The sequence below is a fragment of the Carya illinoinensis genome, chromosome 3, assembly GCF_018687715.1.
Source record: "Carya illinoinensis cultivar Pawnee chromosome 3, C.illinoinensisPawnee_v1, whole genome shotgun sequence".
In the NCBI taxonomy this organism is placed as follows: domain Eukaryota; kingdom Viridiplantae; phylum Streptophyta; class Magnoliopsida; order Fagales; family Juglandaceae; genus Carya; species Carya illinoinensis.
In genome coordinates, this window is record NC_056754.1 from 8,000,284 (window position 1) to 8,072,372 (window position 72,089).

The window sequence follows — 72,089 nt, forward strand, 5'->3', positions numbered from 1 at the left end:
AGTTATAGAAAATAAGTTAATAACTATTACTAATTTACTATATATTAATAGATTAATAGTATTAGCATATTTCTAATATATAATAATATATCATATGTATATATATTAAATATATCACAATATAATTACATAAGTATTAAATAAAATATCATTGGATTTAAAAAAAAAAAAAAAAAGTCAAGGGTGGACCAGACGGACCGACCGGACTGGACCATTTCAAATAGAATCAGACCGTTCTGATCTTTATGGAGTTCGGTCCGATCTAAGGTGGGAAAATCCTAAATTAAATAGATCTGGTCTATAAAATCTCTTCAGACCGGACCGAACTCACCTCTAAATACTAGTGTATTATTAATTATAGAAAATAAGTACTAAGTACTAATGTAACAGGTTGGTTTGCAGCCCAACAGTTTCGCCATTCCCTATATTATTTTGTAGTCAACCAAGTCCCACTATCGGAGTTAGACACATGTCCAACGTAAACGTTATTATATTGACTAGCTCCAATAGTATCGGAAACATGGAATGAGCTTTTCCAAAGGCTGCTGGTCAGTTATTCAAGTGTGACCCCCGAGTACACCTCTAGTACATTTTGTTTTTATTTTTTTAAATGTTAAAAAAAATATAAATATACTAGCGATAATTTTTTTTTAAAATAAATAATGATATATACAGTATTCTTCACAGCACTCTTTTCCATAACATCCCTCATGATGGGCCATTGGCTGATCACGCACGCAATTCTTTGCTCACGTACACCTTGAAACACAGAGGAGCTATATCTCTGATTTCACTCACGGTCCCTTTCTCAATGCAGTTTCGGAACTAATTTGCCAATTCCTAATTTCCATTGCTCCCCCTCGTCCAGTTTGGATTCTATTAGCTAGGGTTTTAGGTCTATCGGTCAAGAATGAAAAAATATTTCCAAACTAAATGGCTCGGGCCGAACCGGATCGAGATCCAGACAGACCGAATATATATATATATATATCTTTTTAATATTTATATATATATATAATATATTATTATATATAATAGTGATATAAATAAATTATGTAACTTTTATTTAAGAAATCATCATTGACCATATATATAATAAAATAATTTTATATTTGTTAACTATATATAAAATATTAAAGAGATCATTTAATTTTAATTTTATTAATTTAATTTTTTGTTTTAATTTTTTCGTAAAAAAAAATATAAAAAAGTATTCATAGACTAACTAAACCGATAGCTAAAAGTCTAATTAAAAAAATAATGATGAATTGAAATTTTTTATCTATAACTATACTGAATTGGATCGGATCGGATCGGATCGACTATACTCTTAAATTCAATACTTTTTTCGAGTACATGATACTTTGAATGGTACTACGCCAAACGAGTTCAAGTGCGTTTTTGGCATTAGTTGCCCATAACTGGCGTCATCAGGTCCAGATATTCGGATGGGCCCTTTACCATGTACTCATCGTCGAGTCATTTAGATTTGAAAACTTAGTGCTTGGATTTCAAATACATCTAGAGACCATGAATAGGTATTTTAAAAAAAAAAAATTATTGGACTATTTAAATTAAAAAAAAAATTGACATTTTCAATTCTGTAGAATACAATCCTCATGTATTTATTTTAAAAAAAACGAGTAAATATTAGGACCCATATAAAAAAATTTATTTTTTTAAAGAAAATGATAAATGTATTTCAGAAAAATTGACAAAAAACTTACCTTTTCACATATCAGTTATTGATATGCTGAAAATCATTAAATTAAAGAAAATTAAAAAATTGATTTTTTTAAGAAAAATTGTAAGTAAAAGTTTAAGTATATGTAGATTTTTTTTTTAAAAAAAAAAAAGTGACCCTAACCCTTTTTCACAGAAAGTATGGTGACTGTACACTTCATAGCTGCGTATAACATTACCTTTTAAATTAACAATCAATTAATTAATAATCATATCATAGAAAATAATTAATACATATCAATTTTGATAACGAAGTAGAAATTCATTTTTAAAAAAAAGTCTTTAAAACTAGACATCATATCACCTCTGTTAACGTCATGTTTCGTATACCCTTGAGCTGGGTTGCTTAGCCGGATCGGGTCTTCACTCGATTCGGATCTTGAGGCAAGAAAAGGGTGGCCATGCGGTGTCTTGGAAAACCTCTGATACCAAAATTAGTATAGAGATCAAAATACTTTAAAGAATAAGACAACAGTGGAGTTCAATTCACAGTAGACTTGAGTTCAACCTCTTTACTTTGTAGTTGTGGGCGACCTTTATATTGAGTCTTTTAAGTTAGGTGGGTCATGCTTTGTGTTCTGAGGCAGAGGGGCGCCTCCCCCTGGAACCTCTACAGCCATGCTGCATTTAATGCAGCGTAGTTTCTCGGTGTCAATCATTTAATGTGATGTGAGTTTCTGGTAGAGTTGCCTGGTGTCGTCTCTCCCTCTTTTCCCCAATCATGGTTTCTCGCATCCTTCTGCAACATCCCATCTCAATGTTGATGATTACCTCCGACTTGCACGGGTCTGGAGCCCGCCCGACCTACATGGATCTAGGATCCACCTTGGGCTACCAAAGGGGCCATTCCAGGCTCGAGCCGACATTCTTGAAACTCATGGGGCCTGGTGAAATAATGGGCATGGGGCAGTATCATCTTTAGGCCTTGACGAAAATACCCCCTAACAACCTCAATCCAATATCAAAAGTTATGATTGATTTATTCCAACTAAGTCGACCTTGCTAGGTCTTGCGAATTTGTCGTCTTTGCATGTTTTATTTTAATTACAACCTAGACTTTAATCAACACATTTATAACTCAATTGGACTAAATTTTATCATAAGAAGATACTACTGTATTATTTTTACACTAACAAGACCCACTTGGGACAGACCAAATATTTGAAACCTTGGCCACACAATTCTCACCCCATTAAAGTGTGTTTTGAAACCAATAAGTCGGAGAGAGAGAAAGATTCATTCTTGGCCTACAGTGACAATTTGGGTCTTGGTTAGTGTCACGTGAAGCCCATAATGGCTGTTTGGAGCAACAGTACAAAGTTCGTATGAATCAGAAAATAAATACAACAAATATAAATGGAAAATGAAACACATAAATTTACATGATTTGGTATATGGCTTATATCCACAGGTTATTTAGAGGGAAAATATACGATAAATAGAAGTATTTTATAATCTCTCATGGTCTCTCATAACTCACCATACAAATAAGGTCATTGACCCCTATTGCATTGAGAAAATAATCAAATGGAAGCTGTAACAGCCCGCTAGAAATTCAATTGTAAAATTTCTATTAACTTTAGGAACCTCGTGAAAACCCCATAAGTTTTCACGAATCCATTAATCGTATAGGTTTTTGTCTAACTACATAGTTAGTGTTATTATTTACTATGGTATCAGAAATGTGTTTTTGATTATTGGAGATAGTTAGAAGTGTCAAAATGTATTATGGTTTGTGCCATTAGACTCGGAGGGCTATTTAAAGTCTTATGGCACAATAACATTTTTTCATATTTTTAGACAAAACGTCTGTTCAAAACTGTAGATATTATTGGATAAAAAGAAATATCTTGAGGTAATTTTCATGAATATTATTGGGTAAAAATATTTTGAGTTGATTTTTATAGATATTATTAGATAAAAATATCTTAAGTTGATTTTTTGTAGATACTATTGGATAGAATATTATGAGATAATCTTTTATAGATATTTTGGGTAAGAGAAAACTACACTCAACTCTCAACTCTAGCCTCATCTCTTCCATATCTCATCCATAATTATCTCCAGCCACCTCTCCCCACGAAATTATCTTCATTTACACTTTCCATTGAAAGAATATCAAACACTCTCTCTCGGACAGCTTTTAGGAGGTATTTTGCACGCCAATTTAGAAGCTGTTGTAAGTGTTTTATCATAAAGTCTCCTTCATATAAGTTGTTCCTTTTTGAGTCTAGTTTACATGGATATCTTATTTGCCCCATTTGAAGATCATTTGGTCAGTCAAATATTGTATAAACTATAGAAAGGTCATTCTGGGAGGTAAACTGGAGAATATGTTATAGTTTGGAGTTTTTGACCAAGCTAATGGATAGATATTGGTCCGAAATTTTTATGGAGTATTGTTAACATGTATATATGACTATTGGTTGAGGAGTTTTGCATGATTAAAGGTTTTGATGAAAGATATTCTTAGATTTAGAAACTTAGAAACTGGAAGAGGAAAAACAGTTTCTGTTTTGAGAAAGTTTAACTCTTTGGTGGTCTAAACCTATTCTAATGACTTTGATAATTTTATTGGAGGATCCTAAACATCTTATATACATGTTATATTATTATTTTGAAGATATTTGATTTTGGTTTCAAAGATGTGAAATTTTATGCAAAGAGATATTCAGATAAGCCAAAGTGTGGATATTCTTGGCTAAATTTATGTTTTGGTTAATTTCTAACCATGTGATCTTGAATTAGAAGCTTGTATATGTTTTAGGACATCTTGTTAAACCATGTAATGGTTTGGTTTGAAAATCATATATTTATAAGTCATAGATCAAGAGATTTATCAAAACTAGTTGAGGAAAAAGTTTCTGTTTTTGGACTAAGTGTAAAACCAAAAACTCCAAATTTTATTTTGTGATTTTGGTGACTTTAGTTTGATGATTTAAAGCATGGTTGATGTTAGGATGATATTATGAATATGTTAGAAGTAAGATTTGATTTTTGAAATTCTTGGAGATGTTTTGATTTAAGGTCAAAACTTGTGATTCAAGTGCTTGGATCTTTTTACAAAAAACGTTTGGTTGATTATTAGCTTTTTCTAAATGGATGTTTTAAGTATGGTTTTGAACTTAGGATTAGAAGATGTTTGTTGCAAAATTTTGGTTTAAGCATGAATTTTGAAGTTGGAAGGAATTGCAACAAAAATAAAGGGAAATGACCTATGGATGTTTCGACCATAGTGTGTTCTTCATAGTTGTGTTTTGTTTTAAATTTTTCTGAGTTGATATTTAAGTTTAGGACAAAATTTACATGAGGAATGTAAATTTTAGAAACTTTTGGAGTTAGTATGCAAAATCCTTAAGTTATGGGTAAAACGGTCATTTTCCCACATGTAGAGAGTAAAATGAAAATTTTACACTTAAGTTAGTATTTTTCATATTTCAAATTTTTAGTGATTTAGTTCTAACTTTTAGAATCACTAATTACAGTTCCTCGTGATCGCACTTGAAGTTTTATAAGAAACGCGGAGATCGAAGTAAGTTAGCTTTTAACTTACTAGCAGTCTACTATGTATGTGTGCTAAGTAAAGGAACTACAGCGTATGTATGTATGTTATCATATATGTCATGCCATGCTAAGTTATCACGTAATTGTCTATTATACAGAATTTATTCTGTCATAAATTTTTATCTGTTATATAATATATTCTGTTATGTATTAATGTACCTTACAAGTACGTCATGCTAAGTATGCCATCTATTACATGTATGTCAAGTCATGTAATATTCACTGTTGCAAGTATGTCATGTTAAATATGTTGTCTATTATATGTTATACAATGTTACGAAATATTTCTATCTCAAGTTGGTCATGTATTTCAAGTTATATTTAAGTCACGTTATGTTACGTCAGGGCTCCAGTCCTTTTGTATTCCAGTCACGTTTCATCTTGATTACTTATGTATGGGGTCACAGCAATTGTGCCGCATACACTACGTGAGACACAACAATTGTGTCACGAAGAATACATGGGGCCACAACAACTGTGGAGTATGTATTTAAGCAGTTAAAGAATAAGTTTGTGTAGAATACATGGGGCCACAACAACTGTGGAGTATGTATTTATACGTATAATACATGGGGCCACAACAAATGTGGAGTATGTATTTTTCATGTTAAGTCAAGTTTGCGTAGAATACATGGAGCTACAACAACTGTGGAGTATGTATTTACACGTAAAATACATGGGGCCACAACAACTGTGGAGTATGTATTTTTCATGTTAATTCAAGTTTCAAAGCAAGTTCATGCTAAATCAAGTTTCAGATCAAGTTCATGTCAAGTCAAGTTCAGTTCATGTTTCAATTTAAGTTATGTCAATTATGCTATGTTGTACTCCAAGTTATGCTTTAATTACTTATGAATTTGATTATGCATTTATGCTTTTATTGTCATCCATGCATCATTAGCTTGTGTGGAAGTTTTTTGTTAACTTACTGAGATTTGTAATCAAATCTCACTTTGGTAGTCCCAACTACCATTCCCCCCGAATGGTAGATCTTGTTACAGGACCTGAAGGAGAATCAGGAGCTGATCAACTAGACACAGTTGACTAAGCGATGGTGCGACGTCAATGTTAATATAGTAGTTAACGTAAATTACTACTTGTACAATGGAGTTGCATCTTTAGTATTTTTTGGATCATAACCATTTTGGACTAGTGTTGTGATCTACTCAATGGGTCTTTATGTATGAAGTATGTTTTAAGCATTTGGGATATTTTCAATTTGATGCATAGTATTGCTAAAGAAAAAAAAATTATCCGCTGCGAATATTGCATAATGTTAGATGCATGTTAGGAACATTGCATCTTATATGTCATGAACGGGGGCAGGTAACCTTGTGTTGCATGTCTCGACGCTTCAAATGTCCGTCCGATCCCAAACGGAATTTGGGGGCGTCACAGAAGCTTTCGTCTAGAGCTTGAAAAATCTTGCATCAAGTTGTTTAGAAATCCCCCTCTCTCAATCAATCTGATCCCTTTTAAAGCATTCGCACCGGATTATGCAAATGCAAATAAATCAAGCTATTTGGCTAATAGAGCTCAAAAGTAGACTGCATTGGATTATGCAAGTTTAAAATGAGATGGCTTTAAACTACAGTAAATTACGTTCTGCAGTTATATTTGGTTGTAACTGTAGCTCGACCAAACGAATAAAAAATTCTTTCTTCCTCTAGAAACAGTCTCTCTCTTCCCTCTTGATTTTTCCTCTATATCTACCAAACTCATTTCTTTCCCTCGGTTTCTTCCTCCCGTGTGAACTTTCTCTCTGTTTTCCCTTCATGCCTTTTCTCTTATGCTAGGGTTTCATTTTCATGCCTTTTCTCTCCCGTCATTGAAGCTTTTCGGGTATTTTCTCTCCCATCCTTCACACAAAAATGAGGAAAACTTCTGTCTGAGTTTTAGACAAACCTTCATCGCAACAACAGCAGTCATTCATTGGGTCAGTCTCCCATGGCTCTACTCTTCTGTAAAATTGATAACTTTTGTTTTCTTCTGTAAAAATGATAACTTTTGTTTTCTTTGGCAGTTTTAACTTAAGATTTACATGTATTTATTGAATTCTTATTTTTTATTTTCTTTTGGGTTTCTATTTCAGATGTTTTCACAAAGGATCTAGGATTGAGGAATCCTAGACTGCATGGGTTTGTTAATTGTTTTTGTAGTTTTTTTTTTTCCAGCTTATTGGTGTAATGGGGTTCTGAGTTGAGTGCTTTACGATTCGGCTGTAATGGATGCCTGTATTTGTTGTGAAACTTGCTTTCAGTTCCCTTGCATTGATCTCTGAAGTATAACCTGTATAATTATCACATCCTTTTGGTGGATTGTCTTCTTGTTGTTAATTTTGACTCCATGCACAGATTGATTTGTGTTACCACATAGTTGTTCCTATTTTTTTTTTTTTTTTTGTAATATCTCAAATTGTTGTTTAAAAAAAAAAAATTAAGTCATGAACTCTGTAGAATTTGAAATGATCTAGATTTTTTTGTTCACCTATAATAGTATAATTTGCTGCATATGAGCTACAAGGAGGGTGACTATTTTGTGGATTGATGTCATGTTGATTCTAATTTAGCTTGTTGAAAGCATGGCTCTCTCTGAGGGTCAGATTGTATTTGTGAAAAATAAACCAATCTGAATTTTAGTATTTTTGTCATTCTTATGTTTCTAGGATAGAGCTATTATGCTTCGAGTGTTTTAATTACCTACTATTGCTGTTGTGGAATTGTTTGGAAGTGTTTTAATTGTGGAATGATGATGTGAATTGTGGAATGATGTAGTGTTTTACCTATTGGTGCAATCAGATGTTGTAATTTTATTGTCTCTAGTGTAGAAGAGTTGTTTTCTTAGAATTTTTTTAGTTTCTCTACCAATCATATGTTAATTATAATTTGATTATTAATTAATATATCATTAGTAGAATTGTAAAATATGACAAAAAGAAATTAGAAAAAATTACTAAATTAATAGTATTTTATTATTATTTTAGCTAATAAATAGATAATCCAATATAGGAATAAGTTTTGAGTGAAATAGCTAAATGCAAAATCATGGGATATTATGCAAATTTTACATTTGCATTTGCATAATCCAATGCTAATGCTTTTATAAGCCTCTGTTAGTGGTAGGTGAAGAACTCGATTTGATGTCACTTTGTTGTCATCTTTTGCATGTGTGATCCCATTTCTCTCTTTTTCCCCTTATTTCCAATCACTTCCCCCTTTTCCTCTGACTTCCTTCTAACTTCCCCCTGATTTCCTCTTGGGGCAGAACAAAAATTCAAAAATCTTACTCTGAATCCGGCTTTGACAAAACGGAGTAGAACTTGAATTTCTTTTTAATTTTTCAATAGGAGTCAGAGTCAGAGTCAGAGTCAAAAGTGTTGTTGGATCGACTTTAACTCCGACCCGATTAAACTTCAACTCTAAATTGGACTCCAATATTTTGCATATGTTATAAAAATATATATATTTATCCATATATTTGTCATATATACTAGTATAGTTATATAGTTTAGTGCCAAATTTCCCATGATTCCAAACAATTGTTCCAAATTTATCTGTCAGACAGCCACAAGTAGAGAGAAGCTTACCAGAACGAACGACTGTGGTAATATGTACGTGTTGTTAATGTGATCCTAGATGCTACACTGCTTCTAGTTAAGTCAGTAATAATTTCCTTGGTTGTGGTAAATATCTCTAGTTGCCATTTTCTTTGTCTCTCTCTAACGCCGTTGTTGAGATGAACCATTGGGACTTGAGAGAAGCTTTTGCTTGGAAAGCGACTTCTACTCGAAACAAAAAAGAGATCGTTGAATTTCTTAACAAGATTTGTGGGTTTTTTTCTTTTATATTTTTTTTATACAATTCCTCTTTAGACTAGTGAATCCTATAAGGGGAGTTTATAGAAGACTACTAATAAAATGACACATTAGCTAAATACATGGAACTAGACTAAAAACTGAAATGCAAGATTTACAAAAGAACTAGCCGCACACCATATTTGTGGAATGGTGGTATGCTGGGAAGGAAAATCCAACCCTTACAACGAACTCAGACCGGCAAACTTAGACTGTCGCACCCACAGTTCGCAGATCGGCTCACCCACAGTCGCACCCCTTTTTTCGTTATGCAAATTTTTACACTAGCTACAAACAAAGCCCAATCCTTAAAGCTTCAACTATATAAATGGAAAGGAAAAGCAAATCAAAAGAACTCATATAGAAGGGGGGGGGGGGGGGAGGGGGTTCACCAACTTGAAGATGTCACATCCGTTGGTTGTTGTTGTTTTTCAAACAAGGGATAAACTTGTTTGAAGTTATTTTCTTTTTTATATTTATTATTTGAGAAGTAACATGGCATATTGCTACATGAGTTTTGTTATATATAAGTAAATTCACATATTGATCTATGTATCAATATTGTTGCATTCATATTTAAAATTTAAATTAGCATAATTTTCATTAAAGTCTGACTTTTTGACTAATCACGTTGGATGAATGTACATATTGGTGAACATAATCGCTTATAACCAAATTTTTATATTAAATAATTATACTTGCAGTACGTAGTACCTCGTCACTAGTCCAACTTGGTGCATGAAGTCTCCCACACGATTTCTGATGTGGCAATATAGCAAGAGTAATGTTACATATAATTATAGAGTATGTAAATGTTGTACAGTTATTTTGAAAAAGAGTATGATCTACTATTAAAAAATTAATTTCTTTTTATATGGGTTCTATATTTATTTATTTTTTTCAAAATAATTACACGACACTTACGTAATCATGACTGTAATTATCATTTGATCTCTAATTTGATAAACATATTCTTTTGGATTTAAGTGATATGTATTAAAATTATAATATAGTTATTATATTTATATTAATATTTTTTAATATTGTAGGACCCATTAATTTTAATGAGGTGTTAATTGTGTGATAGGCAATATATTTATTTATTTATATATATATTTTAATTTTATATAAATGTTCACCACGTTATTGGTTTCACACAATTTGAACAAAAAAGAAGCAAGATAACCAGTCCTAGCCAACCGTTAAAAAGGGCATGAATATCTGACTTCCTGGTGAAACGCGTACATGAATGGACTATGCGGATCAAACCGGATCATGAGTACATGACTCGATTTGAGTTACAAGGAATTTTTGAGTAGTTGACCCTAGACTAAAGAAAAATTATAAATACACGTTACTATATTTTAAAATAAAAGATATTTTTATAAATATTATTTTATAAAAATACTCTTATTTTAAAACATTTTTTTATGAAATTTGTTGTAAAATGTGCTGTGGACTAAAATCCAATCAAATAGTAAACAAGAACACGGAACGCTCGCGCGCAGCGAAGGCACTATATATAAACAACAATCATCAAACACAAAACCGACCCATTTTCACATGGATGGATTCTTTTAATCTATATATGTGCTCATTTATCTTCCGAGAAGAAACGGTTGATGGCAGGCATCACCTCTGGCCGGCGGGTACGAAGGAACCTCCGGAAGCCATGCTCGGCGTACTTCTCTCCCTCCTCTTCGTTGTCGAGCACTCCCTTAAGACGGTGGCTTTTATTAACTCTGCAAATGCCAACCCCCAATGGTTAGTCCCAAAAACAAAAAACTGCCCAGTGCTACTCGTTCGTTTTTTCTTTAAATTTCGAGTGTTTAACACAGATTAATATAGCTAAATTGTAGTTTGTATGATGTACGTACGTACCTGACATCGGGATTGCCGAGAATGTTCCTTGCAAGCTGGAAGGTGCACAAACTAGTAACGAACACCATTGGGACCAGAAGTGGATATATCTGAAAACACAAATAATTAGAAATATTTGTAGAAGTCAAACAAAGATGTACCCAGATTCTAATTAATATTCCTCTAAAAATAAAAATAAACTTTTCATGAAATCCCTATATATCATTGGCTTTGGGACATCAACCTCGTACATGCAATAGTTTATTGTGCATCGCACCAAGATAAGAATAGCGACGAAGTTGAGACCTAAAAGGATGGATATTAGAATTAGACATCGTGGTTACTTACCTCTGGCTTCATCCAACGCCCCATCAGGAAAATTTCTTTCTTCGAAGCGTGTGTGTTGGGCGTGTACGTGAGCGTTTTTCAGGAAAATCAAGTACGTGAACTTTAGCAAACAGTACTGAATTGGATGTCGAACCATGCTTGTGTATTATGTATATATATAGGTGTGGTCTTGTGGGAAAGCTAAGTACGTTACAGTGGGCTGCATGGGTTTGAAGGTTTGAATTTTCACTCCAAAACCAGGGGCTTTAGCCTCTTGTTTTCCTTGGAGTTTCCATTTCAGAGCGTTGACACCTATGACTGGAATGTTCCAATTCCGTAAAACTCGTTCCAATTTACCATACGTTCTTTCATGGTAACGAAAATGAAAATGAAGTTTCCTGACTAAAATCCTCTTAGAAAAATGCGTACGTGTCTTCCTCAAAATCTCAGCTGGCCTCATCTAAGAAAGACGTATATAAATTAGCAGCCGCTATATATGGCCATATGGGTCAAAAGTACTGATCTTATCACATATATAAATATTATATATTTGTATCCTAGATTTATTAATTTCTTTATTTAATTGTAGTATAGTCTCAACTTTAAATATAAAAAATATTTAAAATCATATATTCATGATATCCCTGTATTAAAATAAATATATATATATATTGAGCGAGTTGGCATGGTATTATCCATTAACTTTATTTTAACAAAAAAAAACAAGATATTATACAATACTTTATTTAATAAACATTATCACATCAGTACAATAGTATGATAGAAATAAGACTTGTTCTTATCTATTAGAATTAATACTGATAAATTTTGCTTATTATTTAACTATTATTTATTTAAATCTATGTTCCTGTTTATTCTTATTTTAATGGTCCAACTCCTCACCTAATGTCGTTATATTCCAAAACTTTACGAACTAAAATTCAACGGGTGCATATCTAAATCAAGGTTGAATGAGTCTATAGTCCGTCAATGGTCAAACACGTCCTTCCGTGAGACCCAACCCATCTTCCCCAGCTAAATGTGCAGCCGTGGGCTAATAGTCCATGGGCTCATAAAAAGGAGACATAGATAACGGACCGCTGTGTGCTGGATGGGCCGGTGCCAACTACCAACCAAATGTTTCCAGGCCCGTTTTCCAAGCTTAAATTAGCCGAGGATGGAATATTTTTTTTTTTTAAATTTTCTTCATCTCTTTATAATTATTCAAATATTATTTTTTAATTTTTAACTTCAACTAATGATTAAAAAGGCTTAAAAATATTATTTTTCAAGGGGTTTGAAGGGCTAGAAATCCTGTGCCCACCCTATCCTTACCAACCACACACATGCGTAAAGACATTTCTTTTTTGTTTTATTAATAAATATGTTTGATAAAAAAAAAAGAAATTATGTTTGATAGCATTTTGGTAAATATTAGTAATCGATTTTCCCATAGACTTATTATTACTCTTAGATCATAATATTTCCGAATAAAATAATATAAAATATTTGGAATTGAGGAGAGAAAAACTTGGATGCAAATTTTTTTATTTTTTATTTTTTTATACTATATAATACAATATAATGCAAATATAATATATGGTAGACAATGCAAATATATGCGACCACTTTTTTGGGGTGATTTCTTTGCCCTTTGCTTTTCGGGTTTTAGGGGGATAAGCTTTGGATTTTGCAAAGTTTTTGTCCGTAGTTTTAACGTAGAAGAGAAATCAATATATAAAATATATCTCAAAATGTTTAATGTTATCTATATATATATATATATTTTAAAATATTAAATATTCAATAAGACCCATTTCACTTGTCTATCTTTCTTGTTGACATAAATTTTAAAATATAAAAATTTGATATATTCTTGGGAGACTTTTTGAATAAGCCCGGTTTGAATATAAAAAGTGTTTCATCTCATTTTATTTTATCATTACAATTTTTTTAAATTTTCACATAAAATATAATAAACAATTTAAAATTTTTAAATTCTAAAATAATAATAATATTATAACAATATTTTATTTAACTTTTATGTCAACTCATCTCATCTTTACTCACTGTCCAAACGATACAAAGCATCAGCATCTGGATGCCTATAACATCCCATTCCCTAAATTTTAGCAAAATTCTTTAACTTTTTTATTTAAAAAAAAAAAAATCATCTCCATTCGGCTCCCAATTTTAGGGAAAGATTTTGAGATCTGAACAAAGTCTCTCTTAATACGGAGAGTCACTGCTTATTTATAAATTATTTTTTACAAATATTTATTTTAATCAGTAGAACAAATTTTTCTTTCAATCATCTATACTTTCTCTTATAATCATATTTGTTATAGTTAAAATTTAAAGAAATTTCACTATTGAGACGATCCAATTTTTTCCTTTTAGAAAAATTGACCATTGGTAAAAATATGATTTTTTTAAAAATATTATTGTTATGAAAGCATTGATTTTAAAAATATTATTGTTTAGAGAGAATAGTAGTTTATAAAAATCATTACAGTTAAATAATCGAAAACATGGGTACAATAAATAACTAAATAATTATGAAAATGGGAAAAAAACAAAAAAAAAATCTTCCGCCCTTTCCCCAAAAGACAAAAAAATTAAGTAGTTAAAAGATGTACAAATAAACAAGTGGAAAAATAATAAAGAAAAATTCTAGAAAGATTATTTGAATAGAATAGAGAACAAATAGGGAGAGATATATGAAGTTTTTGAAAGGTGGATAAAATTTAAAAAAAAATTTAGAAAAAGATGATTTTTAGCTAAAATTTAAGAAGATTTTTGTTCATCCGGATGTGAATACTCTAATAAACCTTTTTGTTGACATAATATTTTAGGTCAGAATCTTGTTGTTGCAAGTGCTGAATGTGATCCAGATGATCTTCGACTTTCAATCACTTGAAGTAAGGCATTAACACAAGTTTCTCCGATGGACGGGATAAGTTTTTCTTTTAAGTTAACGAGGCTAATCACTATGCAAAAGATAAAAATCAACAGATGCGTACCAAATTTTGATGTTTGGACCAATTTTGCCTAAAGTTGCACCTAGAGGGATTACAGAAGTAAGTTGATTACTCGTAAAGGATCAGGCCCCAAAAGCTCGATTCTCGATTCCTTTAATGGGATCAAATCTTCTAAACCTTGAGACAATGTCATTGCACGATGATTATATAAATTAACGAAAATTTAGGATGATGTCTCGATCTAATATATGGAGCTCAAATGGAAGTGACATAGATACAAGAAGTGAGTTCTACAAAATCCACTATTTTAACTCTTTTAAAGTCTTGTTGTATTATAACTCATTATTAATTAAAGGTTCGGGACGCAGTGCAAGGCAGGGCCACAGGCGCCTAGTGGCCGAAGACTTCAAATGGAGGTATTCCAGAAATTTTATTGTTGAAGCATCCGAGTCAGTTGAACATATATGCAGAGGGGATGTCCTTTTTACCAGAAAAGCGACTCGCCACTTGTCCTCTTACACGTTTTGCTTGCTTCAAACTCTTTCTTCTGACTCAAAACATGCAGATGGCGAGGTTTCAAAGGAAGACTCAGAAACTAGTCGGCAACAACAAACGAGTTCTAAGCAAGGGACACACAACAGTTACCAGCACACATGACCAGAATGGCCATGGTGGACATAAAATGACTATGATACAGTACATAGATCTCTACATGCATATCTAGTTCTTTTTAGAATGATGGTATCGCTCCTTAAATTACCAGGGTTATCGGGGTAAATTCATAGCTTGGTCTACCTACCCCGTTACCAGTCACCTTCCAACTTCAGGTACCAGGGGTCCAGAACCGTTGGAATGTTGCGTTCACTCTGTAGTACTATAGTCTTTGCGTCTCCCGCCTGTTCACTAACCTAGCCGTTACTTCAAGTTATGGGAAGCCAACAAGAAAAATTCATAAAGATGGAGCGATCGAGACCGACTTGACAATATTTTATGAGTAACTAACCACCATTAGGTGAGCCATCTCTAGAACCTGACATTTCCTTTACAACGATCTCTGTTATTCTCTATTGTATACATACCAAACTGGTACCCATCTCACTTGGCCAACGACCCTCGGAAGCGCTGAGCATTTCAGACATTGGACTCAAAACAAATCTGCAATATCAGAAATATTAGCTGAGTTTCTGACACTATGAGATTTATCGTCTCAGCTTTCTTCTTCCTTGCATTGCTTTCTTATGCGGGTAAGCTTATGCATGGTTCCCTCAATCCAGAATGGGTTGACAGACTTCTTTTTTTCAAGGTTCTGCTTTCGGTTTTATAAAAACTGGCTTCTCTTTTTTGAGTCCTAATGTTTCTGTTTTCTAAATGCAGTTGCATATGATCCCTTGGATCCAAATGGAAATATTACGCTTAAGTGGGATGTCATGTCTTGGACCCCAGATGGCTACGTGGTGAGTAAAAGTTTAACAAATCCTCTTCTCATCAATGTGGAAAACCTCATAATTGCCAATTTCTCTGTTGAAAATTCAACAATCGATCTACACTAATTACCAGTTATCATGGCTAACTTAAATTGGTAAACCAAGAGAAAACCAAGTTATATATAACTCGAAAGAAACATTTTCAATAGCCAAGGATATCAAAACTGTCCATATATTTTCCACCACGTTTTCTCTATGCCAAAATTGGCAATCTTGTAACAAAATATTTAAATATATATGTGGTACTGAAAAGATTTAGAATGGAATGGATCACTATGTTTTTTCTCCAAATAATATGGCAGGCGGTTGTAACAATGAACAACTTCCAAATGTACCGCCACATCATGAGCCCAGGCTGGAGCTTAGGATGGACATGGGCTAAGAAGGAAGTGATATGGTCCATGGTGGGGGCTCAAGCCACTGAACAAGGAGACTGCTCCAAGTTCAAAGGAAACGTACCTCATTGTTGCCAGAAAAATCCCACAATTGTGGATCTTCTCCCTGGAGTTCCTTACAACCAGCAATTCTCGAATTGTTGCAAAGGCGGTGTGTTGGCAGCATGGGGCCAAGATCCAACAGCTGCTGTCTCAGCCTTCCAGGTGAGCGTGGGGCTAGCTGGTACTTCAAACAAGACTGTGAAACTTCCCAAGAACTTCACCCTGTTAGGTCCAGGGCCAGGGTACACCTGCGGCCCGGCAAAGGTTGTGCCTTCCACCGTTTTTCTCACATCAGACCGCCGCCGCAAGACTCAGGCACTCAGTAAGTGTATCTAAATTTTATGAGACTCCAAAGTTATCATTTCATCATTTGTTCATTTGATTGCTAATTAGAAATAAATTAGAGACTCGAAGCAGAACAGTTTATGTTAGGCAACAGGAACTTGAACTCTTTTGTATTACTAAATTCCAAGCTTTCATATGTTTCTGGAATCTGTACTCTTCTTCAAAATAAAATGGAGTTCTAGAAGATTGCATTAATATTCTATTCGCAGCCTTCCCACATTAAATCAAGTTTTTAAAAATACTCCAGAAGAACTCGTGTAACATACTATATATCTATTTTGTCGAGTCCTAAATCTGTCGCTATGATTTTATAGGAACTGCTGACATATTTAATCTTTTCATGCAGTGACATGGAACGTGACCTGCACTTATTCGCAGTTTCTTGCCAGGAAAAACCCGAGTTGTTGTGTTTCTTTCTCATCCTTCTACAATGAAACAATCACTCCTTGCCCCACTTGTGCTTGTGGTTGCCAGAACAAGCACAACTGTGTCAAGTTAGTCTTTTGCTTTCAACATATCTTGGATTCAACACAATCAAGAAGTCGTAGCGAATGCAATGATAACTAAAATATTCTATGAATGATTTTTTTTTTTAACAGAAGCAACTCCAAAATTCTTCAAGTGAAGGGAATAAACACGCCGAGGAAAGACAACTCTCCGCTGCTGCAGTGCACACACCACATGTGCCCCATCCGCGTGCACTGGCATGTGAAACTCAACTATAAAGACTATTGGCGTGTGAAGATTGCCGTTACAAACTTTAACTATAGGATGAATCACACACTCTGGAGTCTCGTTGTACAGCATCCAAATCTTAATAACGTGACACAAGTTTTCAGCTTTGACTACAAGCCTCTTCTTCCCTATGAGTCCATAAGTAAGTGTCAAAAGATTTCCATCTGTCACGCTAGTTATATACAGGGTTCAATGTCTGTATGGTGTGATACTATTCTAGAGAAAAACTATTTTTATCCTAGATTTTGTCATACCCCAATTACGACTGATTTCACATTTAAAGCAGCTGTCTATTTAAATGGAAGGAATATGAAACAATTTATATTAGATCATGTCAACCAGTATATAAGGTTGGATATGACAAAATTTAGAACGAAGAACAGCACTGCTCAATATTCTAATTAACATGGCTTTTTCCTGTGTATGCAGATGACACGGGTATGTTTTACGGCATGAAATTCTATAATGATTTGCTTATGGAAGCTGGTCCATTAGGGAATATTCAATCGGAGTTGCTTCTTCGAAAAGACAAGAACACTTTCACCTTGAAGCAGGGATGGGCATTTCCTCGCAAAGTCTACTTCAATGGCGATGAGTGCATGCTGCCCCCACCTGATACATATCCATTTTTACCGAGTTCTGCCCCCAATAACCTATTTGCTTTGTCAACATTGATTTGTTCATTGCTTTTCCTGTTGATATCTCTCTGGTGATGGATCACCTAGACTCTGGAAATGTGCAGTATCTAAAATTTTGAAGCTAAGGGATACTTTGACACAGACAAAAGTGAGCAAACGTTTAAAAGATTCAACATTTTAAAAGGACCAAACTGGTGGAACTTGTGCAAAGAAAAACTTAATATGACTCCGGGATGGTATTTGTAATTTGATTGCAATATTGCATTGTGATATATACAAGTCTTTGCCTACATTTTGTTGTTTTTGTTCTCTTTCATTGTTCTGTGGAAACTAAGCAGGGATATTGAAAAGGTAAGCATTCTACTGGGCGAAAGAGCTCAATCTTATTTTCAGTAGTACCTTATAAATAAGATATTTGAGTTACATGAAAAATGGCTATTTGATCCATCACGGAATGTGATTTAATTGAATCAACAAGCTCGAAGGTTCAAAAAAGAGGAACAAGGACAAAAAGCATATTGATATTGGCATAGCGGAAAATGTGAATGAGAAACAGAGCACTCGGAAACTTGAAAATAAATTAAATGGAAGAGCCGTGTCTTTCCGTAATGATGCAACTTTCAGAAAAAAAATAGTGATCCTCAATTCTTATTCAAAAAATGTTCATTATCCCTCCCAGTACATTCAGAACAAACTATATACCGAAACCATAAAAGGAAGGTAGGCAATCGATAAGGCTAATACTTGAGGAAAGGAAACAAAATAAGCACAAAGCAAATCAACGGAAATCTTCGTAAACAGAAAGAATTGTTAACGCCTCAATTTCAGACGTGATGCATGGCTGGAGTCCCACCCTCATTCTGCTGATTGGTTAAACAAGAGCTATGGCATGCAGCTACCATGTTGATGCTTGTATCCATGTCCTGCATCAGTTCCCCACCACTTAGAAAGAAACTTGTCTCCGAGTTTGTGTTTGCATTAAACTGCTCATCAGGAGGGTGATACTCAAACAAATCTGCCACATTGAAGGTAGGTGAGATCGACATATTTTCTGGAAGTTCCACAACATAAGCATTGTCATTAATTTTTTTTCAGGATGCGGCAACGGCCATATTTTCTATCTTGAAGTTTGCCATAGGTGCCTGCTGGAAAACGATTCTTGCGATGAACCATCACCAAGTCCCCTTCTAGAAAAATTTTGGCCCATCAATGCTTGTCTGCAGCTTGTTTGTATTTCATGTTTGCTTGTTCTAAGCTGTTGCGCACCTCCGTTTGTACGCCTTGAATTCTCTCTGCCAAGTTCTCAGCTGCCACGCTTATTCCAGGAGTCTTGGGAAGGGTGACTAAATCCAGAGTGTGCTTTGGAGGTGAGGTGTAGACTATTTCGAAGGGACTCTTTCCAGTTGAACGATTAGTCATACTGTTGAATGCAAATTCAATTTGTGGAAGACTCAAGTCCCATTGTTTCGGCTTATCCCCAGAGATACAACGCACATGTTGCCAAGTGTTCGGTTGGTCACTTCAGTTTGGCCATCAGTTTGTGGGTGACATGTACTGCTATACTTGAGAGAAGTCCCGAACTTCTTCCACAATGTGATCCAAAAATGGCTAAGGAATTTGATGTAGCGGTAAGAAGTAATTGTCTTAGGTACATCATGCAAGCGGACAATTTCTCTAAAAAATAAGTGAGCCACACCTGATGCATCTGAAGTCTTTCGGCAAGGGATAAAATGCGCCATCTTAGAAAATCTGTCCACCACTACGAAGATCGAATTAGCGCCTTGTTGAGTACATGGAAGTCCAAGCACAAAGTCCATGCTTAGGTCCTCTCAAATATTCTGAGGTACCGGTAGTGGTGTGTATAGCCCTGTGTTTTGCGACTGACCTTTCTTCACTTGACAGACTAAACATCTTTGTACAAACCTCCCAACATCTCTTCTTAACTGAGGCCAGAAATGCCTCTTAGCCACTATTGAGATGGTTTTGTCTCGACCCACATGGCCCCCCAACCTGCCTCCATGCAGCTCACAAAGGAGGTGTTCACGCATCAACGTTTGAGGAATGCAAAGTTGATTCCCTCGAAAAAGGTATCCATCCTGAATATGAAAATCTGAAGTTGGATGCTTTAGAGCACATTTCTTCCATATCTCAGCAAAATCGTCATCGTCAACATACATGTCTTTGAGCTGTTCGAAACTTGTGATCTCAGTCCTCATTGTGATGAGTATGGATGCACGTCAACTGAGAGCGTCGGCCACTTTATTCTGCTGTCCTGACTTGTGCTTGAGTACCATGGTGAACTTTTGCAAGAAACCGACCCACCTAGCATGCATGCGCTTCAAATTTTTTTGAGTATTTATGAATTTGAGAGCATGATGGTCACTATAGAGGACAAACTCTCGTTGAATCAAATAATGTTCCCAATGTTTTAATGACCGTATGACTGCATAAAATTCTAGCTCGTAAGTGGTCCATTTTCGCTTAGCCTCGTTTAGCTTCTCACTAAAGAATTCCACTGGGCGCCCCTCTTGGGACAAAACAGCTCCTATTCCGACCATAGAGGCGTCACATTCTACCTCAAGTAGTTTATCAAAATTGGGGAGGGCTAGTACGGGCGCAGTGGATAGTCTCACTTTAATATTGTTAAAACTTTCTTCTTGTTCCTTTCCCCACATGAAACGTCCCTTCTTCATACATTTGGTGATGGGGGCCACTAACGAGCTAAAATTCCAAATGAACATGCGGTAAAAAGTGGCCAAGCCATGGAAGCTACAAACTTGAGCGATAGTGGTGGGCATCGGCCAGTTTCGAACAGCGTGCACCTTCCCCTCATCCACATGAATCCCCTCAGCACTCACCACAAAATCGAGAAAGAATAAGCTGCTACTCAAGAACGTGCACTTTTTCAGGTTAATGTATAGTTTGTGTTGGGACAATACTGAAAGGACTTCCCTTAGGTGACTCAGGTGATCATCCTCACTATGGCTATAGTTAGAATGTCATCAAAATAAACCACCACAAACTTCCTGAGAAAAGGCTTGAGGACTTCGTGCATCACGCGCATAAAAGTGCTTGGTGCGTTTGAGAGACCAAACGGCATAACCAACCTCTCATACAAGCCTTCTTTGGTTTTAAACGCTGTCTTCCATTCATCTCCCAAGCGTATCCTTATTTGATGATACCCACTCCGTAAATCAAGCTTTGAAAAAATATTGGACCCTGCAAGCATGTCTAACAAATCAGTTAAATGAGGGACGGGAAACCGGTATTTTATCGTTATTTTATTGATAGCATGGCTATCCACGCATACCCGCCAACTCCCATCTTTCTTTGGCATAAGTAGCGCGGGTACCTCGCATGGGCTCATGCTTTCCCTGATCAGCCCCTTACGAAGGAGGTCCTCCACCTGGCCTTGCAGAATATGGTGCTCGTTTGGGCTCATCCTATAATGTGGCAAGTTTGCCGGGTATCAAGTCAATGTGATGCTGGACATTACGCATTGGTGGTAGCACCTCAGGTATCTCTAGTGGTGTGAGACCTTCAAACTCAGTCAAAAGATACTGCACTTGTGGAGGCACATCATGGGATTGATTCTCTTCTTCCCCTTTCACCATCGAAGTCCATATCTCCCCTGTTTCCTTTGCTTCTTCCATGAATTGGTGCTCACTGATTGTAAACAGAGTGCTCTTCTCTTCAACCTGTGAGGAGTTGGTTTCTTTGTCTCCTAGGGGCATCAAGATGATCTTTCAGTCTTGTCACCAAAACGAATAAATGTTTTCATGCCCCTTGTAAGTGGCATCTATGTCAAATTGCCAAGGCCTCCCAAGTAGAATATGACACGTGTCCATATCAACCACGCCGCACATAGCCTCATCCTTGTAATACTTTCCGATAGAGAAAGGAACACGGCAGACATTACTGATCCTAGTCTCAGCCCCATTTCGGATCCAGCTAATCTTATAAGGGTGTGGATGTTTATCCATCTTCAATTCTAATGCATTCACAAGTGCCTTAGATATGATGTTCTCGCAACTTCCACTGTTAATTATCACATTGCATACCTTGTTGTTAATGGTGCACCTTGTCTTGAAAATTGAATGTCGCTGGCTTCTCTCTTCTAGTTTCGGTGCTAGCAAAATTCTTTGAATGACACAATTAACAAATTCTCCTTCATCCCCTTGACTGCATCATCATCATTGGTGTCCCTTCCCTCGGATCATCCTCTGCTTCTTCTATTACATGAACTGAACGTCGTGTGGGGCACTCATTGGATCGATGCCCTGGTTGATTGCACCGAAAGCATTTCCCAGTTGTGGGTCTCGCATATGGGTTATTACCTCCCCCTTCTTTGTGTACTGGGGTCTTCGTATTTTGAGTGCTACTTTCTCCCTTTCGGAATCTGCTGTATGGTCGTGAGTCGTTGGATTGTTGTTGTTAAATAGTAGGTTTTGCTTGTGGCGCTTGAGTTGGTGTTCTCAATGGTGGCGTGGCCAATTGCATCTAAATCTTCATAGCCAAATTAACTGCCTCCGACAGGGACCACAAGGTGTGCAGGGATACCTTGTCTTGGATGGCTAAGTGCAGACCCCCCATATATCTTGCGATTTGTTGTCCCTTTGTTTCTGAGAGATTATTACGAGCATTCAATCGGTAAAATTCTTCTGTGTAATAGCTTACGGTCCTTGCCCCTTGCTTGCAGTTTTGGTATTGTTGGTAGAGAATTTGCTCATAGTCTGGAGGTAAAAATCTAGCCCTCATCAGTCGTTTCATCTTAGGCCATTCGCATACAGGTTGTTCGCCTGTCTCCTCCTATTGTTTTGCATCTGCTCCCACCAAGCCGAAGCACCACCACGCAATTTGTAAGCAATCAACTTGACTTGTTGCGCCTCTGGAATTTGCATATAGTCAAAGAAGTTCTCTACCTCGAGCATCTAGTCGAGAAAACTCTCAAAGTGAAGGTGCCCATTAAAACAAGGCAAGTCAATCTTGATTCTAAAATTGTTGTTGTTTTCTGGAACCCTCCTGGCCTCATGGTTTCCACAAGCAAACCCTTCTACTTCCTCATCACTAGAAGAGTCATTTGGTGCTTGGTTCCTCTGTCGATGCGCAACATTGCGATCTCCTCCTGGGTGGTTTGGGCCTCCCCCATCTCTATTTTCATTTTTACCAACATGAACACCTATGATGGCTGTCTGGATTTCTCGCAACATACGCTCAATTCCTTCAAAGCGTTGTTGGTTCCTCTGGTCTTGAGCATTAACAGTTGCCCAAATAGCTTGCATGCCACGTTACTCCTCATTGGTATTGTCAATCGCCATCAAGCCAGGTAAAACCTTGCTCTGATGCCAATATGGCGTAGCGGAAAATGTGAATGAGAAACAGAGCACTCGAAAACTTGAAAATAAATTAAACAGAAGAGCATTGTCTTTCCGTAATGATGCAACTTTTAGGAAAAAAAAATAGTGATCCTCAATTCTTATTCAAAAAATGTTCATTATCCCTCCCAATACATTCAGAACAAACTATATACCGAAACCATAAAAGGAAGGTAGGCAATCGATAAGGCTAATAATTGAGGAAAGGAAACAAAATAAGCACAAAGCAAATCAACGGAAATCTTCGTAAACAGAAAGAATTGTTAACGCCTCAATTTTAGACATGATGCATGGCTGGAGTCCCACCCTCATTCTGCTGATTGGTTAAACAAGAGCTATGGCATGCAGCTACCACGTTGACGCTTGTATCCATGTCCTGCATCAGATATCCGAAAGCAGTTCTATATCCTCGTTAATAGTTCTTATTGGGACTACAGTTACAGTATGCTTGTGGATATTGCACGTAAAACATCAATCACTTGTATGTGAAGATACGTACTGCAGCTATAAGTAGCAAAAAGGTAGTGAACTTACCTATCCGTATGCAATACAAAGGAATAATAGCCCTTGAGATCATAGCGCACACAAACTCAATTTAACTGCTGCTTGAAGTCATTGCCCAAATGCATGAGAACTGGAGTCAATACGATCCTTCTGAAAACTTTAGAATATTACATATAGGTGACCGGGAGATTATAAGCTTTATAATTATGCATTTGTGAATGTCAAGGCTGACAAGAAAGTCATGATTAGTGTAAGCTGTCAATACTATACAGTCCATCAAGTTGTAGTAGTTTAGATTATATATATATATATATATAGGTAAGCTAGTCAAAGCTGTTAAGTAGAGGGAGGCTACATATGGCGCTACGGTCTAAACATCAGGCGTAATTTTAGGGACTCTTTCCGCTCAAATTAGACTGTACATAGCCATGTAAAGATGCTCTATATAAGGAGGATAAATCCTCATAAAGAGGGATCGAATCCATTTAACATGGTATCAGAGCTCTCTTAAATTTTTCTGATCAATTTCTTGTGTTTCGATCAATCTCTAGTGTTGTGGGGTCATAACCCATGAGCTTATTCCCAGTTTGGAGAAGCTGTTCTTCGAGTTTTGTAGACCCCATTGTCGCTGGCTTTGTAACCTTGAATCCTTCCAAATCTCAGGTCTGGTTTCTGGTCTCTTACTGGCTTTGTTGTTCTCGGCACAGTAGTTTATTTTGCAGGTTCTCGGCACCATCATCTCGAAACAGTATTTTCAAACAGTATTATGCAAATTCTCAGCACCATCATCTCGGAACAGTATTTCAGAACAGTACTCTGCAGGTGCTCTGCAGGTTCTCGGCCTTTCATTTGGTGCTCTTCTCGGCAATTTCTGAATCAGTTGTTCTTCAAGTGTTGTGCAGTAGTTCTTCCAGCACGTGGGTTAGAGTCGGCCGGGATTAATTTCTCAGGCATGTGTGTCGGTTTGTAGAGAGGAGGAGAGTATTGACGTGGGAGAGAAAGTAAAGTGTGAGTCGGTTGGGATTTATTTTAGAGGTGTCGTGCTTGAGTTTTCAACCAAGGGAGGATATAATTTTTCTGAGCAAACGTACATGAGGGGAGCGTTGGACGTGCGGGTGATTTATTAGGTGAAAAAAAAAGAAGAAAAGAAACGGAGGAGGGGCGTACGTGAGGAACGTTTGAGTAGAGAGAAATGTGTCGGTCATTTTTCTGTAGCTTTGATTGAAGAGGATGTTGGGATTTATTTTTTTTGAGGGAGTGTCAGTGAAGAGGAGTTTTCGTCCAAATCTACTGGATTTATTTTTATTTTCTGCAATTTAATGACGGCGTGGTTTTTTTTTATTCTTCTATGGATTCTGCACCTGTGTGTATCAAATTTATAGGCAACAATTATTCTACGTGGGCATTTCAATTTGAACTTTTTCTTAAGGAAAAAGATCTTTGGAGTCATATTGATGGCACTGATTGTGCACCCAATCCTGATAAATCCAAAGATTGGGCTATGTTTGATGCTCGAATTATGTCTTGGCTTCTTGGCTCAGTTGAGCCACATGTTGTCACCCACTTACGGCCTCATCGCACCGCTCAATTCATGTGGACTTACTTAAAGAAAGTATATCATCAAGATAATACTGCTTGTCGTTTTCAGTTAGAGCATACAATTGCCATGTTTTCACATGACAATCGTTCCATCTAAGATTATTATTCGGCGTTCCTGACTCTTTGGAACGAATATTCTGATTTGGTTACTGCAAATGTTCCTATTGCCTCTCTTTCCACTATTCAAAGTCTTCATAGACTCGTCGTCGTGATCAGTTTCTTATGAAACTCCGCCCCGAGTATAAATCTGTTCGCTCTTCTCTGCTGAATCGTTCTCCTGTTCCTTCTCTTGATGTTTGTTTTGGTGAGTTACTTCGTGAAGAACAAAGGCTTAGTACTTAAGCCTTTCTGGAACAATCTCATAGTAGTTCAGGGTTCTCTCCGATGGCTTATGCTGCTCAACGACGAGAACCGCCTGTACATTCTAGCCCCTTACAGTGTTTCTGCTGCAAGGAATATGGGCATATTGCTGCTAATTGTCCTAAGAAATACTGTTCTTATTGTAAGAAGAAAGGTCACATTATCAAAGAATGTCGTATACGCCCCCAAAATCGTCAGGTTCAAGCATTTCAGACTTCTATAGCACATGACTTTTCCTCCGGTGCTTCCTCTAATCTTGCACCTCCTGCAACAAATTATTGCATACCAAAAATAGTGCAACAGATGCTAATTCCAGCATTATCTGCAATGGGGTTTTAAGGTAAAAATACAACTAAAATCTGGTATGTAGACTAGGGTGATTCTAATCACATGACGAATACTCCTACTGCTCTGTGTCATGTTCGGCCCTATGCTGGTCAATCTGCCATTCAGACTGCCAATGGTAGTTCTTTGCCAATAGCTGCTATCGGAGATGCCTCTTCTCAATTTACTGATGTGTTTCTTGCTCCTCAACTTTTCACAAATCTTATTTCTGTTGGTCAATTAGTTGATAACAATTGTGCTGTTCATTTTTCTGGTGATGGTTGTGTTGTGCAGGACCAGGTAACGGGGGAGCCGATTGCGAAGGGACCTAAAGTGGGGCGTTTGTTTCCACTATATTTACCTATTCTAGTACTTTCTTCAGTTTCAACTATTAAGTCTTTTACTTGTCATAATGTTCCTGATCCAAGTATGATGTGGCATCGTCGTTTAGGTCATCCCAATGCTCAGATTTTATCTCATGTATTGCACTCAGTTTTTCTTGATAATGAAGAACGTTCTTCTTTATCTCTTCAATGTGATTCTTGTAAACTTGGTAAAAGCAAAATTCTTTCATTTCCTTTGCATGCTAGTAGAGCTTCTCACTGCTTTGATCTTATCCATAGTGATGTTTGGGGACCTTCCCCAGTTAGTTCACATGAAAAATTTAAATATTATGTGACTTTCATTAATGATTATAGCAGATTCACTTGGATTTATTTTCTTCGCTTTAAATCTGAAGTTTTTCATACTTTCACTGAGTTTTTTGCGTATATTGACAATCAATTCTCTACGACTATTAAGACATTACGTATAGATTCTGGTGGTGAATATTTGTCTACTGAGTTTGAGGCATTCTTGACTTCTAAAGGTATTATTCATTAACGTTCATGTCCTGCTACTCCTCAACAGAACGGATTAGCCGAACGCAAAAATCGCCATCTTCTTGATGTGGTACGTACTCTCTTATTAGAATCCTCTGTTCCATCCATGTTCTGGGTCGAGGCTCTGAAAACTGCTACTCACTTGATTAATCGTTTAGCTTCCCAAGTCTTACACATGGAGTCTCCCTATTTTTGCTTGTTTGCTAAACAACCTAGTTATGATAATCTCCGTATCTTTGGTTGTGTATGTTTTGTCCATTTATCTCCTCATGAGCGACATAAATTATCTGCTCAATCAGTTAGATGTGCGTTCTTGGGATATAATGTGTATCAAAAAGGATTTGTTTGTTATGATCCTACTTCACATCGTACACGCATTTTTAGGAATGTTATTTTCTTTGAAAATTAACATTTCTTTCCTGTGTCCTCTATACCCTCTTCTTCTACTGTGATCCTTCCTCCTTTTGAACAGCAGTTCTCAGATCTTCATCCAGTCAACTCTTATTTTAAACCAAGTATTGTGTATACGAGACGCTCCCGCCCACAGTCTCTTCCGATGGCTCAACCGATATCTGATCCTACCATGCTCTAGGACCAGTCAGTTGCAGCACCTTCAGAGCACTTGGTACGTCGCTCTTCTCGAGTGTCAGCATCTCCGGATAGGTATGGGTGGTTTGCTTCTGCTCTTACTACTGCATTATCCAATTTTGATATTCCCACGTGCTACTCACATGCTGTCAAGTATGATTGTTAGCGACAAGTTATGCAGGAAGAAATTGCCGCTTTAGAGGCCAATCACACCTGGGACATTGAGCCATGTCCTCCCACCATTGTTCCTCTAGGTTGCAAGTGGGTTTATTCAGTCAAAGTCCAATCTGATGGAAGTTTGGATCGTTACAAAGCTCGACTTGTTGCACTTGGGAATATGATGTCAATTATGAAGAGACCTTTGCTCCTGTGGCTAAGATGACTACTGTTCGTACAATTCTAGCTCTTGCTGCTTCTAGTGATTGGCCACTACATCAGATGGATGTTAAGAATGCTTTCCTTCACTAGGATCTTAAAGAGTATATTTATATGAAACCACCTCCGGGATTGTTCACTTCTCCGACTTCACATGTGTGTAAGCTTCGTCGCTCTCTTTATGGTCTCAAACAAGCTCTGAGGGCCTAGTTTGATAAATTCCGCACAACTTTATTACAATTTTCATTCAAGCAGAGCAAGTATGATACTTCATTATTTCTTCGAAAATCAGACATGGGTATTGTTGTTCTTTTAGTTTATGTTGATGATATTGTGATCACTGGTTCCGATTCTGTTTTACTTGACCAGCTCAAGACTCATCTCTTAGAGTCCTTTCATATGAAAGATCTTGGATCTCTCACATATTTTCTTGGTCTTGAGGTGCATCGTAGTCCCTCTGGTATTTCACTCAATCAACATAAGTATGCTAGTGACTTGGTGGCTACAGCTGGCCTACAGGAGGCTACTTCTGTTGATACACCTATAGAATTAAATGTCAAGCTTCGCAAAGAGGAGGGTGACTTACTTGTTGATCCCAGTTTATATCGAAAGTTGGTGGGTAGCCTTGTTTATCTCACCATTGCTAGACCAGACATTTCTTTTGCTGTACAGCAAGTCAGTCAATTTCTTCAGACTCCTCGTCATCTTCATTTGGCTGCTGTTCGTAGGATCATACGCTATGTTCAGGGCACTTCTGCCCATGGTTTATTCTTCCCGGCTAGCAACTCTACTCGTCTTGTTGCTTATTGCGATGTTGATTGGGCTGGTTGTGCGGATACACGTCGCTCCATCACTGGTTGGTATGTGTTCTTAGGTAATGCATTGATCTCTTGGAAGAGTAAGAAGCAAGACAGAGTTTCTAAGTCATCTACGGAATCTGAATACCGGGCGATGTCTTTAGCTTGTTCTGAAATTATTTGGCTTCGAGGTATGCTTGCTGAACTAGATTTTTCAGAGACCGATCCCACACCTCTACATGCCGATAATACGAGTGCTATTCTGATCACAGCCAATCCTGTCTATCATGAGCGCACGAAGCATATTGAAGTCGATTGTCACTCTATCCGTGAAGCATTTGAAGCTCGTGTTATTACTCTTCCACATATTTCTACTGAACTACAAATTGCTGATATCTTCACCAAGGCTCTCACTCGTCATCGAAATTGCTTCTTAAGTAGCAAATTGATGCTTGTTGATCTACGGGCATCAATTTGAGGGGGGCTGTCAATACTATACAGTCCATCAAGTTGTAGTAGTTTAGATTATATATATATATAGGTAGGCTAGTCAAAGCTATTAAGTAGAGGGAGGCTACATACGGCGCTGCGGTCTAAACATCAGGCGTAATTTTAGGGACTCTTCCCGCTCAAATTAGACTGTACATAGCCATGTAAAGATGCTCTATATAAGGAGGATAAATCCTCAGAAAGAGTGATCGAATCCATTTAACATAAGCAAGGAGATGTAATTCCGGGAACTAGCATTTGGCAACCACAGATAGGCTTCACACTTATCGCCATTGAAATAGACCCTTCGAGGGAAAGCCCAACCCTTCTCAAAGGTGAAAGATGCATCTTTCCGAAGAAGTATCTCTGACTGAACATTACCCAGAGGGCCAGCTTGCATAAGCAAATCATTGTAGTACCTAATTCCCCATAGCATGGCGGTGTCATCTGTTGGAAAGCAAAATATGTTAAAAGATAAAACCCTTTCTGAACTTCCAGTATTCACTGAAGGAAAACATGCAAATCTATTATGAAAAATCATGAAAAACTGCCATTCACTTCATACATAACAGTAGTAAATACCAGTTAAAAAAAAGAAAAGAAAAAAAGAAAAGAAGATAATGTGCCCCAAGAATAATAGAATTACCATCCAATCCCTTCCCTTCCCATAAAGAAAATGATGATAACGAAAAAAAAAAAAGAAATGAAGAGCAAGCTGGAGTATTTCCATGTTTGGATCTCACTTACTTATTGCTCCATAAGGATTTAATGGCTTGTAATTAAAGCTGAAAATCTGGGCCATATTGTTAAGGTTGGGGAGTTGAAAAACTAGGTTCCAATCTGAATAGTTCATCCCATGATTGAAATTTGTAACTGTGATCTTCACCCTCCAGTATTCCTTGTAGTTAAGCTTAATATGCCAGTGGACTCGGACTGGGCACATATGACTGGTACATTGAACCAGAGGCAGAGAGCTGTTATTGCCAGAACCTGGAACAACTGAAGCGAGATGTGGCGAATTTGCCCTGTAAGATGCACATAAAAATAATATGTGAGGAACATATCATCCACAAAGGTGGGAGAAGAGTTTAACTGTGAGGCTAAAAGAACTTACTCAACACAGCTCCCTGGCTTCTCCATGTTGCTTTGGCAGCCACATGAACATGTAGGGCATGGTACTATTGTGTCGTTATAGAAGGATGAGAGTGAGACACAGCAAGTCGGAGATTTTTTAGCTAAAAATTGTGAATATGTGCACGTAACATTCCATGCCACTGCCAAGAAAGGGAGATGAGTTTGAATCCAAATATAGCTGTAAGGATATTTTAAGGTATTTATTCAATCATGATATATTTCTACTTATTGGTAGCATTTTCACTTAAGATAACACTAAGCTCACCCAGTCACCCTACCCATTTACCACCACCAGTTAGAATTTCTTTTATTCAATTTTTCTTTCTCAAATGTATATATAAACACAATTAATATAAATATAGATAAATAAGTTTCCAGGGAGATAACACATTAGCTATTAGAAAACAACCTTCCACACAAATAAAAAGATTACTGTATTCCATGGCCACTAGGATATACATGCGCAGAGAGAAAGTAGATGAAATCTGGCACAAGAGATTTATATCTGTCATCTGTTGTAAAAACGAAAATATCACAGTACTGCCTTGGTCCTTAAAACTGAGAAGGACATTCATAGATGTGATCTTTATTATGTAACTTACTCAAAGCTTGGGTGACTCTTCTTTTATCTGATGTAAAGAATTTACTTGGTTTAACAATTTTTACACGTCCACATGTATAACCAGGTCCTGGGGCTTGCAGAGTGAAGTTTTTAGGCACTCTGACTGTTTTGTTGGATGTACCAGCACGACCGACACTGAGCTGAAATGACCCTGCCGCATGAGCTGGATCTTGCAACCATGAATTGAGTACACCCCCTTTGCAACAATTTGCAATCTGCTGGTTGTAAGGTGTTCCCGGCAATAGATCCACAATTGTTGGATTCCTTTTACAGCAATGTGGGAAGCTGTTTTTAAATCCAGAACAATCCCCTTGCTCTGTGGCTTGGCCTCCATTCATGCTCCATATTATCTCCCCTTTGCCCAAGTCCATCCCAGTGACCACCCTGGTGCTTGAATGTGACGGTATTGCTGGAAGTTGTACTTGGGACAACTGCCTGTCCATTTGATGGAAACATTGATCAGATAACACAAAGGGAATTTGATCCTTTTTAATGTTGCTACTGCTTTGGCAATCAAAAGAGATGATTTTAAGATGCTGAACACAGAAATACTTAATGTGACTGTATATAACAAAGGCTGCTTCCTTGATCAATAATTTTTAAGGGAATGCCCTAAAATTCAACTAGTCGACTCAGAATTTTACCCTGTTTTAGTCAAATGGAAAAAGTCAGATTCTGAAAATGTATAGTTTGTTTAGGGCAGCTGGATTGAAAAAGAACAGAACTAAAAAACTTGGATGCTGAATTTTGGATAAACATGGTAGACAGCCATTGAGTTGAAAATGGGAGTTTAGAATTACTTCTGCCATAGCAAACCTTCATGACTATAATCAAGGTGCAAATTAGAAACATAAACAGAAAAATAACTGTGTCTTTTTTATGTCAGAAAAATAATTCCATTGCTCAAAAGGTTTAGATTAAAAGCTTGAGCATGTGCATGAACAGTTGAGATTATAAATTGTTAGGTCTTGGTTTCCATTATAGAAAGTATACATATCAACAAACTAATACTCACAACATCGCCATCAGGAGTCCAACTCATTATATCCCATTTGATTGTGATATTTCCATGTGGGTCAAGTGCATCATAGGCGTCTGAAGAAGAAAAACCCATCCAAAACATGATAAATAAGAAAGAGAACTGTCAACTCCTAAAAAATGAGAATCAGATGCAGAAAAATATAAGATAAATTAAGAAACAGGGCCAATTCTTAATTTGTTCAAGCAGTAAAAACGCCTAAGGATTTAAACAGCAACTATTTTGGAATGAAACTTGAAAGATACATTAGACTTCTTTCTACTATTTTCATTCACAAAAGAAATTGAACGGCTAAATCAACTTACTCCACCGAATTATCATTGTTGTAGCACCATTTTCTATACATAGAAGGTGACTCGAATGATTATATGAAGAACAGCATAATCTCAATTCGATGAGGCAGCATGTTTTATATAAACGATTTTAGCGGAATATGATAAATAATAGAAATTCAATATGACTAAAGGAAAAACCAGCTCCTCAGTCATTTAATACAATGAGCAAATCCTGGGAAATTCTGAAAATATTATTCCAATCAGTCAATAACAATCTACATCCCCAAGAAATGGAGTTCCATGAACGGCAAGACTATTGTTTTTTGTGAGTGATTAAAAGCTGAAAAAAGTATACATGGATGGAAACAATAAACAGGCAAAGATACCATATTTGGCATGACAGAAGGGAGAAGAAATAGAATACGCCAACCTGTTGAAGTGAAATAAGTGCAGGAAAGCAGAAACAAAAGCGCAATGGTGAAGTTGGCGAGAAAAGCTATCATGGGTGACAACCAAAAGCCCATTTTCCGGGCGAAGATTTTCTTCCTGTTTCAATGAATGTATATTTTCTTGATCGCCACAAGCTTTCTTCCAGTGAAGACTGAACTCTGAAGTGCGAGAAACGAGAAAATACCGAAGACGGAACGCTGTCTAAGCCAGCTTTTGCTTCACTCAGCAAGCCGGTTCAAAAAAATAAGTCCGACTTCTGATAGTATTGGCCATGGACTAACATTGTCGAGTCCAAATTTGGATTAAATTTAGAGTTTTTAACACCAATAGAAATAATGCTACATATTAAACTAGTCATCTTAAATTTAAAATAATAATATAATATTATATATTTAAATAATATTTTTTTTTTAATATTTTATAAATATATGTTAAACATAAATTTTCAAGTTTCATGTAATTATAAATCTACACATAGATTTTAATGATAATAAATGAATTCAAAGAATAAAGGAGTTTCAAGCTCAAGTTGTCCACACAATAGAGTCAAGCACATCAAAGAAATAAGCATGAGCAAGAAGGGAACAAATTCACATTAAAATTATAGAGTAATGTTGTAAATCTCTTCAAAATTTGAAATTAAGATTAATGCTCAAAATTAATATTTTATTATAAAGCATTAAAATACATTTTTCACATGTGCATGAATATTTTTGAAAATTAAATTTGAAAATTTTGAAAGATGATTGATTGTCATCTTTTACATGTGCATGCCTTGATTAAAGAGTTGAACTTTAAAAATATTAAAGATGATTGATTGTCATCTTTCACATGTGCATGTTTTATTTGAATATTTTTAAAAGTGATTGATGTTTTTTTAGACTTATACAAAAGGTTAATGATTTTGTTTGAATTTTTTGAAAAGTAAAGTGTGCTCCTTTTGTCATATACAAAAAGTAAAAGATTAGGTTTGAATTTTTTGAAAAAGAAAGTGTGCTCCTTTTGTCATATGCAAAAAGTAAAAGATTAGATTTGAATTTTTTAAAAAGGAAAGTGTGCTCCTTTTGTCATATACCAAAAGTAAAAGATTAGGTTTGATTTTTTTGAAAAAATGAATGATGTTGTCTTTGACATATGAATCTTTTTAAATTTGAATATGAAGTCTCTCATATGCCTATAAATAGATCATTTGAGAGTTTCACATTCACAATACCAAGAGCAACATTAATTCAAAGCTTTCATTCTCTCTTCTCTAAGCATTGAGGCTTAATCCTTATTCATTTTGAGAGATATAGTTTGCGCTGTAATGTTTTTATTTTACTCATTAAGGAGTGTTTTCTGATAATCTACCCACTATCAGCTCTTGTATCAGAAAAAAGAGTGTGTATAACCCTTGTGCGTGTAGAAAGTATTCTACACGGGGGAATAGTTGAATCACCACGTGTAAGGTGATTGCACGTGTAGAGGGTGTTCTACATGGATCCTTTGTAGCGGTGTTGTTCAAAAGTGTAATAGGTTTCTATCTCCACCTGAAGGGGGTTGAATAGTAAATTTGAAAATCTTCAAGGGGTAACTTGAGGCGAGGACGTAGGTAGTGGGGCCGAGCCTACGTCCTCGTCTCGTTAACATACTGAATTTGCTTCTCTCTTACACTTACTCTTTATATTTATTGTTATTTCATATTTTATTTATATTTTATATTTTATATTTGATTTATAATTGTTATTTTTTTTAATACAACTTAATTCACCCCCCTCTTGTGTTAGTCATCTGGGCAACAATTGGTATCAGAGCTAAGAGCTCTATTATAAGATTAACTATCTTTTGAGTTAAGATCTTATGGCTAACATTGCAGCTTCATTTGATGAAAGTCAATCTAGCAGTCGGCCTCCACTCTTTTGTGGAGATAATTACTCATTCTGGAAAGTTAAAATGAGAATATTCCTACAGGCTCAAGGTCGAGAAATCTGGAAATGTATTGTAAATGGACCTTATATTTTAACAAAAGTGGTTGATGGAGTAAAGGTCAAAAAGGAAGAAGAAGAGTTTGATCGTGAAGACGATAGACTTTATACTTTAAATTTAACTGCTATGAATTTATTATTTAATGCTCTCAATGGAAATGAGTTTAATAGAATAATGAATTGTGCTACGGCAAAAGAAATTTAGGATAACTTGAAAGTTACTTATGAAAGAACTTCGCAAGTCAATGAATCAAAAATTTATATTCTTACTCATAAATAGGAATCAAAAATTTATATTCTTACTCATAAATATGAAATGTTTAAGATGAATGATGATGAATCTATTTCTAGTATGCACACTCGTTTTACTAACATCATAAACAACTTGATAGTTCTTGGCAAAATTTATTTCAAGGTAGAGATAGTAAGAAAAATTCTCAACTCTCTACCAAAATGTTAGGAATCAAAAGTAACAGCGATTCTTAAAACTAGAGACCTCAAGAAGCTCGAAGTGAATGAACTCATCGGGTCACTTATCACCCATGAGTACACATTGAAAAGAGGAGAAGAAGAAGGAAAGCTAAAGAAGAGCTTGGCACTTAAAGCTGTTCCTCATGAAAGTGAAAGTGATGAAGATGAGGAAAATGAAGATAAAGATGAAGAAGTTGCGATGATAACAAGAAGAATTCAGAGGTTCTTAAAGAAAAATAAAACTCTTTTGAGGAAATCTTTCAAAAAGTTTTTCAAGAAAGATTCAGGTAAAAATGACACTTTAATTTGTTATAAATGCAATAAGCCTGGTCATATCAAGCCAAATTGTCCTCTGTTAAAGAAAGATCGAAACAAGGGTAAGAAAACAATGAACGCTACATGAGATGATAATTCAAGTAGCTTAAATAGTGAAGCAAGAAATGAAGAATCAGCAAATTTTTGTCTTATGGCTAAAGATAACATTGATGTAACAAATCTTGATAATATTGAAAATCCTTCATATGAAGAATTGCAAAATGTTTTAGAAGAGGTTTATGAGGAATTTGAAAAAATTGGGTATCAAATATACTGCTTTGAAAAAGAAAAATTCTTCTTTAACAAATGAAATTGATATTTTAAGAAAAGAAAGTATCATTTTGAAAGATGAAAATCTTGAATTGAATAAGAAGAAAACCGATTTAGAAAATATTGTTGAAAACTTTACGAATGGAAAAAGAAATTTCGAAAAACTTTTTGGTAGTCAAAGATGTGTTTTTGAGAAGGCAGGTTTGGGATATATGCCAAAACAAAAATACAAATCTTATAAAAATTTCTTTGATAATCCTTCTATATCAAAGATCAATAATCAAAATTCCTTTCATAAAAATAATTTTGTCAAAAAAAGATATTATTATAATCATTCAAGTTCTTCATATATGTCATATGCTATTTACAATTCCTGTAATAGAAATGGTCATAATTATCATACTTGTCCTATTAGAAGAAATCATACAATGACTATTAGGGCCATATGAATCTTGTTTCTTCTAATACTAATAAATAAAGGACCCAAAGAACTTGGGTACAAAAAAAAATCATTTTAATTGTTTTTATAGGTATGCATAAAGTCATCCACAAGCAAAAACAAGTAGCTTTTAAATAGTGGATGTTCAAGACACATGATTGGAGATAAGACTAAGTTATTTGATCTTAGATCCAAAAATGAAGGACACGCAACATTTGGAGACAACTCGAAAGGGAAGATCGTGGGAATAGGTAAAATTGGTAATAAATCTTCTCTCATAATTGAAGATGTTCTACTTGTTGAAAGTCTAAAACATAATCTTTTGGGTATAAGTTAATTATGTGATGAAGGATTTATAGTTACTTTCAAAATGGATAAGTGCATTATTTTGAATGATCATGATTGTAATATTTGTTTTATTGCTTTTAGAAACAATAATGTTTATACAATCGATTTTGAAGAAATTACCTCACAAGATGCTATTTGCTTTTCACTTCAAAATGAAACTAGTTGGCTATGGCATAGAAGATTAGGTCATGGCAACATGAAACTTATTTCCAAACTTTCAAAAAATGATCTTGTGAGAGGTTTACCAAAAATAAATTTTCTTAAAGATAAAATTTGTGATGTATGTCAATTTGGTAAACAAACAAAAACTTCTTTTAAAACCAAGAAACATATTTCCACTACTAGACCATTACAACTGATACACATGGATCTTTTTAGACCAAATAGAATTGTAAGTCTAGGAGGAAAATATTATGCATTTATTATTGTTGATGATTTCTCTAGATATACTTGGGTCATCTTTCTTTCTCATAAAGATGAGGCACATAATGCCTTTACTAAGTTATGCAAGAGAATTCAAAATGAAAAAGGTTATACTTTTCAAGTATTCGAAGTGATAGGGGAAAAGAGTTTGTTAATAAAAATATTGAAACATTTTGTGATGAAAATGATTTTGTGCATAATTTTTCTGCTCCTCGAACTCCTCAACAAAATGGGGTAGTAGAGAGGAAAAATAGATCTCTTCAAGAGATGGCAAGAACAATGCTCAATGAGAACAACTTGCCTAGTTATTTTTGGGCCGAAGCGGTAAGTACTGCATGTTATGTTATAAATAGAGTTATGCTAAGGTCGAAATTAGATAAAACCCCCTATGAGCTTTGGAATGAGAAAAAACCCAACATTTGTTACTTTTATGTATTTGGATGCAAATGTTTTATTTTGAATGACAGGGATAATTTAGGCAAGTTTGATACAAAATCTGATGAAGGTATATTTTTCGGGCACTCTACTAATAGTAAAGCTTATAGAGTATTCAATAAAAAGACTTTGACTGTACAAGAATCTATGCATGTAGTATTTGATGAATCTAATTTTTCACTCTCTAAGAAATCTAGTGATGAAGAAACAGGAGATATAAATACTACGGAAAGTCTCAATATCAACAAAAAGAAAACAATAGAGGAAGTTCAACATGGAGCTATTAAGAAAGATCATCAAAATTTAATACAAGATGCAACTAAACAGTGGAAATTTGTTAAAGATCATCCAGTGGAACAAATTTTGGGAGAACCTTCACGAGGTGTAAGTACTCGATCATCTCTTAGAAATATTTGCAATCATACTGCTTTTCTATCTCAGATTGAACCCAAAAATATTGATGACGCACTTCTTGATGAATCTTGGATTCTAACTATGCAAGAAAAATTGAATCAATTTGAAAGAAATGATATTTGGACACTTGTTCCTAGACCCAAAAATCATACTATTATTGGAACAAAATGGGTTTTTAGAAACAAGAAAGATGAGTCCAGAGTCATTACTATAAATAAGGCTCGACTTGTAGCCCAAGGTTTTAATCAAGAAGAAGGAATCGATTATGATGAGACATATGCACCAGTCGCAAGATTAGAAGCTATTCGAATGCTACTTGCATATACTTATTATAAAGATTTCAAACTTTTTCAAATGGAGGTTAAAAGTGCTTTTTTAAATGGTTTTATAAATGAAGAGATATATGTTGAGCAACTTCCAGGTTTTGAAAATCATATTTTCCCAAATTATGTTTTCAAACTTACAAAAGCACTATATGGACTTAAACAAGCTCCTAGAGTTTGGTAAGAAAGACTCAGTGGTTTCTTGATTGAAAAAGGTTTTTCAAGAGGAAAAATCGACACAACTCTTTTCATTAAATATAAAAATGATGATATTCTTTTGATTCAGATTTATGTTGATGATATAATATTCGGTGCTACTAATGAAAATATGTGTCAAGTTTTTGCTAAGACTATGCAGGAAGAATTTGAGATGAGGATGATGGGAGAACTTACATTCTTTCTCGGAGTGCAAATTAAGCAAGCAAAAAGTGAGACATTCATCAATCAATCAAAATATATTAAGGAATTACTGAAGAAGTTTGGGATGGAAAATGCTAAGGAAATTGGAACACCAATGAGCCCATCAACTAAACTTGATAAAGATGAATCCGGTAAGCCAATTGACTCGAAGATATATCGAAGTATGATTGGTAGCTTATTATATTTAACAGCCAGTAGACCAGATATTATGTTTAGTGTGTGCTTATGTGCACGCTTTCAATCATCTCCAAAAGAATCATATTTAATTGCAGTTAAGCGCATTCTTAGATATCTTAGTGGTACAATTAACCTAGGGTTATGGTACCCTAAGCACACATCTTTCGATTTAATCAGCTACACAGATGCATATTATGCTGGCTGTAAAATAGATCGAAAAAGTACTAGTGGAGCATGTCATTTCTTAGGTAATGCACTAGTTTCTTGGTTTAGTAAATAACAAAATTCTGTTGCACTATCTACTGCTGAGACAGAATATGTTGCTGCAGGTAGTTGTTATGCTCAAGTTCTCTACATGAAGCAATAACTTGAAGATTTTAAACTCATGTATAATCACATTCCAATCAAATGTGATAATACAAGTGCTATAAATCTTTCAAAGAACCCAATACAACTTTCTAGAACTAAGTATATTGAAATAAGATATCATTTTCTTCGAGATCATGTGCAGAAAGGCGATATAGTACTAGAGTTCACAAACACACACGATCAGTTAGCAGATATTTTCACAAAACCTTTATCAGAAGATAAATTATGTATGATCAGAAGAGAAATAGGTATGATGCATGCTATGAATATCTCTTAAAAGATAGACCAGAGTCAATAAAAATAGAGATAGATTTTTAAATACTTTTACATAAACTTGAGATTCTTAGCCTCATGTTTGAGATGCTCATTCTCTTCATACAATATCATGTCATTCTTATCCATGGGAACCGACAAACGGAATGAAGAATCTAATAAAGATTTCAACTGTTTATTCTTCTGCCGAATGATTCATTTCCTTGTGTGAGACTCTTGAACAATTCGTTGAAGTACAACAATTTGTTCTTTGAGTTTTTCAACTTCATGATTTTTGACTTGTAGCCGCTGAGAAAAAGCAACAATAGAGGAAGAGTAGCGAGTCCCAAGACTCACCAAGTTATAAATAGCATCAGAATCTGACTTATTAGTTAGATTATTATTTTCTTGCTGCAACATGACATCAATGGCAACTGCAGAAAGGACAGGAGGTTAAGAAGCAGAATGCCTCATGGATGGATCTAGAGAAATGTTAGAAGAATGAGCCATTGAGAAAAGAATATAAGGCTTAAAACGAGAATGTTGAAGGAATGCAGATGAGTTATAGAGATGAGAAGAAAACTTAATGCGGATTGGATGAACTTCAGGACTGATTTTATAGAGATAGTATAAAGAATAAGACAAACTATTATCTCTTTAAATCTTATTTAGTCAAAAGAAATACAAGATATGCTGGACACACATTGTCAAAAGTTTTCTTACTAAGCCAGCGAGATTAGCAGTAGATTGTCCCTATTTTTCTAGTAAACGATGAACCTCTGCTGTTATCTGCCGATGTTGACCTTGTATCTAAACCCTTTCTCGTTCCAGCTCCTCTATTCGTAGTTGCAGATTATGAGCATACCAATCTATAAATTTTTTCAACTCTTGGTTTTCTTGCTTTAGCCTTTTATTCTCACTATCTTTATTAGCAAGCTTCTGTCGTAACTCAGATATTTGCATGTTAAGATGATCAATCTCACTCACCCTCGGCATTAATTTCTGAGACATGATCGTAACAGAGGTAGCATATTCACTACTGAGCATTCTTGATTCTGCAATAATCTCAGAATCAGCCTTACTAGAAAAACGGTTCTCTGCTCCTATCATGGTATTGATGGCCTTAGGAGAGAAGATTGATGATTGATGCGTCAATGATCCTAATTCAAGTCTGGAACATTAGTGGAAGAGAATTGCTCAGCCATTCTATCGTTGTGAAAAAACAGAACTCAGGTCAAGAAGCGATGTATTTTTTTTTGGCATCCGATAGATGAAAATGATCATTTTTTTTATAGAAACTCAGAGCCTTCAATCACGTTTTTCAACAACGTCAGGTGATTGTTTAAATCTCCAGCCGCACTAAATTCATAGAGTTAGGCCTCGAGACTTTGCAGCATTTGTCGGGTCACAGACGGCTCCTTTTTCAACTATCTACAGTGACTATTAAACGCATCGTTTTCTTCAGTCCATTTACTTGCTGCCAATCCTTTTTAATGATGCCAAAAGGGGGGAGAAGTTTTAGACTAGAACATTAACATTGTTTAAATTGCTAAACTTGTTATATATGCTTGGAATTATATTTATACTTTTCCTTGAAAAACTAACGCATATTTTCAGGGGGACTTAAGTATTAATACAGGTTTCAAGTTCTATCAAGTATTTGTCATCATAAAAAATGGGGAGATTGTTGAACCCAAGGTTTCAAGTTTCATGTGATTATAAATCTACACATGGATTTTGATGATAACAAATGAATTCAAAGAATAAAGGAGTTTCAAGCTCAAATTGTTCACACAATGGAATCAAGCACATCAAAGAAATAAGCATGAGCAAGAAGGGAACAAATTCACATTAAAATTATAGAGTAATGTTGTAAATCTCTTCAAAATTCGAAATTAGGGTTAATGCTCAAAATTAATATTTTATCATAAAGCATTAAAATACATTTTTCACATGTGCATGAATATTTTTGAAAATTAAATTTGAAAATTTTGAAAGATGATTGATTGTTATCTTTTACATGTGCATGCCTTGATTAAAGGGTTGAACTTTGAAAATATTAAAGATGATTGATTGTCATCTTTCACATGTGCATGTTTTATTTGAATATTTTCAAAAGTGATTGATGCTTTTTTAGACTTATACAAAAAGTAGATGATTTTGTTTGAATTTTTTGAAAAGTAAAGTGTGTTTCTTTTGTCATATACAAAAAGTAAAAGATTAGGTTTGAATTTTTTGAAAAAGAAAGTATGCTCCTTTTGTCATATGTAAAAAATAAAAGATTAGGTTTGAATTTTTTAAAAAGGAAAGTGTGCTCATTTTGTCATATGCCAAAAGTAAAAGATTAGGTTTGATTTTTTTGAAAAAGTGAATGATGTTGTCTTTGACATATAAATCTTTTTAAATTTGGATATGAAGTCTCATATGCCTATAAATAGATTATTTGAGAGTTTCACATTTACAACACCAAGAGCATATAACATTCATTCAAAACTTTCATTCTCTCTTCTCTAAGCATTGAGGCTTAATCCTTATTCATTTTGAGAGATATAGTTTGCATTGTATTGTTCTTATTTTATTCATTAAGGAGTGTTTTCTGATAACCTACCCACTATCAGCTTTTGTATTAGAAAAATGGTGTGTATAATCCTTGTGCGTGTAGAAAGCATTCTACACGGGGAATAGTTGAATCACCACGTTTAAGGTGATTGCAAGTGTAGATGGTGTTTTATACGGATCCTTTGTAGCGATATTGTTCAAAGGTGTAATAGATTTCTATCTCCACCTGAAAGAGGTTGAATAGTGAATTTGGGAATTCTCAAGGGGTAGTTTGAGGCGAGGACGTAAGCAGTGGGGCCAAACCTTGTTAACATACTGACTTTGCTTCTCTTTTACTCTTACTCTTTATATTTATTGTTATTTCATATTTTGTTTATATTTTATATTATATATTTGATTTATAATTGTTATTTTTTTTAATACAACTGAATTCACCCCCCTCTTGTGTTAGTCATTTGGGTAACAATATACTCTATATATTAATTAATAAAGAAAATTATTATTTTTTAACATTAATATATCTTAAATTGACGTTAGTTTGAATAATCAGATTAATTACAAAACAATAATCAAAGGAGTTTAATTAAAAAATAGTTTATAATCAAAGGACCTTAAATTAGTCATAATATTTTAAATTCAACAGAAAAATATAAAAAATAATCTAAATTACAGCCAACTACCTTTAAAATAAACGCTCATCATCTCACGATTAAATATTTTCAACAACATAGATTTTAGCAAAATCACACCTAAATTCTTCCACAGCCATTTATAATCTTATAAGTAATTGAAAAATGCTAACTCTTCATAAGAATAACTTATAAAAAATTTATTTCTCTACATATAAGTTAGTAAAATTTAAAATTTAAAATTTAAATTTTAAAAAAATGTTGAAATGAGTCTTATATGTAAAATTATAAGTATATGTAGCTCTACTTACTCTAAATGATTTTTTCCATTTCAACTCTTTGTCTAGTCATTCTTGGTTTTTTATTAATCTGCTACAAAGATATATACACTATTAATTAGCATATTTATTAAATCTTTTCTAGTCATTCTTGGTTTTTTATTTATTTACTTATTTTTTTAAAAGACCAGCTTCTAGCTAGCAAATATATCCATCCTTCAAGTCCTTTTAGGAGGTATTTTATTTTATTTTTGTAATAATTTAGACCGTTACCATTTCTCAAACAAGGACTAAATGTTAAATATACAAAATTAAATTAGACAGAGCATTGAATTCTATATTCAATATGTTGCTTTCGGAAGATTGGCCATGTGTATGTCCTTTAACTTTAAAAGTCTTAGCTTATTTCTAATTTTTATTTATTTATTAGTAGTTGTTTGGTTGTTAAAATATAAAAAAGGAAATGCTTGGGAGCTCGTAGGCAATTTTTTTTTTTTTTTACTTTATAATTAAAGAAATATTTTTTAATGGTATTGTGATTATATATATATATATATATATATATATATATATTTAAAAGTATTAAAAAAATATAAAACAACCAGTGGCAGGCCATCCATATAAATAGTGGTGTACCCACAAGTTGTCCTTAGGGGGGCATGGCCCTCCAAAACTTTGTAAAAACATAAAGTAATCCCCTATATTTTATACATAATTTTAAAAAAAATTAGAAAATAGCCTCCCAAAAATTTTTATAATTTCTATATAATCTTTAATTTTTTTTAAAATTTTTTAATATATCTAGAAATATATCTCTCCAATTTTTTTTATTGTTGTAAAATTTTGTTTAATTTCTATATATTATCTATTTTCAAGAATATAGCTTCTCCAAAATTAAAATTAAAATTAAGTTTAGGAGAAATATTAAACTTATTAATATGGATTTCAAAATTTTTTGTTATACAATGTTGAGTTTTTTAATATGGAATCTAAAGTAAAATACAAGATATATTATTTAAGATTGATAATCTGTGAGAAAAATAGTTTGTAATTATATTTTTATGATTTTTCAATCTCTTTTTAATTAGATAAATGATGTTTGCAGTCGTAAGATGTGTACGTCCTGCCCACTTTTTTTGCAAAAAAAAAAGAAGTAAATTTAGAACCTACATGAAAAAAAAAATATTTTTTAATGGTGATCAACTTCTCTCTCTTTTTTTTTTTTTCCTTTCAAATGGACTACCTACAGCTTACATACTCTTAGACTATAACCTAACATTACTCTTTATATTAATGTGTTATACAATAAAAAAGTTAGCCTCTCGATACAATTGCTGATTCCGCTACTATATATAAAAATTATTTGTAAACTCCCAGTTCATGAGAGACAGTTCATGCATTCGATGAAACGTTACGTAATTTTGTCTGCATGCATATGCATTCAAAATACAAAACCGTGTTCCTCCATATGTCACTCTTGTGTTCGTTACACATGCAGCGGGAACTGCACGTTTTGTACGTTTGGGACAAACAAACAGGTTATAATAATTTGTCGCTATTTCCTTGGAGGAGCTCTCTAGGACAATATATATATTGGGACTAGGCTGAAAATGCATGTATGTTTGTGTTTCTGATCAGAATATGGAAGGTTGCAGCTTGCAAGTACTTTGGGGAACGGTTACATCTACGAATTAAATTAGTAAATCAGCAAAGCTGGAAGGTTGCATTGATCTACGATGATGATTATATATGTATATATACTTGAGACTCCTGGGTTTTAGGCCAAAGAGGGGAAAAAAATCAATTGAATAGGAAGGCTTGTAGATCCTTTGAAATAAGAAAAAATTTAGTTGCAAGTATAATTATGCATTAATATGTACATCAATATAATGTGATTGATCAAAAAGTAAATTTTATCGAAAACAGTGTTAATTTAAATTTTAAATGTAAAAGAATCAGTATTAGTACGCAGATTAGTACGCAAGTTTGCTTGTACGTAACAAAACTCTTGAAATAAACATGACATATTAATGCCAAAGCTCCCTGCATACATGTAACTCATGGTGTCATCTAGATAGTGAATTGAGATGAAATGAGTTGAGATGAGATAAGTTGAGATGAGATATATGAGTTGAAAATTGAATAAAATATTATTAGAATATTATTTTTTAATATTATTATTATTTTGAGAATTGAAAAAGTTAAATTGTTTATTATATTTTTTGTAAAAATTTGAAAAAATTATAATAATAAGATAAGATGAAATATTTTCACTATTCAAACGAGGCCATAGTTAAACTAGGTACGTACCAAAGAAGAAAAGATTTTGAGACCTTGGGATTTCGAATGAGAAAACCACCGGTTTTTATAACACCTTCATGTATAAGTTGTTCAAAGAGAGTTTGAAAATCTCATTTTAACATCATATATATGCTTCAAACTATCTCAAGATCTGATCAAGTTATCTGTTAATGCATAAATTTGCACTACAGGTTGAAATAGAGGAAAGAATCATCCCCAATCCACGATGATGGTTCAAACGTCGATACGATATTTTTTACGTTTATTCATGAAATAAATAATAAATAAACAAATAAGAATAAATAAAGAGAAATACATAAATTTACATGATTTGGTATAATGACTACGTCCACGGTTGTTTGGGGGCGAAATCTACTATAATGAATAATTTTACAATCTTTCATAATTTCACATATCTCACAATACTGTTAGAAGTCCAAGAGGGCCTAACTCACTCTTAAAAGATGCATTGTAAGAGGAGGTTTGCCCATGACTTATATATAGCCCAGGAGTGGTCTATCTAGGCGATGTGGGATATTCCAACAGCCCCCACAAGGGGTAGGGGATAAACCTCTTCGGAGCTAAGGGAGATAAGCCTAAAAAGACCAGGTAGCCCATTGGCTCTGATACCATGTTAGAAGTCGAAGAGAGCCTAACCCACTCTCAAAAGACACCTTAGAAGAGGAGGTTTGCCTATGATTTTTCAACAACCTAGGAGTGGTCTACCTAGGCGACGTGAGATATTCCAACAAATACAATAGAGGAAAGATCATTTGGAGTTGTAGTGGAGTTTGTAGTAGGGAGCTTTTGTTGAGAGCTTGTATAGACAGTCTGTTAGATTTGTGAGGGATCTCCTCTTTATATATATATATATATATATATATATTTATATAGGTCTATTTCCTTAGAGTGATTGAGTCTAACTTATCTCGTAAAGCATTTTTTTTTTTAGAAGTATGTGTTTTTTTCTTAGAAGTTTGAGAAAACTTGTTTTTATCTCTTTTTGTATTTATTTCTTAGCGTGGTTTTCGGTCTTATCTCGAGATTAAATTATAAACTTCTTATTTGACCTTTACATTATCCAATAACTGTTCAATACATAAGAAATGGAGTTATATATATTACTTGAGAATATATATGTTATATGTCTAGGGTCAAATATTTATATCCATCAGTACGTACTGTTCATCTCGATCTCCATTCATAAAAAAATGTGGTGTTCATAAACAATCAATCCTATTTCTTCGATATAAAATCTTAAGCAACAGTGATAAGAGGTAAGCGTTTTAAAATCCTTTATTATCACCATTACGTGTTGATTTTCTCTAAAAATGTTATAGACGGACACTTCTGGCCTATGCTTTGGGGCAAGCTTTTAACTTTTTGAGATTCGATTATTTCAGTTTTTTAAATTATCTTTTTACCTTTTTAATATATTTCTATATATATGACACTGTAATTGAGACTGAGCTGATATATTTAACAATCTAATAATGGTTTATTAACAAAAAGATCAAAATAATGGACGTTGAAAATATAAAAAATAAGGTCCCGTTTGGTTACACAGATGAAATGAGATGAGATGTTTTAAATAGTAATGAATAAAATATTATTATACTATAATTTTTTAATATTAATTTTGTATTAAAATTTGAAAAAGTTAAATTGTTTATTATATTTTGTATGAAGATTTGAAAAAATTGTAATGATGAGTTGAGATGAGATGAGATAAGTGTTTTGATTTTGATTAAACCAAACAAGGCCAGAAGTTCAAAATTAGAGTATAATAGCCAATCTATCTAAAGAGCAAACTACAGGGACTATTTTAATATATTTAATTTTAAGAAAAGAAAGTAATTATTATTATTTTAAATAAAGAAATACATATAATCCAAATAAGGCATTTTCTCTAGATAATATATATAGTCTCTGAAGAATATACTTCCTTTAAACAAATATCCCATCTGTCTTCCTAATAATATATATATAGTACTTAATGAGTTTAAATATAGTCAAAACCTAAAATGAATAACAATATATCTATACCATAAGTTACACGATCTTATTTCTCAATGCATTCGACATCTTGATTGCCTGGACAACAGGCGACTCTGTCCATCACGTAATTACTCGAGATGGCTAAGAATCTCCATTTTTCAAAATCATCCATTCTCTTCCTCGCAATTCATCTGTTCCTCGTAATTCTCTCTGGAAGTTTTACGCATGCATCCCATTTTTCTAAATCCATCCAAGGCCTAGAGGGATCCCTCAAGGGCCAGAGGGTGTCGGGCTTAAATGAGGTCAAGCGTTACCTGAATAGGTTCGGATACTTGGGATACGAAACTGCAGACAAACACAGCATTGAAGACGATGATGATGAGTTCGACGAGGGCTTGGAGTCAGCTCTTAAAATGTACCAGAAATATTACAATTTGAAGGTTACAGGAAGACTTGACTCCGATACCATCAAACAAATGAATGTCCCACGATGTGGAGAACCTGATACATTAATCAATGGTGGTAATCATGTCTTACATCCACAATATGCATTTTTTAAGAACAATGCTAAATGGCCGCCTTCTAAGCGTCATCTCACGTATACATTCAACTCCAGCGCCAAAGCCGTTCGCATGGAAATCCTAAACGCAACCTGCTACTATGCTTTCAAAAGATGGGAGGCCGTAACTAATTTCAGGTTTCAAGAGGCACCTCAGGGTACAAAGTCTGACCTAGTTATTGGATTTCATCGAGGTGATCATGGGGACGGGACCCCATTTGATGGGCCTGGTGGAGTTTTAGCTCATGCTTATTCTCCCACGATTGGTCAACTTCATTATGATGCAGATGAGAAATGGAGTCTTAGCCCTAAGCTAACTATAAACCAAACGGACATCGTGTGGGTCGCAATGCACGAGATAGGGCACCTTCTTGGACTTAACCACACTCAGGTTCAGAATGCCATTATGTTTGCTTATGTTAAAAACGGAGTTACTAGAAGAGGTTTGCACCCAGATGATATAAGGGGCATACGTGCTTTATATGCTATTTAATGAACATTCATTCAATATATGTAATTAAGGCAAGAATGACTTGTTTTGTAAGGCTCATTAAGCAACATAAAGTTGTTTTGTTTGATGCTTGAATTCGAATGAGAGTTGTTCTACATGTATTAATAATTTTACGCACAACATTATATATACGTATTGAGTAAAAGACTCATTTTATCAATTTTTTTTAATACGAGTTTTAAATTTCATAATTTTTAGTGTGTATATCAATAGTTGCTATATTAACACATATTGTTATCATGTAAGTAAAAATTATATTAATTTCTATTCAAATAAATCTTATAAGGGATCAGTATTGGCTCATCAATCAAAACATTCAGTTTGTTAAAACTTAAATAAGCCTTCTTTATTTTGACCCACATCATTGAATTAGGCATTTAGTGGCCAAAATAAACTTAAACTACAATTTCTTTTTAAATTTAGGGAGATTCTAAAGCTACAACCAAATCTATTTTGTTTATTATTCTTGATATCTCTTGCTCTCAAAATATTCTAGCCAAAATCCACTTATGTTAAGGCCAGATGCATGCGTAGGTAAGTAATGAGAAGAGATGAGAAATTGTGAGAGATTTGTAAACATATAGTAGTGAAATAGTTTGTGTTACGATTTTTATTGGCTTATGGAGAAAGAGGAAAAAAAAAGTTGAATAAAAATATTATAAAGTTAAAATTATAATTTTTATTTTGAAACTTGAAAAAGTTGTATTGTTTTTTATGTTTTGTTTGGAAGTTTGAGAAAATTGTATAAGATTTTGTACTTGGATAATGATTAGGCAATGAAATTCATTAGATAAAACAAAAAACTCAAAATTAAAATTAAAGTGTTTACTTTTGTGTTTGAATGATATTGTTTGGGAAGGAAATTGTGAAAAATTTTGTGATGAAATGAAGTGAGATTATTGCCAAACAATGTCTTATTCTATCTTGCACGGTAATGACAACTGAGTCGTCTATATATTCCACATGCAACTAGATTAATTAATTGCTGCTAGCCAGCATCAAGCGTGCTTTTTTCTTATTCTTCTCTACTTAATTCATATGCCCCTTCATTGTACGGAGAATACTTGCTGCATTATTTATTGTCACTTTTAATCTTAATTCCTTCAAGAATAGTCGTACTTGTAGAGGGATAGGAAATTAAAGGGGAGAAGAACTGAAGAAGGCTGCGAAAAATCCAGCAAAGCAAGAGTGGTGTTTGGGCACCGGCCGGGAGAAAACGGGACCGATCGAGCTAATTAATTAATTCCCACTTTTGGAGAATATATACTTGCTAGCTAGCTAGCTTATAATATTTAATGATCACTGCATTTAAGCCAAATGCTAAATAAATGTCATGAAATTAAAACTCGTTTAAGCTAAATGTCATGAGAATTCTTGCATGCATCATTTTCAAAGTAAATAAAAAAAAAATCAAATTAGTAAATTTTATTATTAATATAGCAGGAAAAAAAAAAAGAAAAAAAAAAGAAGCTAATCTAGCCTGGAGTGCATTTTAAGTAGCTTAATCGAAATGAAAAATAAATATTCTTTAACTAAAGTTGAGCTAAACTGATACTATATAATAGTACTCTAAGATTAGGATATATATATATATATATATATATTAATTATATTCTCTAGCCAAAAGCCAAATGTCTATGTATGCACGCTATAAGAAAAACTAGTGCTTACGAAGAATTATTTATGACAAGAATGACAATTTACTATAAGAATTAACTAACTTTAACAGAAAATTATCATTTTTGTAGCAAATTATAATAGAAAATAGGTTAGAGCAACGTGCAAAGCACGTTTATCTAGTTGGGTGAAATAATATTTTTAATAAAAGAAATATGATTTTTAATAAAAAAAATTAATTAATGCATAATTTAATATATATAAAAAAAGTAAATTATAAGAAATATCTTTGAATAATAATAAGTTAGTGAAATTTAATAATTACATGTTTTGATAGACTAGAAAATAAAAAGATTTGTTTTATTTGACTCATGAGGTAAATTTAATTTGAAGACAATTTGACTAACGATGCGAAATGTGAGATCTCAAAAATTAGTATGTTTTAATTTATTTATTAGTATTTTTATTATTTATTTTATTTTATTTTTATTAATCACTTTTTAGATTTGGGCCTTTTGTGTAGTGGGTTAGGATAGGGTTTTTGTTGTGTTGTGAGTTGTTTTTTGGGCAAGGGGTGGAGAAGAAGCCCAGCTACTGGCAAGTGACCCCAGCCACACTTAAAACACTGCCGTTTTAGCCAAAGGTTGAAAACCTATCTCATCTCCTACCTCCTGTGTGCCGCACGCCGCCTCCCCCCTTCTTCTTCTTCTTTTTCTTTTTCCTCTTCTTCTTGCTCTTAATCAGTCCCTCTCCTTTACCGCTTTATCAAATTGCTCCGTAATTTCATCTCTCTACTTTGAAAGCTCTTCTTTTGCACTATTCACCTTAGCTTATTCTATTGTGACCTTCTCACTTGACCTCAGAGCTTCTTCCTTCTCGCACAGAGCTTCATGCCCCTGCCTCCCGCTCTAGTCGTGCTTCTTAACAGCTTCATGAGCCAGAGCCTTCAAGCAGTTGAACGAAACTTGCAACTCCAATTTCGAGTTCTTCACCAATGTGCGTTCGTTTTTTCTATTCTAATTAAATCTTGTGAGCCAGAGCCTTCGTCCTTGTGCGTTTGTTTTTTTCTTTTCTGATTAAATCTTGTGGGAGCTTTGAGCAAGAGGGCAATCTCCATTGTAAGTTAAGAATTCAATAGTGTAGTCAATCTTTTGCTTTCTTTCATTTTCTTTGTTGGTTTTGTTTCTGTTCTTTCTTCATGTTGTTTTTCGACCAAGACATCTCCTACTCAAAATTTGTTACAGGTTTACATTTCTTGACTATTATTTTTTCCCTTTGATTCTTGGTACTGGATTTAGCAGTGGGTTAGAAGTAGGGAATAAAATCAACAATGCACTATCCTCGAATTCCTTCATATTCTCTTATACTTTTTGTTAAGCAGAAGTTTGACTGCTTAGAAAACTAAGGAAAATGCTAAATAATAGAAAATCTAACTCTTTGCATTCGGACGTTTAGAAGAACATAGTTAAAGTTAACGGAAAAATAAAGAAAAACTGTTAAAACAAGAAATTCCATTTTATACACACTTTTTATATATAGAAGATATATTAGCATGTAATCGTAAGCTACTAGGACACCTTGCAACCCTTGAATTTAATTTATATTAAAATTCTGATCAAAATCAGCCGCTTATAATTTTACATATAATTGTGAAGTAATTCTACATATAACTGTGAAATGTATAAATACCGGATAATTTTATATATAATCGTGAAATATATAAATATCGCATAGTCACTTTGAAAAAGAGTGAGATCTACTATTAAAAAATTAATTTTATTTCATGTGGATCCTATGTATTATTCACTTTTTACAAAGCGATTACACGGTCGCATAATTTATGGTTGTAAATATTTTTTCCCTTATTTTCTAGACCGTTTAAATTACTTGGTTTACAAAGGCAGACAAACACGTACAGTTTAACACATGATATTGTTTTGACTTTTGGGAAAACAAAAAATTCTCGATCGTCAAGTACTCTATTCTTGGCATTATGGCAGCTATTTTCTCAACAGAAGGTTTTTAAAAAAAGCCTATCTGTCAACATCCAGTGGTTTTGTGTTCGTTAATCAAATGATAAGCGTAGAATATTTGTTAATACTAAATAAATAATAAATATTAATGTTGTTCTTATAATTTTAAGCTAAAACGGTACTGGATTTGAATTTAGAATATTAATAATTGTACATTGATGAATTATGCCCATTAATAATTCTTGATTTAAACTCTAAGTGGTCTTTTATTGAGATTTTTCTAAATTTACTACCTTTGTTGCCCATATAACAAAATCAAAGATAGTACCTACCAGCTCTCTCCAATTCTTCTCATCTTATTACTGGCAAAAATCAATGTAAAATATATAAATATTTAAAGTACCCACAAAAACTTTCAAAATGGAATGATCTTCTCTTTTCGCTATTAGATTTTTTAATTAATTAACTAATTAAAAATAAAGAAATAAAGAATATAAATACGGTTATATCTACAAGTCATGATACTTTTTTGTTTTCTCTTTTCGCTTTTAAAGGGGAAAAACTAAAATAGTCAAAAATGGCAATTTTTTGTTTATAAAATAATTGATTTATTCAGGCAAGCCAATTCCTTTGCAGACTGTCAATACCTAATATAGCCATCCACTTAACAATAATCCTAACCTAATTTGAATGAGAATCTATATATATACATACCGGCCCACACCCACACACCATAAGTTAAAAGATTTCTCAACACATCCAAGCCCTAGCAAGTAATCGAGATGACTAGGAATATCCATCTTTCAAAAGGTTCCCTTCTCCCAATCTTAATTCATGCACTGTTACTTGTAAGTTTTACAAATGCATCCCATTTTTCCATACCCATCCAAGACCTGGACGGATCTCTCAAAGGCCAAAGGGTTCGAGGTATAAATGAAGTCAAACTTTACCTCAATAGGTTTGGATACATGGGATCCGAATTTGCCGAAAAACACAGCCTTCAAAATAACAGCGATCATTTTGACAAGAACTTGGAGACTGCCATTAAAGAGTATCAGAAATACTATAAATTGAAAGTTACCGGAATTCTCGACTCCGCAACCATCAAGCGAATGAATGTTCCGCGATGTGGAGCGCCTGATAACGTCAACGGTCTTGCTCCACAAGAAGCAGCAGTAAAACCACAATATCATTTTTTCCCAAAAAAACCCGTATGGCCACGTTCTAGGCGCCATCTCTCATATACCTTCAACTCTAGTGCCAAAGGCGCTCCAATGAGCATATCAAGGGGAGTTTTTGCCTATGCTTTCAAAAAGTGGGAGGAGGTAACTAAGTTCAAATTTCATGAGGCGAGTAGAGGTGAGAAAGCTGACGTAGTTATTGGATTCCACAGAGGAGAACATGGGGATGGGCGCCCATTCGATGGGAATGGTGGAATTTTAGCTCATTCTTTTTCTCCCACAATCGGTGCATTGCATTTAGATGCGGATGAAAAGTTTAACCATAGACCCAAGATCGGTAACAATGAATCGGACTATGTGTGGGTCGCAATGCACGAGATAGGGCACATTCTTGGACTAACTCATAGTTCAGAAGAGAAAGCCATTATGTTTGCTTATGTGGAAGATGGATTAACTAGGAGAGCTTTGCACCAAGATGATATAATGGGCATACATGCTTTATATCCTCATGAATAGCGCTATGGGGGCACATATATGACATCAATATTAATAATGGTGCGAGGCAAAAGTGAATTGGCTAATTGGGCTACTTATGATCAGTTGTGATTTGATGAGTAATATTAGACATGAATATTTTGCGAGTAAATTAAATACATGCAAGTACAAGACTTTTATAATTATGCCGATAATATAATTTTTCAACATTACTTTATTATCATATATATGTTTTGTCGTGTGTACCATCAGAAAATTAATTTGTTTTAAGTTATACACCACGAATTGTGATATATGTATGTATGTATATATATATATATATATATATGAAAAAAAAATTGCCTTATATATATATATATATAATCGTGCGTTTGAACACGTACTAGCTTGTAATTAATGCGGTATATATAGGCTTGTAATTAATGCGGTATATATAGTCAGGTGGATCAAGATTTCTTATATATCAAACTCTTTTCTGAACTAGTTCAAAGGGTTTGCACTCGGATTATATAAGCGTCATACATGTTCTCAAATGCTAATAAATAACAACAAATTACTATTCATTCAGGATATATAGTATGTGAAGGCAAAGAGAAGCAATATCTATAGTTTTATAAGAAACTGTTATAATTGTGAGTTTCTCGGATTGCTTCATCAACGGTGTTGGTTTAGAATCCCCTTTTGACTCTTTACCATGGACTTCACTATTGTTAATCGGTCGAAGATCCAATTAATAAACACTACATTAATAACAGTTGTCATAAAGGATCATTGTTCATAATTGTAAAGAATTCAACACCGCAAGATTTTTGAAATTTTTGACACAGTCATTTCTATTGATAGTAAGTATTTATACAGACTTGACTCAGCTATATAAGGAATTACAATCCTATTACAGAGCAATTAAATTGGACATTACAAAATTTCAAACATAGTATTTATTACAAAATCAAATTTACAATACTGGAACCATCCTTGAATCATATCTAGCACAAATCTTGGCTAATAATTCCTGTTTCCGTTATCTCTTAGTTGTCACCAGAACACCCTTTGCATCTTCCTTTATACGCCCCCTCAAGAACGGGCTACCATCGGTGAGGCTGATCTTGTTTCTGAGAAGATCAGTATGTTGACGTGATCGAAAGAGGCTTTGTTAGTATATCCGCAATCTGATCATTAGTGTGCACATGACGAACTTGAATTGCATTTTTTTTAACTAAATCTCTAACAAAATGTAGATTAATCTGAATATGCTTCATTCTTGAATGTTAAACCAGATTAAAACTTAAATGAGTTGCACCCAAATTATCACATAACAGCAATGGTGGTTTTGACAATGGAAACTGGAGCTCATGAAACAGAGAAAGTATCCACATTGATTCGGTTGTTGCTGTGGCTAGTGCTCTATATTATGCTTCTGTAGACGACCGTGCAAGGTCTCGTTGTTTTTTGAGCTCCATGAGATGGGTGTTGAGCTAAGTAAAACTAGATATGCAGATATAGAACTTCTATTATCCAAGTTGCTTGCTCAATCCGCATTCGAGAAGCATGTGAGTTTTGGTTTTGATGATTTTCTAATCGTGATACCATGAAAATAGTGTTCTTCAAATATCTCAGCAGTCTCTTGGTTCTTGTCCAGTGATTTGTTGTTGGACAATGCATGAATTGAGAGAGTTTATTTACGGCAAAACTAATATCAAGTCGAGATAGAGATAGCTATTGCAAAGCACCAATAACACGTTGATATTCCGTGGAATCAAATGATGAAGATCCATCATCAAGCTTTAATGAAATCGAAGTTGACAATGGTGTTCTCACATCTTTTGCACCATTCATACTTGTTTTTGCAAGGATTTCACGAATGTATTTGTGCTAAGATAAAAACATGCCTTCTTTTGTAGGAATTACCTCAATGCCTCGAAAGAAATTCAAAGACCACAAATCTTTAAGAGAGAATTTTTGGTCAAGCTAATCAATGATGCTTGCCACAAATTCAGATTTATTTTCAGTAATGACCAAGTCATCAACATATATCAAGCAATATGCAAGTATTGAGTCATGATGGTATACAAATAAAGAGGAGTCAGACTTGGCATTAACAAATCTGAATTCAATAAGAGCTTGTTTGAAGGCTGAGTACCAAGCACGTGGTGTTTGTTTAAGCCTATAAATTGTCTGTTGAAGGCAGCGCACATGATCTGGTTTTTCCTCATTCCGAAATCCTGGTGGTTGCTTTATATAGACTTTCTCAGTCAGGTGACCATGAAGAAACACATTGTTTACATCTAGTTATCTTAGTGACTAGCCCTGCATCGCAGCTAGTGTTAAAACTGTTCTAATTGTAACGGGTTTAACTACAGGGCTGAATGTTTCTTTGTAGTCCAAACCAGGCCTTTGATGAAAGCCTTTAGCCACTAATCTCGCTTTGAACCGATTGATAGACCCAGGTTGGTTCATTCACACAGGTTGGTTCCAATGAGGGAGGTATTGGATGCTTGGTGACTAGAAAGGATTTTTTTTGGTTTGTAAATATTGTTCATAGAATGAGTGACCATATTGTGAGTGCACAATTGAGATGAAGAAGGTAACACAGACTCATTTTATGCATGAACAGGTTCTTGAATTTCTGAGATGTGTGACGGTGGTATTTCTTGTGGAATTGAAAGAAATGTCAAAGAGGGACATACCTGAGAAGCATTTGGTGCAGGAGAAGACATGAACCCAAAGGGTTGATTTGCGGCAGTACCCATTTCCAGTGAGCTTGGAAACAGTTGAGATGTGATTTTCGACAAGAAGATCAGCACACTCGAAGAATTCGAATCAGAGCTCTGTGGAGTTTTTAAGTTAAAGTCCTGAAATGGGAAAGTTCCTTCATTGAATAAGACATGCCTGGATTTGTAAATACGGTGCATTTTTGGCTCAAGGCATAGATATGCATTATGTGAAAGAGAATAGCCCACAAAAACGCAAGGCATTGATTTGGGCTCAAGCTTATTTTGATTAAAGGGCCGTATTAAAGGGTAACACAAACACTCGAATTATTTAAGCTTGCAGTAGTTAGGGCTTTGCTTGAAAAGGTTCTCAAACGGAGTTTTATTTTGCAATGATGAATTGGGTATCTGATTGATTAGGTATGCAGTAGCTTGGAACACATAAGGCCAATACGAACGAGGCATATGGGCATCAGTGAGGAGAGTGAGCCCATATGACGATGTCATCTTTCAAACATGCCATTTTGTTGCGGAGTGTGAGGTGCAGTGGTGTAATGGCCAATTTCATGAACGGAGAGATAACCTTTAGCCCAATATATTCTCCACCATTGTCTGCCTATATGCTCTTAATTTTAGTGTTAAATTCATTTTTCACAAGATGTCGAAATTGAGGAAAAATGACTTGAACACTTGATTTAGTTGACATAGGATAGAGCCAAATATATTTGGTGAATTGGTTAATAAAAATGACATAATATTTTGAACCATCCACACCAATATTCGAAGACGGACCCCAAACATCCGTGTAAATTAATTCTAGTGGAGTTATACTTTTTAAACCATAAGAATGAAAAGGTTGATGATGGGCTTTATTTTGAGAACATGAATAGCAAAGCGAGGAATTTCCATTTTTTGTAGGTAAAAAGAAAAGGCACGAATAAGATGATTGACAATTTTTGAAGAGGGATGACCAAGTCTTTTGTGCCAACCATCAGTTGATGTATGTTCATGAACATAAGCAATAGCCTTTTTGGAAACCGATTTAAGAGACTCCTGTAAAGGGTACACGCCATCTTCACATTCATCTTTGAATAGTGTCACCCCCGTGATCTAATCCTTCACTAGGAAATAAAATGGGTGAAATTTCAAGTAAACATTATTGTGTTTTATGAAATTATGGACCAAAACAAGATTTTTTTTAATGGTAGAAACACAAAGAGTATCAAGTAAATGAAAGGCACGATTAGGCGAAATGAAAGATAATGAGCCAATATGAGAGACAGGCAAACCTGAGCCATCACCAATTACCATCTCATCAGTACCATTATACTCAGAGTGTATAGAGAGATTAGAGAGGTCTATGGTCATGTTGTGTGATGCAGTGGAATCAATGAGACATTTTTTTTTATTTTTCCCGTGTGAGGAAGTTGCACAATTAGCTTAAATTTCATTTGAGCTAAACTTTGGACAGCTTTTGGCCGTGTGGCCCAATTGTTCACACAATTGACATTTGGGTTTGAACTTACGTTGGCCTGAGTCTGATTTACCCCTTTTGTTGTGACCACGCACTTGCTTGAAGATGACCTACGCTAAGATGTAGAGCCATCGTTGCTGGGATAGCTTCCATTCCAGTGACTGTAGTTTGCTATAGCAACCAAATTGGATGTCGATTGAGTCTCCATTCAACGGATATGTTCTCATGACCAACGAGAAGGTCATGTATTTCTTCAAACTTCAAAGAAGTTTCTTGAGCATAGATTGGAGTTGCAATTTCCGTAAACTCGGGACCAAGGCCATTCAAGATGTAGAGAGTCAAGTTGTCATCGGAAATAGGATGATCAATAATTGTGAGTTCATCAGCAATTATTTTCATAACTTGAAGGAACTCAGTGACAGAGTGACTACCCCAGGTACTTAAGGCTAAATCTTTCTTTAAGTTGCATTGCCCGTGTTTGAGATTTTCCTGCATAAAGATGGGTAAGAGTTGTTTAGGCCTCGTGAGAAATTTTGCAAGAAGCAAGGAGTGGAGTAATTGTTGTGGAGGTGGAAGCAAGAATGGCATGAAGAATTAATTTATCTTGACAAATCCAATGGGAATTCACTACTTTGGAAGAGGTGGATTGGGTTGCATTAGTGGCAAGACGTTGATGTTTGCCAGTGACAAAATCGATCAAATCATAACCTATGAGTAGTGCTTCAAATTGGGCTCTCCATTGAGGAAATGTAGCATGGGTGAGTTTTTCATTGATGATGGTGGTAGCATTGATAGTGATGATGGGATTATCTGAGGATGAACCAACGATAGCAGCCATTGGAAAGATGAAAAATATTCTCGTCAAAGTGCTAGCTCTACTGATACCATGTAAAGAATTCAACACCGCAAGGTTTTTGGAATTTTTGGCACAGTCATTTCTATTGATGGTAAGTATTTATATAGACTTGACTCAGCTACATAAGGAATTTACAATCCTATTACACTAAACGTTACAAAATTTCAAATATAGTATTTATTACAAAATCAAATTTACAAGAAAACTGGAACCATCCTTGATTCATGTCTAGCACAAATCTTGGCTAATAATTCCTGTTTTCGTTATCTCTTAGTTGTCACTAGAACATCCTTTGCATCTTCCTTTATAATAATAACAGTTTCAATACATTCCCTTGCTTCTTGGTGGACTAGGCCATTGGAATCCCCCTGCATGTAGTACCATATGATTTAGGTAAACCAAGTTTTAGTACGGTCGAAAATTCCGTGGTTTAATTCATTAGGTGCACCCATTTGAAATCTAGGCATGCTGCTTTGGGCACCAAATCGAATACAAATTCTGGCAATTTTGACCCCAAATTGCGAAACCAACAGTTAATGATAGACGGACACCCTACAAGAAAATTGGTCCTTTCCAGCGCCATTAATCATCGCAAATAACTCTTAAAATTGCTGTAATTGCTCTTTCTCAACGATTTCTACTACGCCGGACGTTAGTCGCATTTTTCTATTCACTTATAAATAAAGCCAGCAAAATAAAAATTTGCAAGAAAAGAATCTACCGCATCAAAAAAGACTTCCTCTTTACTTGGGTGGATATTGCTTTATTCGAGTGCCCTCATTCATGGCATCTATTAATCCAACTTCCTTTTTCTAGTTCCATTTTGATTGTCAGAGCTTTAGCTTTTTGATTCTCCATATAAAGGATTTCTTATAGCCTATCTCCAACAATTCATTGCCATAAGTTTGACCCTTATTTGTTTTTATGCTACAAGCAAATCTGGCTTTCGTATAATGAACAGACTTGATTTATCTAGCAACGAATGAAATCTGGTTGGCAAGTCAAAATCCCTCTTCTTCTTTTTTTTTTTGCTATTCCACTTTCCATCGCTTTTTTAATGCTTTCCATTCTTGTTAGGCTTTTATACATTTTCAATTATTTTGTGTTTGCGGATTGGATCCTATCGGGAATCTTACTATTTGATATTCACTCCTGTTATTACTATTTGATATTGGAGACAGGCACCCATTCGACGGGAATGGTGGGATTTTAGCCCATTCTTTTCCTCCCACAATCGGTGCATTGCATTTAGATGCGGATGAGAATTTCAACCACAAAGCCAAGATAGGTAAGAACAAATTGGACTACGTGTGGGTCGCAATGCACGAGATAGGGTACATTCTTAGACTAACCCATAGCTCAGAAGAGAGAGCCATTATGTTTGCTTATGCGGAAGATGGATTAACCAGGAGAACTTTGCACTAAGATGATATAATGGGCATATATGCTTTATATCCTTGTGAATAGTGCGATTAATGTACGTCAGTTCTGGACACCTAAAAACCAATTTATAATGTGCGAGTTAAAATTGAATTATTCCATAGAACCATATATGGCTAAGTGGGCTACATATGATCAGTTGTACATGATTTGATGAATACTATGAGATATAAATTTGGGGGTTAAAATGCATGCAATTAAGTACGATAATTTAATAGCTGTTTTTAATTCTGCCAATGATATATCATATTATTTTGCACAACTCTTCTATACACAGTCATCCCATATATACGCTGTGCAGTCGAATGCCACAATGCCACGTCAGCTGCTATTTATATAAAAATATATACATATATGAAAATGGAAACAAAAACAAAAGCAGAAAAACCCATTTCACTTTCTATTTCCCGCTTCTGAGGGTGTGAGACAGTGATCTTCAAGTGTTGAAGCTCGAATGAAAACAAATGTTTGTCTCATTCCTTAAAGATTGTTCATCTCTCACTCTAAAACAAGTAACTTCCTTTCTGAGTTTCTAGCGTCTATGAGACGAGATAATTTCATTTCACATATTCTATTTTGTGTTTCCAGATTGAAAAAAGTTTTTTCTTCCAAAAAATGGTCTTGTATGTTTCTGCACCTCATTTTTCTGCAAAATTTTAAGTCTCTTCTTTTGTTAATATTTCTCTTTCTTTCTAGAAATTTAGTTTTTGTTCCTGAAATAGTGAGAAGTTGCATATTTTTCTTTTTAAAGTATCAGGTTGTGATGAGGCTGATTGATTTTGGTAGGGAGCTGAAATTCCATTGAGCTTTGATTGCCATTTTCATGTTAGGGGAGGGTGGGGTGACTTTTGTGTGATTTTTCCAACTTGTCACTGTAGTAGCTGATAAATGGTCTGGTCTTGCAGCGTGATTTGGGATGGAGAAGAGGGAAGGGTCTTGCCATCTTGCAGTGTGGGTTTGAGGAGAGAGAGGGAAGGTCTTGCAGCATGATTTGGGATAGAGGAGAGGGAAAGGTCTTGCAGCGGGACAAACAAAAACTCAAAAAAAAAATCAGCATTTTGTTTTTTGTCAACTTAGCAGCCGTTTACACAGCGCTTAAGGTAGGCGATTGTCTTAAGCATTTTTGTATTTTGCAACATTGCTTCAGCTTTTTTAATTACTTTCATATGTTTTGTCGTTCTTGTGTACAAGGAAAAAGATTATAAAGAACTCAATTAATTAATTTTTTTGAAGTTATAGGTCACGAAGTGTGATATACTTTTTTCTACCACTCTCACCTTTGCCCATCATGATAGACATATCATGAGAATTTTTTTACCTAAAGATTCGAGTGAAGAAAAGCAAAAGCATGAGAGGACCTAGTGTCTAATAAACCAAACGGTTGTTTCGTAAGCTTCCTGGCAAGGCAACTTGCACAAACATTATTTTTTAATGAAATTGAACATCAATTAATCTAGATAGACCAAGGAAGCTAGAATTTAATTATTAGTTGTGGAAAGGTAGAAAGATACTTTATTCTTTTGCGGAGTCATGAAATTCTTTTTGTGTGTGCTAGCTCCGGCAATCAATTTAATATTGATTGAGGAGATAGTTGTCTTTGAAGTATAATAGACTATCTTCTATTGGTTTCACATAGACAAGCAGAGATGAACGATGCTAAAATGTGAAATTAGGGGTTTGTGTTAGATAGTGATCTATATTGATTCTATATTTCGATACTTTTGATTTAATGTAATGAAATGAAAGTCAACATAAAAGTAAAAGACTAGGTCTTATTATTACAACATATTAGTACCATTCCCTTTAAACTTCCTGAGGTGTATCTATCTATTTTGTTTGTTCTTAATGTTTTCTAGTTCCACTAGAAATCATATAAGAAACTGTTATAATTGTGAGTATCTTGTGTTGTTTCATCAATGTAATAGGGTTAGAATCCCCTTTTGACTCTTCACTAGGGTTTTCACTATTATTACTTGAAGACCCAATTAATAAACACTACATTAAAAACAGCTGGCTACAAGAACTGTTCATCATAATAGTTTTAATGCATTCCGTTGCTTCTTGCTTAACTAGGCCACTCATTGGATCCCCCTGGCCTATAGTACCATTTGCTTTCAAGGCCTTAAATCCAGCAACAAAATTTGTAGAAAAGTATCTACCGCATCAAAAAATACATCATCTTGCTCGGGTGGATATTGCTTTATTCGAGTGCCCTTCATGAGTACCTCTATTAATCCAACTTCCTTTTCTTGTTCCATCTTGATTGTCGGAGCTCTAGCTTTTTGGTTCTCCATATCAAGGATTTTTGATAACCTAGCCCCAACAACTCGCTGCCATAAGTTCGAATGCAACAAAACTCCTCTTGTTTTTATGCTACATGCAGCGGATCTAGCTTTCGCAAAAAGAACGAACTTGATTTCTCTAGTGAAGAATGAAATCTGGTTAGCTTATCAAAATCGCTCCTTTTTTTTTCGCTATTCCACTTTCTGTCGCTTTTTTAATGCTTTCGATTCTTGTTAGGCTTTAAGCCTTTTCCAAATATTTTGTGTTTGTGAATAGGATCCTATTGGGAATCATACTATTTGAAATTCACTCCTGTTATTACTAATTGAGGAGCCACCCAATTTGTTATTCAGAAGGGGATGGAGTAATGTCTTTTTACAGATGGAATCATTGTTATTTTTTAAACAATCCAATAAACTTGCAATTATAACAATTTCTTATATGATTTCTAGTAGAATCAAGAAGCAAGGGGATGCATTGAAAGCCAAAACAGTTTGAAAGAGTGAAAGCATTAATTTGTGAGGGTTGTTATATATTAATGGAGTGTTTATTAAATGAGTCTTCAATTAATTTGGATACACGAGCAGGGAATTTAATTATTAGTTGTAGAATGGTTGAAAGATACTTTATTCATATATGGACTCATGAAATTCTATATTTGCTCTTGCAATCAATTTAATATTGATGGAAGAGATAATTCATGTCTATATTGTATAAGACTGTCTTTTGATTATTTAACATAGACAAGCAGAAGATGTAACTTAAGAATTAGCTACAATGCTATAGATACTAATTTATCTTGACTCTATATTTTGATCCTTTCAACTTAATGAAGAAGAAGAAGAAGAAGAAGAAAAATAGACTAGGTCTTATTATTACTACATGTTAGTACCATTCCCTTGAAACGTCTAGGTATGCATCTAAGTATTTTTATTGTGCTTAATGTACCTTTTTCGATTCTACTAGAAATCATACAGTAAACTATTATGATTACGAGCTTATTGGATTGTTTCATCAATAGTGTTGTGTTAGAATCCCTTTTTGACTCTTCGCCAATGATTCCATTATTATTAATTGAAGACCTAGTTAATAAAACTACATTAACTTCTAGAATTCTTGGCATTAATTGAAGATCCAGTTAGGTGGATCTGAAATCCTTCATCGAAGATACATAAATTTAAAGGGATCTAATTATTCTTAGGGTTTGTTTGGAGAGACAAATTATCTCATCTCGTCTCATCTAAAATTTTCTCATCATTTTCTTCCTCAATATAACTAAAAAATAAACAATTTTCAATTTGAAATCTTCAACTTTTTCATTTAATTATTACCTAATCATTACAATTTTTTCAAACTTACAAACAATACACAAAAAGAAACAATTTTTTTTTTCAAATTCCAAAACAAAAATAATATTAAGAACTTAAATTCTAACAATATTTTAAATTTCTAATATTTTTGTTCAATTTTTTTTCTCATTTCCCAAAACCATGTAAAACATCTTAATTCAAGCCATTTTGCTTCTATTCACAAGTCATGGTGCTTTTTTGTTTTCTCTTTTCATTTTTTTAATGGAAAAACTACAATGGCCGACACTCTATTGTTTGTAAAATAACTAATTTCTTTAGACAAAGGCAAATGGCCAATTCCTCTTCAGACTATAAATACCTAATATGGCCATCCACTTAACTATAATCCTAACATAATTTGAATGAGAATCTATATATGCATATCCACACCCACACAAACATAAGTTAAAAGATTCCTCAACACATCCAAGCCCTAGCAAGTAATCGAGATGGCTAGGAATATCCATCTTTCAAAAGGTTCCCTTCTCCTAGTCTTAATTCATGCACTGTTTTAGCTTGTAATACAAATGCATCCCATTTTTTGGTACCCATCCAAGACCTAGACGGATCTCTCAAAGGCCTTAGGGTGCAAGGTTTAAACGAATTCAAGTTTTACCTCAATAGGTTTGGATACATGGGATCTGAATTTGCCGAAAAACAGCCTTCAAAATGACGATGATCATTTTGACGAAAACTTGGAGTCTACCATTAAAGCATACTAGAAATACTATAAATTGAATGTTAACAGAAAGCTTGACTCCGCAACCATCAAGCGGATGAATGTTCCCCATTGTGGAGCGCCTGATAATGCCAACAGTCTTGCTCCACAAGAAGCAGCAGTACGACCACAATATCATTTTTTCCCAAACAAACTGGTATGGCTGTGTTCTAGGCGCCATCTCTCATATACCTTCAACTCCAGCGCCAAAGGTGCTCCAATGAGTATATCGAGAGGAGTGTTGGCCTATGCTTTCAAAAAGTGGGAGGAGGTAACTAACTTCAGATTTCATGAGGTGAGTTGAGATGAGAAAGTTGACGTAGTTATCGGATTCCACGAAGGAGAACATGGAGACGGGCGCCCATTCGATGGGAATGGTGGGATTTTAGCCCATTCTTTTTCTCCCACAATCGATGCATTGCATTTAGATGCGGATGAGAATTTAACCACAGACCCAAGATAGGTAAGAAGGGTTGCAATGCACATGATAGGGCACATTCTTGGACTACCCCATAGCTCAGAAGAGAAAGCCATTATGTTTGCTTATGTGGAAGATGGATTAACCAGGAGACCTTTGCACCAAGATGATATAATGGGCATACATGCTTTATATCTCCATGAATAATGCGATTAATGTACGTTTGTTTTGGACACCCAAAAACCAATTTATAAATAATGGTGCGAGGAAAAATTGAATTATACCATATATGGCTAAATGGGCTACTTATGATCAGTTGATTAGTTGTACATGATTTGATGAATGCTATAAGATATGAATTTGCGCGTAAAAATGCATGCAATTAAGTACGAGAATGTTATAAGTAAATGTTTTTAATTATGCCAATGATATTATTTTTCAACATCACTTCCGCGTTATAATTACTATTTTGCCGTATGTGCGCGTGTACAAACTAAGCAGAAGATTATTTAAGAAAACAATTAATTAAATAGTTTCTGATATACTTTTCTGCCACTTTCAACTTTGCCTATCATGAAAAGAACTTTGCCCAAGTCGATCTATGTTTGAGTGAAGATGCATAAGTTTTGAGGGATCTATTCTTAGGCTACGTGTGAATTATGAGATGGTATCAAATCTATGAATATTAATAGTGAAAAGTAATGAAAAAATGTGAATAATAGTAAAAAATAGTAAAGTTTGTGAATAATAGTGAATTGTTTATTAATAGTAATGAACTTCACTTATTAAACACAATGTTAGTTTCTTGAGAAATATACTTCATTTATTTATGAAAGCGAAGTTACATCTGTGACCTAATACAATTACAAACCAACTACTCACAATTGAAATTCTCCCACTACACAAATTCATTTGTGACTGGTATGGTCTTAACTTCTATAACTCTCTATAGACAACCATCTGAAAGACAACACTCTACCTAAAGCAGAGATTTCATCCTCCACCATTCGGAGGAGAAGAGGACTTCCAAACCTCACCCTCCAGAAGAGGAGAAGACTTTCACTCTACGGACAAAATGTTCAAGAGACCTCTTTTTTTTTTCTTTTTTCTTTTTATACCTAAACAAAAGCAAATAACAAAAAAAGAAAAATAGATGTGAAAATGATGAATTACAATTTGAAAAACTGTAGATCTGCATTTTTAGCCTTGTATAAAAAAAAATACAAAAAAAAAAAATAGATTGTAATGGCACATGAGGGACAAGCGCATCCTAAAAGTGTAGCTGACGGTCGAGTCTGAAGAAACCAAAAGCCCTAGTCCTAGAAATGCTGCGTGTGGCGGCAGTAGGAGCTTCCCCATACGGCGTCGCATGGAACTCACCTGCACTTTGACCTGCGCTTGTAACTCACACACCGCTCCGTTTGACAAAATTTTCACTTGTTTGAAAGATCGGCGGCTTGGGAATCCTACTGTGGGGATCGTGGTGGTCGCTAGGTTCTAGAGAACAGCAAATTAGTGTTTTGCCATACTTTAGATGGAAGATATAACAAAAAAATTGGAAAAAAAAAAACCACTACACACTGTCTGATCATCTAAATAGATGGGATGAGGGAGCCGAAGCTCCACCCCCCATCTAGCCTGTTTTTGCTAGAAGTGAGACTCAAGAGAAAAGGGAGAGAGAGAACAGCGGCAACCCTAGTGTAGAAAGATTAGATATTCATTCCATTTTCTATAAATGTTTATTATCCAAACACAGCGTTAGTTAGATTACTTAAACTGACTTTTTTATTACTAGTATGTTTCTTGCTATAAATGTTGCCTATGAATGCTGGTCGGTGACAACTTAGAAGTGGAAAATAAGACAACGTTAGAAATTTCTAAAATTCTTAAACTGCTATTTGGTGTTACAAATTTGGTTATTTAATTTATATTATTTTTTTTGTAATGTAAATATAACAAATTATATTAATTTATGAGTTTATTTTTATAAAATCTCTTGTAGTGGCACTTCTATTTCCAGATTCTATGATACAGATCCTATCATATCACCAATAAGCTACGTTAAAACCTTTTGAGGTCAACTACACCAAAACTTAAGTAGAAAGCATTTTCGAAAATTAAAAATTTTGACGTGTCAATATTTTAACCCATTTAATTAGAAAACAATGCAACGGTTGAGATTTAAATAAATTATCTACATATATATTAGAAGGAAAATTCTATACACCACATTATCATCTCATTCTCATCCTATTATGTAAGATGTTTTTTGATGTTATCTTTCCCATTTTACCCTTCAGCGCATAAACAATGCTCCCCAATAAATTGCAAATTCTAACCTTGTAACCAATTCCACTCTTACTTAGATGTCAATTAATTTAAGATGGATCTGTTTTGTGCACTTTAGTACTTATGGTTGTTGAGAGGTAGTTAACTCGATTTCAGATTCCTTAGTCATTATATATATATGGAGGTAATGGCATTCCGGATTTTGAAGAGTATATACTGATAAAGCTCAACTTCTAAGTTTGATTTTGCCTACTTAATTAAGATCGTGGATATATATAATTAAGATGCTTCTGTTTTCGTGAATAGTTGGGGTACGTAAGCTCAACACTCAACAGGCCGGTTTATAGGATTTAATTTCAATAACAACCGTCCTGAATTAGATTTGAGTCTCCTAAAGTCTCCGTATTTCGAGCTCCTGAACCCTAGGGTTTATATTAGAATGGATGGATGGATCCAAACCCCAGGCGCCGGTTTGTATTAGATATTTACATATATAATATAGGTCGTACATTAATGTTTGTTTTGTAGTTTAATGTTGTTTTAAAAATATGCTCAAACAATTATAGATGAGGAGTGTTACAGCCACAAAGAGATTTTACAAACGTAAACTTAGAAACTAATATAATTTCATGTGATACAATAGATCTACTTTACAATAAAAGTAATTTTATAATCTAACATACTACATCACGCCACATCAATTTGTTGGTTTATTTTTTTAAAATCTCTTTGTGGCTAAAATATTTCTCATGATAAATTCTATGTTTAGCATTTTAATGTGTCTATCTCAATATCTCTCTCATCTAAAAGTGTGGACAGACAATCTAGAATATATAAATAAAGAGTTTTGCTACATACAAGTAAAGTCGCATACTAATCTGCGTACCAATATTGATTTCTTTATACTTAAATTTTAAATTAACATTATTTTTAATAAAATTTACTTTTTGTCCAATCACAATAGATTGGTGCACATATTAGTGCACAATTGTACTTACAACTAGATTTTTTTCATAAATTAATCCTTTGAGATTCATTCCAAAGAAAAAAAACTTGGGAATTACACAATTTGGCCTTATACCGCATTATAGTAAATTCGTAATTAGTCTTTTATTTACGAGTTTTTCTATTCATCATCTCCAAATACCACACACTACATTTTAGTATGTGGTATAGGCCTGCAACCCGATTAAAAATAGTCGGATCTGTGCCTGATCCGATCCGACCCAGATGGCAAAGCGCGCCAACCCGACCCGACCCGTCCGTACATGCGGTTCTGTACGGACGGATCTTTTTTTTTTTTTTTTTTTTTTAAATCTGAAGATTCTTGCAGGTGAGTTGATTATCTGTTTGTTGTCTTTCCCATACGAATCAATATCAATTCATTACTAAGGAGTGAGCAAAATACTAATACAAAACTATCAATAAAAAAATTACAAAATAAACATCTTTTTCTATACAATTACTGTTAAAGCCATTAAAACCTATTAAAACCAATTCCATAGTTTGAGAAGGCAGCAACAAAATTTCCCTGCATCCCTTATAATTCAAAAACCTCCACTCATCCTTGGGCTTCCAAAGCTACTATCTACGTTCCATTTTAATCCACCATTTTGCAAGTGAATCTACAAATCCAATATCAAAGGTTTAGAAACTAACATTGGGGAAAATCAAATTAGAATTTTTAATTCATACAAATCATATACAAATGAGTGAAAATAAAAATCATACCATTCATATAGAGCATAAGCCTTGAGTTATGGCATTAATTTAAGAATAATAAATGATTTCAAGGCCACCAACATTATATAATCATAGCTGTTCTAAATTTACATTACCATAAATTTGTCCCCGTACCAAAACAAGGAATTGCTTATTAATAAAAATGAACTGTGTTGAGAAATTCTAGAACTTTATGCCAAGAGAGCCAGCCAGTGTAATTTGCAAGAAAAATAAAAAGTATGTATTAAAACTGAAGAACAGATGAGGATAACAAGAACAAGTAGTCTCGCAATGCATGAGCTGAAGAATTATTCCAAGCATTTCAAACAGATATTCAACCTAACTAAACTTTAAGCAGACAACCTTAAACGTCTACAACTAAGATTGGAGTTCAATGGCAATACCTTCAACTTGTAATACTCTAGAAATCTTGAACCTAACAACAATTAATCTCTAAATCGTCTCAAAAATAGTTTTTGTGGAGATACGTTAACCCATCATGCCAAAGAATATATATAGGACTGGCCCAATGGGTTGGAGTCATTTTACAATTTAAGTATTTTTATATCTTTATTTTGTAAGAGCAGCTTTAGGGTGTTCATTGGGGTCACCACCTTTACCCATCCTCTATACTTGTTATTTTTAACCAAACTACTATCTTACTTAGAAAAAGTCTGTTATGGGAGGTGGTATAGTGTTAAGGAACTGGGATGCATATGGTGAATTTGTGGCTTCTGCAGGTTTGCCAAGGAGATTTATATGTAGTCTTGCTGTCTTGGCACTTGAAAGAGCTATAGAGTTGAGTTTGGAGCTAGGTCTTCAGCAGGTAATATTTGAGGGGATGCCCTTGATCAAATGGTTAATGATGTTAGCTGTAAAGAAGAGAATTGGTCTTGGTTTGGACAGGCTGTAGAAGATATCAAAGACTTTTCTGTCTTGAAGATCAGATAAGAAAGATATCCATATCACTGCAGTTAGAACCAAATGAACTATGAGCACTGAATTTGGTTATGGATATCTGCATTTGGTTCTCTAATGAAAGGGTTTATTTTTTTTGCACAAAAGGAGTGCTCATAGTTCATTTTAAACAAAAGGAGTGCAACATGATACATTCATTTTAAACATGACTTCAAGAGTGCCAAGTTAAACTAGAAAACGACCAATGCCGTAATGTGGGTTTGTAGACCGTGTATTCAATCCTGTATCAGCATTTCTTTCTTGTATGAACAGATGAACGTTATTTATTTATTGCTTAGGATCTGGAGAGAATTTGAGGCAATTCAGGGCAATTATTGTACAAAATTCACTTTATTCGAGCCTCTTATTCTAGTCTCTCTTGGAGAAATATGTCCCAAGTCTCCAAAGCATCCTTTTACCAAGGTCCATTCATTCCCTTCAAAAAAATTAACAAAACCAAAAAGAAAAGCATCCAGGTCCATTACTTTTTCTGGGAAAGATACAAAAATTTTGACAAATTAGAATACAAAATGTGTGCTACAAAAATTAAATGTGAACCCAGCAACATGAAGAAATCGCACAAGATACAGCTCAATCTAATGGACGTCATATCCGTAGAAATGTATGGCTATTTATTTAAAAAATTTCCATAAAAATTTATAACAGAAGAAAAATAAGGAAAACTCATCCTTATCCGGTTGCTAGCCTTGGATGGGGATCAAGGGGAAAATACGAAGTATTGAGAATGGAACTATGTCTACACGGGAATGCTTTTCAGTCATCATAAACATACCCTTCATCTTCATCAATCTCCATATCAATGCAGTTAGAAACGAAGCTCTAAAAACAGAGAGGATCATCTTTTTATTACAAACAGAGAGAGGAAGGATCCAGGGCACAAAATCATTGCTCAGTTTAGGGGAAAATGCGTTTAATAGAGGGACTTACCGGCTTGGACAGCGAAGACGAACGGTGAAGTCGAACGGCGAAGTCGAACGGCAAAATTGAACGGCAGTGGCTAGTGTTTCTAAAACTGAGAGGAAGAGCTTGTGCAGTGAAAGCGTATAGCGGATCTATCGGTTTCGACCGATATGGATTTCTCTCAACCCGTAGGTGACATGGATCCGAAGAACCCGGCATTTGTCGGGTGGGCTCAATTCGGTTGCATTGGACGGACCGGCCCAAGGCCTTTTTTGCACACCCCTAATGTGGTATATAGATGATGAGTAGAATGATTTAATTAGTATAAAAAGAATAAAATTAAAAAAAATAAAAAAAAATATAGTGTGTGACGTATAAGGATAATAAATATAATTTTTTTTTATTTAAATGCCATATAATTTAAAAGCTGAAAATCTCATAACCCTCGGCCGTTTACTGTGGCATATATCAAAGCCCATTAGGTGGGATCTTATGTTACGGGCTAAAAATCACAGGGTATGGAATGTGTTTTACTTTTACTTACCAATAACATTTTAAGCCACGACCAATTCACTTAAGAAGGGCTCCAAAATTCCAAATCAGATATGTTAGACCATCTCACCATGTTGGCACTTTTATTTAATACATGCTTACAAATTATAATTTATTTATTTTTGATGAAGCAGAACAGGTTTTCACATAGACAGTGTGTTTATAATGTCAGTAAAAGGACTTAAAAATAATTTTTCTTTAAAAAAAAAATCTTAATTGCAATACTGTCTTCGCTGATCTTAGTTACGGCGTTACGCCGTGTTTGGTTCGTGGAATTACGATGGAAGGAAAATGTCGGCCGTAGTACATCACGCCGCCGTATGATCGACTTAGCCCATCATCACACAATAAAAAAAAACTATAAAAAGTAAATAAATAAAACTTTTAAAATTTCCTAATAAATTGTGATATTTTAAATATAACATCTGACGGATGATAAAATTAATTATTATAAATAATTAATGTGAGAGATGAATTAATTTCTATCAATATTAATATTTAATTATTAATATTATTAAAGGTATATGACATTTGACCAGAACAATTTGCAAATTGCAATCGACGACAAAGGACGAAGCCTGAAGCCTGGAATAAGATTACAAGTGAGCAAATAAAAAGTAGGTAGTTGGCAATTTCTCGCGTCTCGGAAAAGCAATTTTCAAACCATTCAATTCGCGTTCTTTGATTTTCAAAGGCGACGCGCTTCTAACGAAGAAGGTGCATTCTTCATTCGTATCTTTTCAATATCTGTGATCTTTGAGTCTGTTCGATACAAGTTCATGGCTGCTGCACCTAGCGCTCGAGCCCATTCCTATGGTCAAACCGAGATTAACTGGGATAAGTACGTCTCCTTTTTCTTCTTTGAATTTTGTTTCCTATCGTCAACGTTTTTTTTTTCT

General features: G+C 34.5%; 5 protein-coding genes and 1 pseudogene across 6 annotated transcripts in view; 4 read left to right on the forward strand and 2 right to left on the reverse strand.

Moving 5' to 3' along the window:
- Nucleotides 1–10,638: 10,638 nt before the first annotated feature.
- On the reverse strand, nucleotides 10,639–11,525 carry LOC122305583. The gene is made up of 3 exons (XM_043118175.1): nucleotides 11,369–11,525; nucleotides 11,042–11,130; nucleotides 10,639–10,902 (listed from the first exon to the last, which is right to left on the reverse strand). The coding sequence occupies exons 1-3, from the start codon at nucleotides 11,390–11,392 to the stop codon at nucleotides 10,755–10,757; spliced, it is 261 nt and encodes an 86-aa protein (XP_042974109.1). The 5' UTR covers nucleotides 11,393–11,525; the 3' UTR covers nucleotides 10,639–10,754.
- A 3,808-nt stretch (nucleotides 11,526–15,333) lies between these two features.
- On the forward strand, nucleotides 15,334–18,257 carry LOC122303027 (COBRA-like protein 4). The gene is made up of 6 exons (XM_043114558.1): nucleotides 15,334–15,572; nucleotides 15,703–15,782; nucleotides 16,115–16,571; nucleotides 16,941–17,088; nucleotides 17,194–17,471; nucleotides 17,759–18,257. Exons 1-6 carry the CDS (start codon nucleotides 15,521–15,523, stop codon nucleotides 18,040–18,042), a joined length of 1,299 nt encoding a protein of 432 aa, XP_042970492.1. The 5' UTR covers nucleotides 15,334–15,520; the 3' UTR covers nucleotides 18,043–18,257.
- An 11,339-nt stretch (nucleotides 18,258–29,596) lies between these two features.
- Nucleotides 29,597–40,852, reverse strand: LOC122305625 (annotated as a pseudogene).
- Nucleotides 40,853–47,251: 6,399 nt separating this feature from the next.
- On the forward strand, nucleotides 47,252–48,309 carry LOC122302199 (metalloendoproteinase 5-MMP-like). Its single transcript, XM_043113337.1, has one exon. The coding sequence runs from the start codon at nucleotides 47,302–47,304 to the stop codon at nucleotides 48,214–48,216; it is 915 nt and encodes a 304-aa protein (XP_042969271.1). The 5' UTR covers nucleotides 47,252–47,301; the 3' UTR covers nucleotides 48,217–48,309.
- Nucleotides 48,310–52,792: 4,483 nt separating this feature from the next.
- LOC122303033 (metalloendoproteinase 5-MMP-like) lies at nucleotides 52,793–53,521 on the forward strand. The gene has a single exon (XM_043114564.1). It carries the CDS (start codon nucleotides 52,793–52,795, stop codon nucleotides 53,519–53,521), a length of 729 nt encoding a protein of 242 aa, XP_042970498.1.
- An 18,214-nt stretch (nucleotides 53,522–71,735) lies between these two features.
- The window catches only part of LOC122303030 (solute carrier family 25 member 44), a 6,271-nt gene continuing 5,917 nt past the window's right edge, over nucleotides 71,736–72,089 (forward strand). The window contains exon 1 of one of the 2 annotated variants that reach the window (XM_043114560.1): nucleotides 71,736–72,031. In XM_043114560.1, the coding sequence (XP_042970494.1) occupies nucleotides 71,970–72,031 (62 nt within the window). In that variant the 5' untranslated portion in view covers nucleotides 71,736–71,969. The remainder of the gene's footprint in view (nucleotides 72,032–72,089) is intronic. The other variant, XM_043114561.1, reaches the window with a different exon arrangement.

Coding starts and splice junctions, on each gene's coding strand:
- LOC122305583 (XM_043118175.1), bottom strand. CDS start 11,392: ATGGGGCGTTGGATGAAGCCAGAG. Junction 11,131..11,368: donor GGCGTTGGATGAAGCCAGAG/GTAAGTAACCAC, acceptor TTGTGTTTTCAG/ATATATCCACTTCTGGTCCC. Junction 10,903..11,041: donor CTCGGCAATCCCGATGTCAG/GTACGTACGTAC, acceptor TGGCATTTGCAG/AGTTAATAAAAGCCACCGTC.
- LOC122303027 (XM_043114558.1), top strand. CDS start 15,521: ATGAGATTTATCGTCTCAGCTTTCTTCTTCCTTGCATTGCTTTCTTAT. Junction 15,573..15,702: donor TGCATTGCTTTCTTATGCGG/GTAAGCTTATGC, acceptor TTCTAAATGCAG/TTGCATATGATCCCTTGGAT. Junction 17,089..17,193: donor AACAAGCACAACTGTGTCAA/GTTAGTCTTTTG, acceptor TTTTTTTAACAG/AAGCAACTCCAAAATTCTTC.
- LOC122302199 (XM_043113337.1), top strand. CDS start 47,302: ATGGCTAAGAATCTCCATTTTTCAAAATCATCCATTCTCTTCCTCGCA.
- LOC122303033 (XM_043114564.1), top strand. CDS start 52,793: ATGGGATCCGAATTTGCCGAAAAACACAGCCTTCAAAATAACAGCGAT.